The sequence below is a fragment of the Gadus chalcogrammus genome, chromosome 9 (assembly GCF_026213295.1).
Source record: "Gadus chalcogrammus isolate NIFS_2021 chromosome 9, NIFS_Gcha_1.0, whole genome shotgun sequence".
Lineage (NCBI taxonomy): Eukaryota > Metazoa > Chordata > Actinopteri > Gadiformes > Gadidae > Gadus > Gadus chalcogrammus.
In genome coordinates this window covers 12,459,688-12,525,323 of record NC_079420.1, presented here as the reverse complement: position 1 = coordinate 12,525,323, position 65,636 = coordinate 12,459,688, and the positions used below count along the sequence as shown (strand labels likewise).

Below are 65,636 nucleotides of genomic sequence, written 5' to 3'. Positions count from 1 at the left end.
ACTACATGCGTGGCTTGAGGGAATGCCTATTACAGCAACACCAGTCCAGGATCGGAGCAAATCATTTTAAGCTTGTCTATGATCTAAGAAAGCCTACTGTGTGTGTTATAGTGTGTGTGTTATAGTGTGTGTGTGTGTGTTATAGTGTGTGTGTGTGTGTGTGTGTGTGTGTGTGTGTGTGTGTGTGTGTGTGTGTGTGTGTGTGTGTGTGTGTGTGTGTGTAAGGCGTTATGAATAATGAAGGGGGAACAGCCGGGCGGCTGGTCCTGCCGTGTCGGGATGGATTAGGATGGGACCTGATGAGAGGCTCAGAAGGCGGGGGGGGCCATTATGAGGCACTTAGAGAAGTCACACCCGCACCCCCGCCACATGGCGCGGTGGGCTGGGGCTCACAGGGACACACGGCACGATAGAGGGAGCGATCACGGGATAGCGAGAAGATTAAGAGAGAGAGACAGAGACAGAGACAGAGACAGAGACAGAGGTAGAGAGAGAGAGAGAGAGAGAGAGAGAGAGAGAGAGAGAGAGAGAGAGAGACTCCAATTTAAGTATCAGGGCGGAAAAAGGGGCTCAGCGTCCCCCTGCAACCGTGGAAACATTTGCAAAAGTTGATTTTTTAATCAACTTTCTTTCCCTTTGGCTTTTTGATTTGATGCTAGAAAAACAAACAAATCCATGACCTCTTTCAGGCAAAGTGCCGATTATTCAAAATCTGTGGCCCCTGATGAGAGCGAGCTAACGGAATGGTAAAGCCTATACCTCGACACCACATATTTACTGGGAACTTAATAAATTGTTTATGTCCTCGGCCGGCTGGTCGTGCCAACCGGTTCCGTCTTGGCATCGGTAATGTTTGATGGTTGGACCAAAAGTGCTGCGTCTGCAGTCATTTAACGGCAGCCAGCGCCGGGGCTAGGTTCATTATTCGGACGACAACTTATCAAACTGCAATCTAACAAGCACTCATAATGATTAGCAACCAATCCCAAAGCTGAGCTGGCTGCTGTGCTGTTAGGGCTCCTAACTGATGCTCGGCTGTTGAGCAGCATGCAAGGACACTACCCCCGTTTTATTACCCCTCTTAAGAAAATTCATATCGCATATTACACAGATTCACATCCATGCGCCACCCTGCAAGCTGCAACTCAGTCTATACTTAATGTTGTCATAAAACCCCCGATGGAGAGCAGAGATAGAATTAATAGCACTGGCAAAGTAGACAAAGGGAGACGAATGAACAGCGTGGGCCAGCGAGGGAGACATAGTGATTTATAGAGCTGTTGGAAGGAGGACAAGGCCTTGAAGTTTATGGACTTGATAAGCCTGTTCTTGCTGTGGGCTTGTTTCTCCTCTCGTCTCGACAGCAGGCATGGAAGGGAGGTGGCAGGCGAATGACAGACTCTTCCAGTCCATTTATTTGCATCCGTGTCATCTTTTTTTTTTGCTTTGGACTATAAACCTGAGGGGCAGGTCGTCTGGAGTCCAAGAGTGAAGAAGTAAATCACCATCAACATCAGCATAGCTGGCCTCACAGGAAATGTGGTTGTCATCGTGTGTGGCGCCCCTGACCACGGATGTATAGTATATGTTGATAAAGCATTATATGGTTGGAATTGCCTAGTCATGTTTGTTCAAGGACAATACATGGCAAAATTGGCCAACGCAATTCAGCCTCCTATTGCAGCAGTGTTGTAATTATATTATTGTAGGCTTCCACAAAAAAGATGTGTCCCACAGTCTACGTTTCTTGGAACAAGGAAAGGTTGATAATCACAGACTCCTGACTTAATGCTCTGATAATGATACGTTGTACCCCTAACAAACACAATCCCAGCCATGCAGTACACCCCACCCCTTAGCGCATAGTCATTAAAAAATATTATATTAATATTAAATATATAAATATTCAAGGTAATTCATAAGCAAATAAAGCAAATAAGCAAATCGGTAGAGTAGCCTCATTGGGCAGAAGGAGACAAGAAGCATTACACACGTGATTATTACACAATATCCTATAAACATTGCCATGGGTCCAGGTCCTACTGCCTTTGTTTTTTCTAATATGAAGTATACGTTTTCATGTTCAAATCAAAACAAGGAAACCCTATTGAGAGCAGGTCACGCCCTGAGACATCTTAAATGTCAACTCTAACCACGAGTGGACGTAAATCAACTGCATGAATCCAACCTGCCAGGCCTATCGGCGGAACAGGTGGCAAGGCGTTGCCGAGAGATTAGAACAAACACACACTGACGAGGACCAACCGCACAAACACGCAAAGATTCACGACATAGATTTGTTATGCAATATGTACCAAACAATAAACCACTGGTTCATTAGAAGACTATTCAAACAACAAACCTCTGGTTCATTAGAAGACTATTCAAACAACAAACGTCTGGTTCATTAGAAGACTATTCAAACAATAAACCTCTGGTTCATTTAAAGACTATTCAAACAATAAACCTCTGGTTCATTTAAAGACTATTCAAACAATAAACATCTGGTTCATTTAAAGACTCTTCAAAGATGCAATCTGCGATTTCAATTCACCCTCCACAGTATTTAAAAAAACAAATAGAACAAACGTAATCCTGCCCACGGCCAAACACAACCACCAATCATTTACTGTTCTGTCTAACTGGATCCCTCCTGCAGCAGCACGGGGGGGAATCGCTGTACCATCTTACAAGCTTGGCAGCATAGCACCCTAATAATAATAATGGCAATAATAAGTAAGGCTCTACTTATTAACTGTTTACAAAAAACGACATGCAAACACTCGACTAGAACAGGCGGGCATGTAGTGGCAAACCCAGACACCAATCAGCCGTAGAGCCTTGCTTCCTGAGGGCCTGGGAACAGGAAGTGAGCGTCATACGGGTGCAGTAGGTTTAGCAGACAGCGTTTCACCCACGGTGATAAGATGGGATAAAGATTAGGGAAAAGGTAAACTATGATGTTCACACCCGGTTCACAGCTCTATTTGACACCTGCGCTATGGTGTGTGTGTGTGTGTGTGTGTGTGTGTGTGTGTGTGTGTGTGTGTGTGTGTGTGTGTGTGTGTGTGTGTGTGTGTGTGTGTGTGTGTGTGTGTGTGTGTGTCTGAGAACTCTATGGCATTGAGTGAGATACCAAAGATGCCCTTCAACTAACTCCAGATTTGTGTCAAGTTATGCTCAGCCGACCTTGCAGTCCCATATGGTAGGATTACACAGGGCAGTTGTCGGTGGAAAAGATGAATAACAATATGAAACATAGCACAGTGCACCTACCACTGCACTTCCTCAAGAAAAAAACTGGAAGACGCACCATTTGAATCTTGTCTTGTCAACATGTTCAGGAGGCTATTATGGGCTTTTATTTTTGCTGGCTGCTCTTGATGGGTGTAATGGAAACGAAGGCAGGGTATAGTGCGTTGTAACCGCTTTAATTGGCCTTTAAAAACCCCTCATCTAGGCAATTATCATCATATCAAAATTAGGTAGTGTAGAAGTTGTGACAACTTAGGCGGAGGACAGCGCCGCCTGGGCCTTGTTGATTATGTGCACAGAATCAGAAAAAATTATTAGTACCATCATCATTATCATCTCTTCTTAGGGAATAAAGAAAGAAAGTAGTTTGTATTTCTTCTATTCAAAATGATATATTTGTTAAATTCATAATTACTTTCCAATTACTTGTAAACATACAATTATGTCTTCAATATCATGCATTTCACCCTCTGGTGTAAACCGGTGATCAGTCACTCGACACACTTTCTTTGTCTCTCTCTCTCCCTAGTATAACGCCTGTGTATATGAATGTAATTATTAAAGAATACATTATTTAAAATGATCATAATTTGATATTCCTTGGAACCACACTGACAAGGCAGTAGATGCAGTGAGTGGAACAGTTAATTAATACAGTTTCCAGTAACCATATTGACAGAGGGTGAAGAAATGTAAATATGCCAAACCTGCTGTGACTCAAAGAGACATAGAGGTACACATATAGAGAACTGCTCTATCGAGCCCACGCCTCCCCATTACTCTGCTCTTGAACGCCCGGACCTCAAGGCTATAGGGTCAGAGAGGGACGCACCGCACATTCCACAGCTGTTAATAGGTCACCAAGGCTGACAGGAACGCTTTTCAACACACAGAGAGAGAGAGAGAGAGAGAGAGAGAGAGAGAGAGAGAGAGAGAGAGAGAGAGAGAGAGAGAGAGAGAGAGAGAGGGAGTGAGGGAGGAAGAGAGAGGAAGAGAACGAGAGAGAGAGATAAAGTGAGAGAGAGGGAGAGAGGAAGAGAGAGAGAGAGAGAGATAAAGAGAGAGAGAAAACGAGAGAGAGAGAGAGAGAGAGAACGAGAGAGAGAGAGATAAAGAGAGAGAGAAAACGAGAGAACGAGAGAGAGAGAACGAGAGAGCGAAAGAGAGAACGAGAGCGAGAGCGAGACGAGGTTGTCACGGCTGATCAATTTCAACTCTTTCTTTTGTGACGATTTGACTTCATCGTGAATTTGTTTCAAAACCAGTTATTCAAACAGTCAAGGTGAGAGAACATTGGGAGGGAGGAAATGAGTGACAGGGAAAGGCTAGAAATAAGTTAGATAATAACAGCATAAAAGGGACCAGTTTACCAATTTGGTAAAAATATCATAAGCAGCAAGGAATTGTGAGTAGATGCAAAGTAGAAAGGAGAGGTAAGAGTAGAGTCTATTTCAATAACAATGGTTTTAGTCCTAATGTTGGTTTAGTAATAACAGAAATGGTCGAGTGACTTTCTAAACACAAGCCCCTTTTTCCATCATCTATCCATTGATAGGATCTAACTTTTCTTGGATTGTGTCAGTTTACGGCAGCAATTCATGAACCCTGACATTAATTTGTAAAATATTTGTCTCACTGAAAGTCAAAATTTAGATAGGTAGATAATTGTGGTTTTGGAAGCCAGGTGAACGAACACGCACTCACGCACGCTGGACATATTAATAAATGAATAATGAATCACAATTAGGAAGTGTCTCAATATTTAATCAGTTCCAGCTACAGAAAAGACAAGGACAATAACAACACAAACAGACTTACTGGGCCAACCGGAAGCTGGGGGAAGCCTTTCCAGTGAATTCTAGCTGAAAACCCCTCATAGTGTGCAAATGACCGTGGGCAAACATGCGTGCACATACATGAATGAACAAGCTCTGGTAGGTATACATACAACATAATCACGATGCAGACATGCACACACAAACAAGGAATTCCATGTGTATTCCCGTTCAAACTGAGAAGTTTAAATTAAGCTTCTCAATGTACAAAAGGAAATATTATATCCAAAACAAAGAGGATATTTCAAAACCCTAACTAGAAAATGTAAACCTCAATTCCTTACAGGATTTCTAAGCCACACAAAGACCAGTGGTCCATCAAATTAGATTGGATTTCTATAAAACTTTCTATTAATAATTTCCCCCAACAAAAGTGTCTTATTAAGAAGTTATGTTCATAAAAAATACTATTCAGTGCAGTGGTGTGTTGCCTTCAGCACCTCTCCATCCATACGGTCTTTCTTTAGCCTCAGATCAGCTGGGATTCCTGGGCGTTCCTAAAGGGAACCATGGACTGATGCCTGGAAGACAGCTCCCTGGGAGGAGGACACACAGGGGGAGAAAGGAGACACAGGAACGGGAAAAGGTAGGGAAGAGGTAAGAAACGGGAGAGAGAGAGAGAGAGAATCATTAGGTTCATGTCTACACTGCAAAGCAAAGATTACTTCAAGTTCAGTGCGTGACACGGATTACGTCAGGTCTTTCGTCAATAGCCCAGGGCGACACTGAGCTCAGCAGAAGACGCTGCACAGCCTGCCAGGCAGCCCTGTTTTAATTGCAGACATAAACAAAAAAGGACAAGACGTTCCCCATGCACAGACTGGTGACCCAGGACAGGACGAATGCATCTAACGAGTAAAGGTTCATAATGTGCATGATGCAAATGATCATCAATGAATTTTATATTCTACCATATGACACAACTTTTGAGCTGCATTTTTGGAACTATGATCCAGCCTTAAAATTGTACACCTTGTAGACCTTCAACTAATAAATGGTAAAATCACCGGCTACGTGGACGTTGTATGTGCGGTGTGTGTTTAAAGACATGCATATGAGAGAGCGCTACTGTACTCAATGAAATGCAAGTTGTACTATTAACTCCCTACCGGTCGCAGCTTTTCCCAGCATGCTGTGCCGACCCCGGTAAGACCCGCTATCTTGGTCCCGGTCCGGCAGCAGCAGCCTTCCATTGGTCGCTGGGATTAACATGTCTCATTTGGTCTGTGTGTGTGCTTGAGAAGCTTTAAATGCTCTCCATGGAGAAAGTGGATTGTGTGTGCAGGACTTTACATCCATTTAGTCTCTCTCTCTCTCTCTCTCTCTCTCTCTCTCTCTCTCTCTCTCTCTCTCTCTCTCTCTCTCTCTCTCTCTCTCTCTCTCTCTCTCTCTCTCTCTCTCTCTCTCTCTCTCTCTCTCTCTCTCTCTCTCTCTCTCTCTCTCTCTCTCTCTCTCTCTCTCTCTCTCTCTCTCTCTCTCTCTCTCTCTCTGTGTGTGTGTGTGTGTGTGTGTGTGTGTGTGTGATGCTGGTTAGCCATGGTGGCTTTAGCTGCGTGCGGTTGGAGACAGATCCAACTGGATGGTAAACAGCCATTCATCTCCAGCTAGCCGTCCGTCTGCCCTTCACACAATGCACGACTGTGGGGGTAATTCCATGGAAGAATTGACAATATGGTAATGGCTCAGCTTAATTCTGACCCCACGCAAACACAAGCCTTTGCCGCCGTTAAGAGATTAGCAGACCTGAATGTAGCTATACAGTGCAGGCCTATGGATGAACCCCCCACTCCGCATGTTATTCACCCAGTGCTCATGGGCTCACTTCTACACTCAAAGCAAGTCCATTAAAAAAAAAAAAAAGAGTATTGACGGCTGTTGAGGCCGAACGTCATGGGTGTCTTGGGTGGAGAGAAGATGACGGCTACTAGAAGGGAGAACATGCAATAACCTAAAGTATAGTCTGACTTATCAATGTATTTGTCTGTATGTGTATGTATACAAACACACAACCACACAAAGACACACACACACCACTGACAGTGTCTAACTCCCACCATACACGGGTCCTTTTGTGACCTCAACATCATGGAAACTCTTGCATAATCTCTGGGGCATGACCTGCATGAGAAATAACCTGTCTGTGTGTGGGTGCATGTGCGTGTGCGCATGCATACAAGTGTTTTTGATGCGTTATGTGTACTCACACATAATGGCGTTTAATCAAAGAAATCATGAAGAAGCCCATAACTATTTCCAGGTGGAATCGTTTTCTTCTTAAAATAACTCATAAGCACCAAAGTGCTTAAAAGTGTTTAAAACAAAAACAAAACAAATATCAAAGTCTAATTTCATCAAGTAAGCAGTAACTGTTCACTGCTTTTAAACAAATTCATATCTCTTTGCTTAGGCCTAAAAAAAAATTTTGTTTGGTTACAGTTTCCGACCGACCCTGTCAATATATGTGTGACCCAAATTATTTTATGAGCTTTATAAAAAAAAAAAAAAAAAAAAAATTTGATGCAAACTATGATTACGTTTTTGTACAGCACCTCTTCATTCTGTACAAGGATGAGCGAATTTACTCGTTTTTAAATGAAAACAACCTACCTATCATTCGCTGCCGCTGGAAAAAATAAAATAAAAAAATAAAATAAATTCCCTACCTACCCATGACCTCAACTGACAACCAACAGGAACCAAACTTTTTTTTTTTTTAGGCCTTAGAACAATTTAAGAAAGACATTATATTAACTAAATACAGCTTGGATAGAGAAAACGGAGGAGAGAGTTGTGCGGGTGGGGGGGTTGTACATAGCATGCCACCATGAGACACATGATAACATTCATAAACTCGAGATATGCCTTGGCTGCACAATGGGGAGATCTGAGATGGGATCCACGGCCGTATCTCTGTATGCATCTGTGGAAACACCTACAGTGAACCCGAGACCCACCAGACGTGGAACACAATGTCATTTTCATACACATTTTCATCTTCCACTAGGGACATGTCCCGTCTGGGAAGGGAAAAATAAGGAATTTCTTCTTTCTTTTTTTTCTCCATTGTTTGAGTTAGGGGCTACATGGAATACTGCAGATGGTGTGACAGCTCCTTGTAATAAGGAAGACACGTTGCTTAAGCTCTTCTGATGGGGGAACTTAGCTGGGTTTCCATTCTGAAAGGAGCCACAAAAGAGACTGCTGAAACATTTACAGCAGGTGTCATGTCCAAAGCTGAGCAGCAGAAGATACGTTGTGACGGGACGATTAACACACATACTGACACACCCGCACCCACCCAAACACCATCTCACACACACACACACACACACACACACACACACACACACACACACACACACACACACACACACACACACACACACACACACACACACACACACACACACACACACACACACACACACACACACCAGTAGACAGCGGACACTATGTATTATTTAAATTCAATTACACGACGGGGGGAAGGGAGGACAATGGAGATCGACACAGAGAGGAAGTCCCAGTAAAGAGAGGAGGGTGGGAGAGACGTACGGGGCACAGATACACCTCAGCAGTAACACCATTTTCCTAGCCCTTGACTCAGCACAACTGCTCACTCATCTGCTACAACCATGACAGTAATCAAGCCCAGTATCTCATTAGACGTCATCTAAATTCATACTCTAACACAAACCCATTTAAAAGGATGATAATAACATCAGAGAATAAGTTAAATGCGTATTTGGGTAGTGGAAATGTTCCAGGAATCTATTCAGGTTTCCATCTCCCTTTCGCTTTCATCTCCGGGTCCTCCCTCCCTATTTGGTCCACATTCAGTGACTATATGAGCGGGACCAACTCTGGATAAACTCCATGTTCCCACCACTGGCCGTGCTCCCACTGGTCCCAGTGAGCCACTTCAGAGGGCCCAGCTACAATTACAAGCACAGGGGCGGAGTGGGGCTGGGGGCACTGAGGTAGAGTTTACAGGTGAGGAGAAGAAGAAAGGCTCGTGGAGTTAGGGCTCTGCTTTGATGCAGCAGTAGAGTAACAAGGGGTGACTTCCTGTCTGCTCTGTATTTAACCCATTTGTTTATTGTGTTGACGGTGTCTGCAGCGCACATCCCCCCTCCCACCACAACACTAACAGACTCTTGGGGTGGTGTGGGAACACGCACACACGCATGCTAGCAACTCTGTTGTGTTTATTTTAGAAGGGGACTACAGCTAGCGCTGAAGATGAATCTTTTTCTTAGGTCGACGTTGGCCATCGCCTATTGATAACATGTTGCTTTGAAAACGGACGTGTTGTACTTGTGAGCGTTGAAAGCCATCGGGTGCCATAGAAAAAAAACGCACAGTTGCGGCTGAGGCTTGGACTACAGCTTAGTTAGTCGGCTTAGTTATATTGGGTGGCTTGGTGTAAATAAAAAACGTGTCTTTGTCATGCAACACACAGGAAGTTATACACTGAAGAAAAACGATGTCATTTGGTTGGAAAAGCTTGCAGTTCAATAGTTGCAGGATAAGTTACCCAGCCTACCTCTACTGGTGCAGTTGATCAACAACACCACTAATACAACCACTCGATGTATTTGGCAAAATTGATATTTGGCTAAAACTAGAAATTCTGTAATGTCTGGAAATGACACTTATGAACACACCTATCCAGAAAAACAGCCCTTGGGTGAGTGACTGGACTTACATCACAGAGAAAATGAGTGAAGAAAATCTACCTCCATTGATATCTACATTCCTGTACCCTTACGGACCTTTTGATCTGAGCGGCCATCTGCTCCGTGGGGAATCAATAACACAGAGGGGCGGCCCCATGGGAACACTCAGGTGATGTCCTTGACAGAGCCGGCCTCTCATGTGACAACGTCATTAACTTTGACCTTTTCTATACGCCCAGGTGAAGAAGACCCCTCTCATTCAGCCTCCAGCTAGTGCATTCATGAAACCAAAACAACTCCCCTCTCTATTTTTACTTTTCTCTTCATCAGTCACTGCTGTTATTCTTGGACTGAGGCATGCCCGTTCGATGACTAAGCCCCTCAGACAATAAAAAGGGGCGCGGCCCATTCACGATGAGCTTACATCCATGTACCTACTTCCTTTGCTTAGCGTACACACAGAGGCGTTGGCCAGAGGCGCAAAGTTCACTTCTGAAAAGGCCTGACGTCTGACAAGTCATTATGAATGGCGGCCGTAAGCCATTCGATACTGTCCACCCCTGCAGGGTAATGAGAGAGACCACATGCTAATTGGCCTGGCTGGAGAAAACCACAAACAACAACAGCAATGGAACAGAGGCTCTTGTACATGTAGTGGATAGGATTGAACTGCTCAAAGTGCAACATGGAATTCAAGCAGATCAAACATGGACACGGCTTGGACATAGTGGTTGAAGTGTGGTGCGACTCTGTAAATCCCTGAGGGCAACATAAGTTCAGCCAGAGTTTGAACAGTTAATACCCAGATGCCATTACAGTATATTTCCCCCCTCAAATCTCTCAGGCTTATGGCTGCTACTCGCTTAAATGTTCCTGCACTTAGGCACCGCACACACACACCAAGGAGTTTTTTCACTTTCCTTTTTTCCTGAGAAGCTTGAGGCTGTGGCTTTGATCAAACAAACACCACAGAGTAACCCTTGTTTTCTCCGCTCACGTGTGACCTGAAGAATGTGGTCCTTTATTCGGACACACACACACAAGTGCATGCAACAACAGCCAGGCTTGCGCTGGGAATCTGGAATTATGTCATGAATGATTAACATTAGTGTGGTGTCGTGTGTCGAGCATCACACACACACACACACACACACACACACACACACACACACACACACACACACACACACACACACACACACACACACACACACACACACACACACACACACACACACACACACACACACACACACACCGTCCCTTATTGAACTGCTACAGTCCTCAATTAATTGTTTTTAACCCCCAGAACATGTGTTATATTTGCGCTACTGTATGTAATGCATATTAATTGTTTGTCTGTTTATCTTATGAGTACATTGTCTGTCAACGTGTTGTCCCTCCAAGTTTCAGTCAGTATTTGCATTCATTATGCATGCATTAATCCTCTGAACATATTGTGCAGAAGAGCCAGGTTTAGTGTGGATGTATGTTGATTAAGCATCTACGTATTCACATAGATTGTTGTAATACAAGCGACGATTCAGTACTGCTTGTACTAAAGCTGCATGTGATTACTCAACACTGACAAGTTCGTCACTCTGCGTTTAAATAACCTACACCTTATAATTTCCTTAACTACCTGTGTGTGCGTGTTTGCAATCATCTGCATTTGAATTAAGCGTGACTAATCGATCATCACGGTTTTTATGGGTCTTTTCATGTTTGTGAAATCTGGATTTCATGTTGTGATACAATAAACACAGGATGTGCCACACACACATACATCATCAGGCACCCAATGTTTTCAACCATTATCTAGTCAGTCACCAGTGGGGCGCACACACACACACACACACACACACACACACACACACACACACACACACACACACACACACACACACACACACACACACACACACACACACACACACACACACACACACACACACACATCCCCAGGGGGAGAGGTGTGTACAGGAGAGTTGAGTGGCTCCCACACTACTGAACATGTAACAAACAACGCTAGAGGATCAGGTGACAAGCCACAGCAAACACATGCACGCACAAACACAATGCAGACTTACCCATGCGTAGGTCTCTGAATTAGATAACATCTTACATTTGTTATGCAGTCATTTCTTTATATTTTATAGCCAATTGAAATGTTGGAAAATTTCCACTCAACAATAACTTTAGGTCTGGCCAATAGTTGCTACAGGTTGAACTGTTTGACCTTATTCACTAACTCAAATAAGCATGTATGTTGTACGTTGTTCATGCAAAAGTAATAATATAGCAGAGGGACGAAGAGAAGACCCCGAACCTAAACATAAACATTTTGATGAGTTATTGTGTTAATCTTTCTTAAATTTGAGGAAAACTCAAGGCAGGCTTTCAGACTGCACTCAAGGCCAATAGGGTTACCACATAAATGTATGACTGATAACAGAAGGTGTAACTGACAACCAGTTCCACCTTCTGGTTAAAACAATACTTTAGTAATGAACCATGTGGCAGTATCTCAATGCATACAAGCCCACAGACACGGTGAAGGGGTACAGCTGTTGTTCAGCGCAAACATCAGAATGGGGAAGTAATGTGATCTCGGTGACTTTGACCGTGGGATGATTGCTGGTGCCAGACAGGGTGGTTTGAGTGTCTCAGAAAGGGGCCGATCTCCTGGGAATTCTCATCCGTCTCTGGAGTCGACAGAGAATGGTGTGAAAAATGAAAAACATCCAGGGCAGTTCTGTGGGCGGGGAAACCTCGTCGGTGGCAGATTCATCTGAGACGGGCCAGACGGCTCGACGCTGACAGGACGACGTACCTCTCAACGCACAACTAAACAAGTTCAACTTAAAGTGGGTGGGCTGCCGCAGCAGAACACCACACCGGGATCCACTCCTGTCAGCTAAGGACAGTAATCTGAAGCCCCAGGTGGAGCAGGCTTGACAAAACTGCATGATAATGAATTGCAGAACAAATTGAGCATTAGTGTAAAAGCCTACCTGGGGCTGGCCGTTCTGAACATGCTAATCCTTTTAGGGCCAGTCTACACAAACCCACCGTCTAATGGCTTCTTCCGCCAAGATAAGGCACCATTTGTCAAAGCACACGTCATCTCGATCTCGTTCCATAAACAGGACAATGAATTAAGTGTATTCCAATGGCCCCCAGAGTCCCCAGTCTCAATCCAACAGAGCACTTTTGGGGTGTGATATAGTACATTAGCTGTATCTTTATAATTGTCTCTGTATTTCTGTATTTTCTTGTTTTCTTCTGTATGGATATATTTTATTTATCATTATTATATTTATTTATTTATAATTACTAAGTGTATATACACTTAGTAATTATCATATAATGCAGATCGCCCCGATCTGCATAATATGATAATAATTACTAAGTGGCCAGGGACTGTATTTAAGCTATATGAAGCTGACATACAGGAATTCAAAAGAAAACAGTTTGACACAGTAGTTATCTATTCTGAATCTTGTTGAGGTTAAATGGAGGAACCTCCCACGCCCTGATTACGACACTTGCACTCAATTATTTTTTACTACGAATTTGAAAGCCGCCTCTTATGTGAGTAATTATAAATGTCTTAATTGTGTGTGTGTGTGTGTGTGTGTGTGTGTGTGTGTGTGTGTGTGTGTGTGTGTGTGTGTGTGTGTGTGTGTGTGTGTGTGTGTGTGTGTGTGTGTGTGTGTGTGTGTGTGTGTGTGTGTGTGTGTGTGTGTGTGTGTCTCTGTGGGCGTGTTGATGTGTGTGCGTGTTGATGTGTGTGCGTGTGTACACACGTGTGTGGGCGTTGAGTGTCTGACGGACTCCATGCAGACGTTGCGCTGGGAGGATACTGGTTGAGCTCGTCTCGGCCTCCCCTGCCGACGCTGTGACCTGGTGCCATGCCAGGTCTAATTAGCTCTGTTTTACCCCATCCAGGGAAACATGTTTACCAAGTAATAGAGTCTTCCCGTCGGCTCACTTTCCCCTCTCTGTGCTGGGAAACCACAACGCTCAACAAAGGCCAACAAAGTGTGTAAAGATGGATGAAGGTTGGTCACAAAAGTAGGGTATCTGACTTTGCACACAGACTATAATTTAGTGTTTTCGGTGGATGATGGAAACCTGACCAAAGGCCAATAATAGTGTTCCACCCTGCGATCCCCTACCAGATATTATTCGTCAAGCTTTCCGTATGGCTTCGCCGCTTTAAATTTTGTTTCACGCCAACCGCATGATTGCTATGATATCCAATACCTGGATACAGACGAGAAGAGAAGCAGAGAGCTTTCACGGAGGTAATGTTTGATTACGAGAGGCGTGATCAGAATTCCCCTGTCCCATACAATGTGTATATACGCATGAACGCACAGTACACACACCCACCCACACAAAAACACACACACACACACACACACATTTTCATTCAACCTTATAAACAACTGATGTTCCGGGTGTGAACTCACCCTGTTTTTTCCAGTACTTATGATGCACAGGCAAAACGCGACAGGAAGTCACTGGACAGGAAACTACGGGCAGGTCTATTTTAAGGAGCGCTGTAGCGTCTCCACCCTAGGGAACAGTACAATGGTATGAAAATATAATTTCTCTATCATCCCCACGCACCGCCACAGATATTCCCACAAAGCCACCAGATAGGTGCGTTGTAAACCCATTAGGAAGGCCCTAAACACGTCAGTGTGATGCGCCACCCCTTCAGCCACAGTGGCCTTTACAACCAGGGAGCAGCCACAGCCTCTTATCCCGCTGATAGTGAGCCCCATGCAGAGCCTTGTTGTGCTTCTACATAAGTATTAATTATACTAATGGTAGGTTGTCAGAGCAGGGAGGACACCTGAACTGTTGATGTTGTGTTTATCTCAAATGCTGTGTTGTTTAAGAGGGATTTAAGATAAGATTCAGTTGGAGAGCACCGCCAATCAGGGAATCATTGACCAAACAATCTTCAAAGTGTGTTCTAAGTCACAACAAGATCTAACAAATGGTCAAGACTGGCTCAGGTATTAGCGTGTGTATTTTAACATGCAGCTTTCATTCAAACAATGTGCAACTGTAAATAATGGGAGAGGAAATTGTGTACAAAAGGACGTTTTCTGTGTATCATTCAGTCAAATAATCTCTGTTTAGTATGCCAAGACACCTGGACTGTTGATGTTGTGTTTATCTCAAATGCTGTGACGTTTAAGAGGGATTTAAGATAGGATTCAGTTGGAGATCACCGCCACTCAGGGAATCATTGACCAAACAATCTTCAAAGTGTGTTCCAAGTCACATCAAGATCTAACAAATGGTCAAGACTGGCTCAGGTATTAGTGTGTGTATTTTAACATGCAGCTTTCATTCAAACAATGTGCAACTGTAAATAACGGGAGAGGAAATTGTGTACAAAAGGAAGTTTTCTGTGTATCATTTAGTTAGTCAAATAAACAGTCAAAAAGTGTTTGCCTTCGCATTGACTTAAGTAGTTTACTTTGGGACTATCAAAACATGCTCTTGCCTCTCGCAGGAGTCATGTTTCATCCAAGAGGTTGTTTGTTTCTAATCCTTTCAATTAGATGTCAACTGCAACATAATCATGTTCACCGCTACCTGAGGCTACCGTTGGGATGCCAACTGCAAGACAGGCAGGTCAAAGCTTACCAACTGTGACAATGGTCACAGACAGTAAATTAATTTGATATTCTTGAGTGTTTTCCTTACTAAGGAAATGATTAGGAGTGGACTAGTTTTAGATTCACTTTGAATAGGCACACCATTTAAAGTAGCTCCTTGAGTGAGGTCTTGGGCCTCTATTGAAATCATCTCTAAAGTAAATACCTTCATTTTGCCTTTATTTGTAGTTTTAAATTCAGCTGTGTGCGAGCGTATGTCTAATCTAATCTTTGAGCCATGCCAGATTGATCCCTGGCAAGCTAATGACCTAACCCTATCTCTTCCACCTTGATTCATCTCCCATGTGGGATAAGCACAGAAGATCAAGGCCCAGAAATACGTCAATGCATACGCCTTTAAGAACGTTAAAATATACCTGTGTCTCAGCGCTCTGTGACAGTTCAGACCTGCCACCGGTGAGCTGACGTTAACCCTGTAACCTACGGTCCTCCTGAGGACAGTAACGTGCCTACCTGATGAGAGCCGTCCTGGGCGTGGCCGGCGTCGCTGGCCGTCCCACTCCCGGCTGGGCCGAGCTCGCCGGGCGCCGTGACGGAGGAGTGCATGCTGGGAAAGTGACGCTTCGGAGGGACGGCGGTAGCGCCGACGAGGAGGGAGCCGGGCGGCGCGCGTCCCGTGCATTCGGCTTCGCGTTGCCCGGCGACTGGAAGGACTTAGCTCTTATTGGCTGTACGACTCCGCTGTTGCTGCGGCGCCGGGCCACCTTGCCGACGGGCCCCGTGCTGGTTCTCTTGAACGCTCGCTCCGGCCTGGGGACCCAGGAACAGACAGGCGGCAAACGCTTCAGTCCACGAAGACAAGATTGATATGATAAAAAGTAATATCTTTACTTTACTACTTACTTTAAATACATATAATGTTGATTAAAAAAAATTAAATTCTGTATGATTACATTCAAATTGTCGTTCTTTTAATGGGTATTAAATGGTTTCCCTTTCATAGAGATTACACCCAGATGAGTGACATCAGCGTGACCCTGAGGTCAATAGGTCAACTATCACCATGACGCTACCTCAGCCTGTAGTGCAGGAATACCAGGGCTTCCACTGCTTAGGTTTTCCCTTTCAGGCATAAGACTTTCTAAGCAGGTGTTCCGACATCACTTAAGCTATGATGAAACACAGGAATGTACTGCAAAGTAAACTGTAAAACAATAACAGTTTCTCTAGGACCTTCCTCTTTTAGACTTTCTAACCCCCACTGCTTTCCGTTGGAACAAAATGTGTTCAAACGGAAAGTGATTCGCTTCATCCTAAAGTACAGGCCTCCACATGTGAAGGGCAGCACAGGAAACACCTGCATATTGAGCCAAAGGAAAAGCAGGTATATTGGTGCACATGGGAAGTGATGTAATGACGCAGGAGGACAGAAAAATAAGAAAGTTTTCAATAAACAAGCAGACCACAGCCAGAGGTGTCAGGTTTTTGCAGTGACAAAAGACAGACAGTTTTAGACCCATATTTAGGACAATATTAATATAATTTATTCAAGTTTATATATAGATATAAATGTATATATGTATATCTATATATATAGTATATATATATATATAGATACATTTATGTATAGGAACAATTGAGTAAAAAATATATCACAAAGTTATTTAACATAAGTTTATGACCCCAAATAAATGTAGACTTGTTGGTGTATTAACAGTGCTGTGGCAGCTCCTGGAGAAGAACATATCATAATGGTGTCTATTTTTGCAAGAAAGTGGGGTTCCTGCAAGACACAAATGCCACAATGGAGTGCAGAGCATTCCTGCTATTGTTTGAATGTAACTGTCCCGGAATCACCAGCATGTCTGCTCTTTCAGGAATCCTCTTAAATTCAACATGTCTAACCGTGTCCCTGAACAGAATTCCAGAGAGTAAAGAAAGATATAACCCAAGAGTTACATTGCCGGGTTAAATGGTCTTCCTAACGTGTCAAAGTTGAGAGTCAAAGCACTTGATGGGAGCTACCTTCTTCCACGATAAAAGGTATTTTAACCTTGTCCTACGTGACCTAAGGTTGTGTCGGCCTGAGCAACTTCCTTCCTCCTTCATACATTAGCAGCCAGCCTCCATTACTTCGTGTTCAATGGACTTCACAATCGATCTGAAGCTTGAGCATGTCAGGCAGCTAGCAGAGGGTAGCTGTAACAATGTGGAGTTGCAAGGTTAGGGTTGCCTAATTATCAATCATCAATGAAACACATTGGCATCTGAATAAAAAGTCTGCAAAGTCTGCGAGAAAAACAGGTTGCCTTCATAATATTATAAATGCAGTCGATAACCCTATCTTCTTTTCCCCTTCTCTGCTTCTATCATACCTTCCTTTTTCATTTATGACATTCTCTTGTTTCTTGCCACCCATTAAGGGGAGTTTCTTCCAAGTCTGGCAGTAGGTCTGCAGTTCCTTTTCACTACCTTTATTGAGTCCAAAACCCATCCTGTCATCACTAATTTACTGCCCAGTTACAATAATCCCTTGATTGACCCCCGGTGACCTGCTGTGTGACCCACTGCCTGTTCGGCGTGACCTCTAGCACTTGACACAAAGACTAGAGCTGGGAGGAATTCCTCCGTTTCTTGAGGCAGGGGACACACATGGGCAAATTCACGCATGTGCGCACTCAAACACCCCCCTCCCACACAGACACACACACACACACACACACAAATCAAACAATACATGTTGGAGACTCACGTCAACAAGCAGAGATCACAAGTGTAACAAAGCAGCAGTGTGTAAAGTCAAAATCAACATGACGATGGGAGTACTAGAACACTATTGTCACATTTTAAGCACGGCTGGAAAAAAGCCTGGCTGTGCTTGTTTGTGTTTTTAAAAGATTTCACTGCACAGTGTTCGTCATTCAGTGATACCTGTGTACCTTGTGACCAAGTGACTGTACAGGAGGTGAAATGAAAACATTTGAAACGTATTTATTGTTTAATAGGCAAGGCCTCTGGGAAGTATCTGGGAGTTGGTTGTCGATGTTACCTCCAGTCTTCAAGCCGTATGTGTCTGTGCCTGCCAATAAAACAGTTAAGTGTGCGTGAGTGTGGTTTTATGAGTTCTTGGAGTGTGTATGTTCATGGAACCACACGCACACACCATTCGGTGACAACAACCTCCCCCCTTGACACAGCCAAGAAACTAGCATGCAACACACACACACACACACACACACACACACACACACACACACACACACACACACACACACACACACACACACACACACACACACACACACACACACACACACACACACACACGTTAATAAACACTCTACACTGGTTGCAGGGAGAACTGTAGCGGGACGAGACGTGGGAATTGTAATTCCCATAAAATATTCCGGAACCGAGTCTGGAAATGGAAGAAGTGATGTGGAGAGAGACCGACAGACTGTGAGATGGAGAAAGACAGACGCTAGGTGCTACACGCTGGGACGAACAGAGGGCTGGGGGACAAAGTCATAATGGGGAAAAACAAAGCACTACCACCCAGGAAAAAGCAATAAACTCGCACAAACAGAAACACACACAAACTAAAATGCATTGTAAGAATTGATATTGATGAGCCTGCTATTTTTGTTCATGCATGCCATTGACTCTCTTAAATAGATTTCCAGTGGTTTGTCTGCATGAGTGCAGGTGAAGCATGTTGTTCCAGGTCAAGTGTGACTAATGAATCCTTTTACTTGGCAGGTGAACCAACCTGACTTCTTTGTTGGCAACGGCTGCATCCATTCCGGGTGTGGGCGCCACGGCAACGTCATCGCTGGCCCCTCCTACTGGAGTACAGTGGGAACCACCCCTATGCATGCACCGCCTCCTGGATTTGGCCTGGAGAGGAGAGGTTCAGACATGCAGACACAGACAGACAAAGAGGATTAGAACATAGTTAAAAATAATTAGATGACAGAAATATCAATAATAGTAATAGAGTGGAGGAGGGAAGGGAGAGGAGAAGAAGGACAACGTTAGGGGCAATTATAAAGGGCAAGTCAAATGATGTACACAAATGCCCATCTGGGGTGAATGGAGACATTTGTGAAACAGACAGTTCAAGGTAAAGCTTGGAATCCTGTTAAGCTTTATTCCTTTTTCCGCCAATGGGACAGTACATGCAAACAACTATGCATGTTTATTTATTTATTTATTTTTTACACACTTTAGTTAGCAGGGATGCAAGGGGAATTTGAAACCGTTCATTGAAAGAGGTTGTTCAAACTTCATTGCTTACTTTCCACGATTTTAAAGTAATTGATCTTAAGGATGGAACAGAATATAAAGGCTTAAAATAACCAACATATCAGAGGGATTTCTCCAGTGCACACCTACCCAATATCCAGGAGGAGTCAGGAGAATTATATGAACATACATTTAAAAGTCTTGGAAAAATGACAAAAGCGTGGTGTAGTTTGTCTTAAACGCAATAGCTTCATTCAGCTGCACTGACCCCTTAAGGTGAGGGTACAGTAATTGGTCATCCATTTGGCTACACAGCCAGAAGTGGAATAGAATGCACCCATTAAACAGAAGGAGTTAGGAATAGAAGATGGAATGGATTTCATGGGTCATCGTTTTCTCAAGAGTAATGAACACTTTGCTAACAATTAATAACATATTTAGAAGTAAATTATGGATTTCCCTATCCGTCACTTTAAGGGCAAGGTACAGTTAGGGGGTGTGATCAGGACAATATATCTTACTACTCTTACCTTTAATGCTGGTTTATATGTTTTTTGCTAAATATACATCAAGCACACTTTGAACTATTCTAACTGATCTAGACGTAACTGCTTTGCAGTGTTGGACACATTTCAAAGAGACAGTGGGAGAAAGAGAGAGACTAGGACCAATTGTTCATCAGGGGGTATTGGCAACTGAAGCGGGGTTTGAGAGGCTGTTGAAAGTGGACTGGTCAGACACTTAGTCTTTTGTAAGGGTCTTTCAGAGAATTGGCCCCCAGCAGATTCAGCCTGCTCTAATAGCTTAACAAAACACACTGCATTGGTGTGAGAGAGAATGAGAGACAGAGACAGAGGGAGCAAAAGAGAGACTGAAAGAAAGTTGGATTCCCCAGAGGATGGAGAAAAAAATATATGAAAATAACGGTTAAGTGGAGCGGAGGAGAAAGACTGCAAATTATTTTAAATAATAATAACCAACAGTCACAGGCATTTATTCCCCTGCATGCAGCATTATGACTTCTTGCCATGGGTTTGTGGCAAAAGCAATGCGGCAAGGCAAGCGCATTACATTTCCACAATAAATAAATGAGGGATCAGGACATGACTATTAATCTGTGCTTCAATATATTATTAATAGAATTGAAACCGAATGAGTGTACTGTCGCGTGCTAATCTTAGCACACATGATCCAATGAAGTGTGTCCCAAGCTGATCTCTGCTATTGTCCGTTTGATGTTCATGTTCATTTTGTGTTTGAAGGCAGCTGCATGTGTCTCAATGGAAAAAGTTTGCCAGTTGAGTGACCAAATACTGACGTTTACTCCATTCCAACAGACATATTTTATTGCTGGCCGGTTTGTGACAAACCGTCTAAGGTAAACCACGTTTAATAGCCACACTATTGGTCTCATATGTGCCAATGAACGGCAGAGTTCCTTAAACACACACAATGGTTGTCATGACGCTAAAGAGGAACACACCCGGGCTTTGGTGAGCGAGGCGGAGACGCGGCCCTTGTGGTGGAAGGGCCCCGGCACAGGGCTGGTCGGCCGGGCCGGGGTCTTCCGCTCCGCCCTCCAGCGAGTTGCTGGGTCCAGGAGGTTGCGCTGAGCTAGCCGCATCAGCCGGGTCAACACACCCTTAGCCCCGCCCACTGCCCCTAAAAAAAAAAAGAGGGAAAAAAAGCTGTTAGATGACCAACAATACATTTCAGAGCGTTGACATGGGGCATGTTGAAACGATCAGACTGAATAACAATAAATGGCTTTTGGAACCAGCAAAATGGGCACACATTAGGACACAAAGCCTTCAACTGCCTTTGCTTGAAGATAAGCAGTTTGGACTAACCAGCTAGAACTCTGCTTGAATTATGAGGAGTTCCCAATGTCTAAATGGTATAGTTTGTTAGAGGGGGGGATATATACGTCATGGACTAACTGATAAATATAGTGAACTTGTTTGTTTTGGGGGATTTCAGATATTGTTTCAACTTGCCCCATTTCAAGTTCCAATCCAGTACAGGTATACATCAGTGCCACACTTTGAAAAGGTAAGAAAGGTAGGCTTACTCTGCCTTCCGACCGAGCTCACCTTTAAGCCTACCCTTTGTCTGGAATTCATACTAGCAGCTGGGAAGAATGAGGGGCCGAGTGATTGAGGGCAAGCGTATTGAAAGCATAAGAAAAGACTAGGTACTCTTAACTCCTCATTAAACTTTATGTCTTTTGTTTAACTTTGCACAGCTACAGTTGTTTTTGTTATCTAAGGTAACGCAACAAACATGTGTTGTTTTCCACCTAGTAACCAGAAGAGGGTGGGGGTAATATACGTGTATGTGGACAGCGGTTCAAGCTGAGGCTTACACTAAAACAATGATCAGCTGCCCTGGGATGACTGAGGATTAAACACTTTACAGATAAAAAGTAGACGCAGAGGCACAAAACCTCGGCTCACTGGCAGCCTGCTACTTTATACTGTTGTTGTTTCAACAGCCAGCCGCTTCAAGTCTTGAATTATGGGTGCAGTTAATGGAGTCCGTTATTATATGTTGGATAGCAAATCTGAGGAAATGAATCCACAATTCACCTGCACGGAATGGTTACATTTAACGATGAGTAAACTAGGTATACTGAATTTAAACTGTCACACTGTATCTAAACTAGGTATACAGTATCAACAAAGTCTCCAATTTATTCAGATGCCAATGTGTTTCATTGATGATTGATAATTAAGTTCTTTAGCTATAAGCAATACAATCAATATGCCATTCTCACATTTGTACAAGCAAATTTAATTGAAGAGGATTTGGCATTATCTTGCAGAAAAGGTCTGCCTCATAGTTTGCCATTCTAGCATAATGTACTGTTCTTTCAAGTGCTGTTAGTTGAGCTAAATGACCAGCAAAGTGGTAATTTTGAATACCCTGTCCTTCAGTGTGTGCTCGTGCGTTTGTGCAGGTATGCGTGTGTGTGATTGTATGCATGTCTGTCGCCGTGAGAGAATGAATCCTTGTGTGACACAAATGAATGTTATCGGTGGCTCACCATATTTACACGGGGGGTAGACTAACAAGCTGTGAATACAGTGATGCACTCATCCAGCGCTCGTTGTCCTCATGGTTGTGCGCCAGCAAGCACATGATGCACATACCCACATGCACTATAACACAAACAATACGGCAGACAATATTGAGACAAGATTTAGAGAAAGATATCAAGAGAAAGAGTGGAGCGGCCTAAACTGACAGGCCATCGCATCAGGCCAATCTTTTTTTCTCCATTATTTTCAAAGCTTTAAAAGGTTTGCCTATAAGTCTACCTAGTTTGGATTCAATTACATTTGATTTAGTGAAGAGGTGGAAACAAGGATAGTCTTTCTTACTTTCTTTTTTCACCAGTCAAAGAATGCCTTTGCTTTGTCCTGAAGAGGGTTCGCTGCCGCGGGCCTGCTGAGGAGTGATTAAGTGGCAATACTAGGCAGCCCCCTCCCCTTCTTTGTACAGTAAAGTTTACCTTTTCTCTCTCGACACTCTATTGTAACTTTAAGTGCCACTATGTCTTTGCACTGGACTTTGACAGGTATCAGAGCTTAGAAACCCAAGGATGTGGAATCTTGTGTCACTGGATAGTTTAGTTTTGATTTAGAACCATCATGAGACAAGCCATTTCTTGTCGCTAGTGAAGTCATACCCGCAGTAAGTGAAGGCAAGTTTGACTTTCAATATTAAATTGTAAGAAGTCCCAAAAGTTCAAGACATCATGAATTTCCCCCGAATTTCCCGTCCGGGATGAAAAACGTGAATGTATTTTATTATTTTTTTAACACATACAATGGTATATAAAATAGGCATATCACGCTGAAAAAAGCTGAACAGCATGTTTCATCAATTGTATAATCAAATCCTAAATCTCAAATGGTATTCCTCCTGCACTTCGTTCAGCAGGATTATCTGGTTTACCTGGAAAAACGTCTTGTCACTATTAAGTAAGGCCGGTTGTTTTTAAAGAACCAACCACGAAACTCAGATGGCAGGCATGGCCCGTCTCTCGTGATTCACTCTGGTCATAACAATGCAGGGATTTAATACTAGTTAGCTAGTTACCAAAATATAAGTCTTTCAAAGACCTGTACTAACTCTAGACCTAACCCACAAGCGACTTACCACAAGCGACTAGGGATAAAGAGAACTACAGGGCCAGTGAATAAGATCCCCCTACATGATAGTAATGGCTAGAAGCGGTGTACTCACCCTTCCCTGCCTTCTGTTCCTGCTGGGAAGGGGTTGCGATGTTCTCCTTCTCCTTGTGCTCCTCATCGTGGATCGGATTTATTAAATGAGCCTCTGGTCTTGGCCTCTCTATGGAAAAAACCAAACAAACAAAAAAGATCAAGTTGTCATACTTTATTGGAACGTAACTGAAACCACATCAAGGGCAATTTTACACTCTCGCTTCACCTATATGGACCAAGATTATTAAGGATTATATCTGGGTCTTTGGTGGCGGTTAATTAGGCATTTAGTTCATTGGGGAAACAATTAACCGTTTAAATGCAACATTTTATTTCTTCATGCTGGAGAATAGGGGGAGGGGAGCTGGCGGGTTTTGCGGTGTGTGCGGGCGGCCAGAGGGTAGCGGTAATGTTGACATGGAATTTGCACCAGCGTATCGGTGTAGCACATGGTCCCAGAACAAGGCCCTTGTCAAACCGGAAGATTAAATGATACGGTGGGGCGGTTCCCCCGGTCTCATGCCAGACTAGGCAGATAGCAGTCTGGAGCTATCTCCAATGTTAGAACAACCTATTTTCCCAGGCACGCCTCACCCTCTACTATAGCCCCCGGCTGTTCCCCTCTCTCTCCCCTTCTCATTTATCCCATCTCCCAACCTCTCTTGCTCCCTTCAACTTCCTTCCAATTCATCTCAATCACTGTCAAACGTGTGGGTTAGGAGAGGATCCGTCCAAAGCCAAAAACCAAACATTTAACTGCAGAGACAAGTCAAAGCATGTCTCTGGGGGGCCACCAGAAGCCACACAACGGGTGATTTTGACATTACCCTTTTGTGGGTTTTGCAGAATAAATTAGGCATGAGTAATTAATAAACAGCTTTTCCTAGATGTGGCAGGTTGATCCTAGGTTTGATCTCTACAAGTTAAACAGTGTCAAAGTTCACTCATCAGTTTGACGCTTTCCGTATAAGCCTTGTGAATACTACCCTAGAACTCCATATTGTATCCATTGTTAGACCTCAACCTCTTTTTTAACTCTCCAGGCTTTACCAATCACTGGATGGACTAGAAAACATACCTTTCGTAAACATAAAGTTGCTCACTATTACCAACCAAGCTTTCCCGTATAGAGAACCAACAGAGCGCAGGACATCAACAAAAGGCACAGTACAAAATACTAATGTTTTCAAGATGTTCAGACACAGCAGGAAGACACCAGTGGATGTGTCATCGCAGGTGAGCTCAGAGGCCTGGTATCTGCGTGAGTAAAGCATGTAATAAGAGGGCCTGTGTATGTGCGTGTATGAGTCAGTGTTTTTATGACCTGAAAAGCATGGCAGAAAGCCATGGAGCTACATGTAAAGATTCAACGCTGCATGCATTTCGGTGTAGTAGAACACATATTTTGGGGATATGTTTTTTACAGATAAGAAGACTCTGAACATTAAACAGTGAATACACTCTGTAAACAGACCGCCTATTCAGGGTAAACTACATGATGTGTGCAATTTCTTATAATGATAGCTTGACTTTCTATTAAATCCAGCTCAACTGTGCCAGCTTTTTGAGCTTTTGCAGTCAAAACCTGACAGAATTAAAATAGCTACAGCTATAAAAACTGGATCATCACACTACTTCAATAATAATTTAAAAAAAGTAGAGTCTTACAGAGATAGCTCACAATGCCTGGCAACTGACAGCTGTTAGCCAAAACAAATGTGTGATCCTAAGAGCATCAACACAGGACTCCAAAATAGATGTTTACCCTACACGACTAATGCCATAATGACAAACACTTAGCACCCCAAACAAACAAACACACATGCAGTGCAAGTGTGACACTTTAATTTGGGGGCTGAGGTTTAAAGCTAAATTTAGCCAAGCCTCAGAACAATAGACACCACATGTGTACAAGCAGGTGTGAAGTAAACCCTTTCTGAGCCCGTGTCTCATACCAAGAGACAGAGATGGAAAGTACAAGTTAACTTTAAGACAGACATTCTATTCCACCATCTTTAAAAAGAAAAGCACGAGACAGGTTTGTTACTTGGATTGCACTAAGATGGAGAAGGGAACGATTCTTTAGCAGGTGTTGCTCAGACCAGACAGACGTATGGACAGAAACAAGCTTGTGGCCTTTTTCGCCTTAAGAGACAGGTAGTGAAGGTCAGTGTCTGGTTTGTGTCAGAGATTTAAACTTCACCCTGTCATTATGCAGAGACCTCCTGTTGGCTGTCAGAACACACACACACCCACCCACCCACCCACCCACCCACCCACGGACCCGGCAGCACTGAGCTCATGCAGGGGTGCCTCTATGACTCAGGGACATAATGAGATGGTCTGAATGACAGCGCTTGTGTTGTACAGAAGGTGAACTGCGTGTGGCACGCACGCCCGCCCGCACACACTGGCGTTTCAGATGACACTGTGCTCTGCTGATTCCTCATTGTCCAGGTATTAATGCCGATGACAGAGTTTTCAAGGTTGTGTTTTTGTGCGTTTGAAGCACCCAGCGCTGTGCTTTTGGGGTAGAGGGTGGGTCGGGGCAGGGGAACACCTGTAAGAGAGAAGCCGCATCAGCTGCTGTACAAGGCTGCTCTCAGCAGAACCAGCGGCCCCGCGGCCAGATCGCAGACACTGAGCTCGACAGCAGCTCTAAAGTGCTGAGAGATTATGTTCTAAAAGAATGAAAAGACTGAATGTGCTATGCTCTCAATGCTAAAACGCTGAGCCTGGTTAACACAGGTCTTAAAAGGTGTGTGTGTGTGTGTGTGTGTGTGTGTGTGTGTGTGTGTGTGTGTGTGTGTGTGTGTGTGTGTGTGTGTGTGTGTGTGTGTGTGTGTGTGTGTGTGTGTGGAGAAGAATACAATTCTTCTGGACAGCCTCTGAATTAAAAAATGTTTGCCTGGGATCATTGATTTAGAAATGTTTATATAAGACGAGCGTATTGATATCAAACGCTGTAACCTTTTGATTGAGTCTCCGTCTCCCTGCCCGGCAGCAGGCGATCGTGTACAAGGAGACTCTGGCTCCCTCCTTGTTTTGCTTTCTGCCCACTGTATGAACCTGGCAGCCCTACGTTGCGGTCCCTACATCCTTCCTGGTGATTAGCGTACGGTCTAACAACACAAAGGGACCGCTCGGCTGTTTCCATGACACAGCCCGGGCAGAGGGCAGAGAGATAGGCCACAGTGAGAGGGAGAGAGTGAGGCAAAGAGGAAGGAGAGGAAAGAGTGCCAGAAGAGAGAAAGGCAGGAAAAGAGAGGGGCGGGGTGAGTGAATAATCATCGTTGGAGTGTGTAGAGAGAGGCAAGACGTGCGTTTGTATGGGGAGATAACGTGGGCACCTAATCAGCGGTACTACAGATTTGCTGGGCTGCTTGGTGACTTTCTGTGTAGAACCGCTCACACATGCTCACACATGCAACGCATATCCCTTTGGAGACTATTAGTACAGAAACCCTTTAATATGTATTATTAATTTGATTATGATAACCATTCAAACTAGGCATTTATGCTCGGAGTTTGAGTTTTTTGCCTACAGAGTAAGAATATATGGGCTTGACCTCATTACCTTTCTGGCAAAATGACACTTTGGTAATGTACTGACTTTTTAACAGTATGCTAGCATAATATGTTGCAGCAAATTGCTTAATCTGAATCTTAACGCCTTTTGAGTTCACCTGTGTTTTGTTTTGAGTCGAATCCTGTTCAATTTTCACGATTCTTACAAGCTATACCCTTAATCTGAGAAACCAAGGTTAAACAAACCCTGCCATACATACACAAACATAGCACACACACACACACACACACACACACACACACACACACACACACACACACACACACACACACACACACACACACACACACACACACACACACACACACAGAGACAAATACACACTCAGACAAGCTGAGGCTGTGGACGTGCAGCGATCTTATCAGTCTCTCCGACATCAAAGATGCTCCTGCTTCAAAGACTTATCTAACTTTGAAGGTGGACAGCTTGACTAGGGGTTACTACAATGCTGAATAACCTTGCATGCAAGTCAAAAACACAAAAGTTCCCCAGCACTGAACGAACTGAGAAAGAGCTCACTTAGTCTTATTCTTCCCATTGAAGGCTGTATTGCGGCCTTACTACAGGAGGATATTTCTGCTCTTCTTATCACCTGCCGACACACATGTTCACGTGTGCTAGAAAAACACCCAGAGATACAGGCTACAGCAGGGCTGACACTGAGGTTGGGACTCGTTCCGAAACACCATGAATGCTGACGACGATACACAGAGTGGGTGCCAGCGTGGACCCCCACTGCTTTGTGCAGTCAGGAAACTCAAAAACAAAGTGGGAGATGGGCCGGAAAAGGAGCAAGTATAACCTCTTTAAGTGTGACTCTGTCTGTCTCTGTGTTTGTGTGTGTGACTCTCTCTGTCTGTCTGGCTGTCTGTCTGCGTGCTAGGGAGTTCACCCAGGCCTCTGAGATGCTATGGGAGGTGAGGAGTCAACAGTAGGAGGAAAGAAGATAAGAGGTTAAAGAAGAAACTAAGCAAACGGGAGCACTGCACTGCCATTTGATAGGGTCAAAGGGCATGTACACACACAGAGGCGCAAGGCCCCTTTTCGCCCCTCACATTTACACAATGACGCACAAGGACACCAACACTAACAAACAAGTGAACACAGTGAAAGGATTTCACAATGGAACTTGTTGAGTCAACTGTAGATGGGAAGCAACACTGTTCAGTAGTGAGCTTCACCTAGCAACCGTTCCTAGCGTAGCCAGAAGCATGTTTTCCTTGAGCTACAGGAAACTCCATACCAGGCCTATGTGTGGGAACAAATGGAAAAAGGAATAACAGCCACTAAAAAACCAAAACAGAAGTGTTTCTTTTTTGGCTGTATAGTAAACCATGAACAGTGGGCATGGTAGATTCCACTGGGATCCAGAGTAAGGCCAGGGGTGAAGGAAAGGTTTCATGAATCCTGGGTAACCTTGAGCGATATTGTGAGCAGAGAACGTTGTGGGCCACACAAGTTATGGGGCAGACTGACAAGTGAGATGAGTGCAATCAGCATAATTATCTGATCTTCACCATGCTGATTACATCAAAGATTGTAACGATTCATTATCCTGTCATCACACACACACACACACACACACACACACACACACACACACACACACACACACACACACACACACACACACACACACACACACACACACACACACACACACACACACACACACACACCCACCCACCCACCCACCCCTCCGGTGTTCAGGAAGGCCCAAACTTAGCAGCACAATCATAATAGCTTAGGATCCAAACCTAATCCCCTGCATTGGGTCTCATTAATCAGGTCCTTGGCAGCAGCCTCCTTACCGTCGTATGGCTGCATTACATGGGTATGTTTGTGTTGTCTAGGACTTTAAGACACAGATTTTGCAAAGAACATAGGCCACATTCTGATATTAATGAATGAATGAAAACTTAACCAGACAAACAATATAACTTTTACAGTTAGAACCCACATATACACGATGACCTTCTAGGGACAATGGAAGGGCAAGGGAAGAAGGAGGATGGAGGGAGAACAAGGGGGATTGGAAGGAAGGAAGGAAGGAAGGAAGGAAGGAAGGAAGGAAGGAAGGAAGGAAGGAAGGAAGGAAGGAAGGAAGGAAGGCAACAAGGAGTATTGGTATAAGTATGGATGGTCGTGAGGAAGCAGGTGGGAATACATGTAGAGGGAAGTAGTGGCAGGAGGAAAGGAGAAAACAGAGAAGAAGAAAGACAGAGTAGGAGAGGAGTAGGAGAATAGTGTGACGGAACCCGGTCGAGTTGGCCGATCGATTCCTGGTGATGGCCTATGATGTTTGAACCCTACCATAGCCCGTTTATTCAACACCTGCAACTTAATGGGCCTGAAGGCATACTGCAAGGTCAAAGTTCAGCCCCAGAGGGGGCAAAGGTCCAACAGGGATTCTGGTCTATGAGCAGTAAGCCTTAAGGAGGGGGTTGATCAGGAAAAAAGAAAAAAGGAGCCAAGTTCCAAAAGGAAATGTTCAGCAAAGAAGAAAGGACCTCAACATAAACACTTCTTGACTAAGCACTGTGATTAGCCCTGTCAAAACTAGTGACGTACAATCTAAAAATGGATCCTGGGCCCTCTAATTTCAGCTCTTTAAATATTTTATAATAATTTCCCTGTCATTGATACTGATGACAAAACACAGCATAACAAGGTTCTTTCTCTGCCATCACCCTGTCAAACAATGAGCAAGTGTATATAATTACTTTATGGAGATAAACTGTATAGTTGCATTCCTTCCTTGTTTGGTCAAAGCTTGCTACAGAGGTTGTAGAGCTACATATAATAATATATGTATATTAACGACAACAAACTGGAACCTTGTGGAACTGTTCCGTTTGCTGGCAATATTTTGAGAAAACTGGGCAGTAGGGCTTTAATCAACGAAAGAAAATCTTGGTAGATCGGAGGAACTCTTTTCTTTCTATTGCAAACTAACTAATCCTTAGGACAAACTATTTTTTATTACCGGTATTTCTTATTTTCATGAACCAAAATCGGACGTCCTAACTCTAAATGGAGGATTTACATCGATTTTAAATCTCGCAGCTCTTGAAATGAGTATCACCAATGAAACATCTCTATTTGTATCTGCAAACTATTATCTCAGCGACTACACATTGAATATAAAATAATAACTCATTAATTCAGTTCACTAGTAAATTTGACTAATTAGGCACTGGCTGCGAACAGAAATTCATGTTTACCGGCTGCCTAATGGCAAGCCACACTGTTGATCTCCCCAGATGGCTCTCCGAGATCCACTGTTACAGTGGTGGCTCGTGGTGCTCGGAGTAAAGCAGCAGTGAATTGAATCCTGGATTGCAACCTCATTTTGTATTCCTCCACTTTCGTTATTTTCGTATGTTAAACGAGACAAGGTAGAATTAACCATCAAGCCCATTTTGTAGTTTGCTCAAATGTGGGCCATCCATTTTTTGTTCTACTATAAATGGATACTGCACATACAAGTTCCAGAACCCCTTTTACTCAAGGGAGATGAACCGAAAGTTTAGCTTGTACCATGGGTGGAAAGCAGACCATAAGACCCACACTGTGACCAGGCTTAGTCCCTCAGGAAGTCAAGCATTCCCTAGAAGAATATCTTTGTTTCACTCAGAGAAAATATAAAATCGGAGGATATCTGCACAGAGACTCTTGCGGCCTATTTTTAAAAAGGTGTTAAAAATAGTCAGTTCACTTTCTCCGGCTTTCTTAAAGGAAAGGACAACTTGTTCGAGTTACACGGACCACATGACCCTCTCAGGAGGATTTGTATTCCTAGTTTCAGACGAGGGCAGAAGGACACCCTGGTACTCAGAGAATACACTTAGCCAGGTGGAAGACCACTCAGGCCAGGAGACTTAATGGGTGGAAGCACGGGTGGGAGGCAGGGCCCTCCGGAGACAAAATCTTACTAGAAAGCAAGGGGTCATAAGCGGGCTAAGTGCTGAAGGCTAGCACGGCTTATCCAGGTTAGAAAGGTGACATTCCTCTCGGAATAAGAGACTCTCTTTGGCCTCTGCTGTGGCCCTCGGAGCACAACGACTAGAAGAAACATGACATACGTCCACCAGCTCTGCATCCTGTATGATGCAGGGTATAACTAATCTCTGAACTAAAAAGCAAAGGAAATAAATCCCTTTGCTACCCTGATTGGTGTTATCGTCTGCCCCATACCAGCATACCGTCCTGCTTGTTGATAAGATAAGGAAATACAGCTTTGTATCGCATGAGATAAGCAGCATTGGAAATGTGCAGCAAACATAACGTCATAAAGGTGACTCACTAGTAAACATGCATACTGATTATCTACATCAGAACAAGAAGCTTAACATCATTCATATATGCTCTTCGACAGAGTGTCATCTCCAACTGATTCTTTCCAGAGTATACATGGTTGAATATTATCAGCATTTTCCTTTTTTACTCCGTCTATATCCTCCGATTTAATATCTGTAACTATGTACTCCCATCAAACGGATCCCGAAGCCCTTGCTGAAGCGGATAGGATCAGGCTGAATGTTGTGAAACTGGAAACTGCCGAGGACATCAGTGACTTCATCAGTGACCTATACACTCGCCAAACTGAACACTGGAGTCAAGTACTGGGGTAATGGTGGAGGGATTGAGAGGAACGCCAATATCTTGTCTGGACAGAAAAGTAAAATAAATGTCTCTTTGTCTCTAGGGGACACAGACTTGTTCTGAGCCTACAATCACAGACACCGTGTCAATCTTTGTAGGTGGGTGTTTGTACGTGTGTGTTGCCCATAGGTCCTGGCCTATCCTGACTCTATCCTGAAACAATCATCTTACATTTTAACCTGACCTTGCAAAAAGACCTTCTCATCCACTTCACCTTTAAACCCGAACCCTCCCTCAGGGAAATCTCTAAATGGATTAACAACCAACACTGATTGCTGGAAGTGCAAACAAACAGCGTTTCCTAAAAAGGGAATAGGGCAAAAATGTCACCAAGCTTGCTCTGCACCTGGCTTGCTAATGTTAAGGATGACCTTATTTAAACAAAAGGTTTGAATATGAGGATGCCTTCTTCACATATATTTCTTCAATCAAACACACACACACAAACACACACCCTGTGCAGCCAAGCAAAACAACCAGACGACAGATGGGCTGAGGTCAATAATGCTGTATATAAGGCAGTGATAAAAGGAGAGAAAGGCATGGAGAGAGGGAGACAGAGAGAGAGAAACTCTTGGAATGATAAAAAAGAGAAACAATTGTGGAGAGGAAATACATTCTGCAGTGCTGAAATTACAGGTACAAAAAGACCACTGCTATGCAAGCACAGCAGACAGTAATGCATCACACAAGAGGTTGCACAGGGACATGGAGCCGGCTGTATGCTGAGTCACTTCACTGGGTCCTGGCAGCCAGCAAGACAACACAACCCGGTACCAAAGAGGCCCGCTGAGGAGGAACAGGACACCGGCATCTGCTACCAGTGGCCAGGGAACAGAAGAAGGGAGAAGAAAGGCTGGGGGAGGGGGGTGAGACATAGGGAGCAAGGACATGGAGAAGAACAAAGACACAGAAGGCCAAAGGTAGGGTGGGTGGGTGGGTGGGTGGGTGGGTGGGTGGGTGGGTGGCCGGGGGGAGCAGGAGGGGGTTGGTGAAAACACACGAAAATTGAGGCCAGGGCATATTTCAAAGAAAAGAAGTGGCCGTTAAACAGGGGCAGAGCTACAGCTCAGAGGAAGAGACAGGTAGCTTAATTAAAGTAGGGGTCAAATTGATAAAATGTAACGGAGAGGAAGGTGAGAAAGGTAAGGTGAAAGAAGACTGAAAAGATGAAAGGAAGAGAGACAAGAGGAATAAGGGAGGATAGCTATAGAGAGACTAGATGAATAAGGGAAGATAGCTATAGAGAGAGACTAGAGGAATACAGGTAGAGGGCTGTAGAGCAAGACTAGAAAAATAAAGATAGAAGAGGCTTTAGAGAGACCACAAGGTCTCTCTAACAGTTGGAGGAAGCAGCAGTCTGAACCAGTAGATGCGAGAACCCATACCTAAACCGGATTAAGTATACACCTGCTCCCCTGCCCCAAAACACCCACTTACTCAACTGGAACACAGCCAGGATTTCCTTGGTGCCATTCCTTCTTGCTCTTAGAAAATATTATTCTGGCTGATTTGAGTTGGTTAAGTTCAGGAAGACCACATTTTGCCGTGAGCAAGGTGTACATGGAGCAAAACATTTAAATTTTTTTTTTATCTATTTAAAGCAGCCAGCATAAAATGGAAGAAGACAATGTAATATTAAAGAGCCAGTGAGCCCACTGTTTCAGATGGAATTCAATCACTAAGTTCTAGGAAATAGGGGGGCGTGTTGTCCCAATGGTTACGACCAACGCCAACTTTATGATACCTCCGCCCACCATACCGTTATACTATAGGGGTCTGGGAAGCATAACCCTCACTCGGACGTGGACATAAAATAAACGGCTGCCTAGACAGAGCTCCACAGGTCCACACAAACCACGACAGCCATGCCCCTTGGTTGTGACGTCAGACTACCTCGGAAAAGGCGGTCTGACAATCAAGGGGAAGAATAGAGACAGGAAGAGACGTCATGTGTCCAACGTCATGAAAATAATGCCACCTGTGTGTTCAGCAGAGCTAAACATTCACATAGCGTTTTGGGAAGAAAAAAACATGGGATTTAACCCCTTTTTTCTCGAAATTGGGGACTTGTTTTACAGTGATAAAATGGCATAAATTGCTATGTTGACGATCATATAAGAAAAATGACCACATTTAAAACAAAAATAAAGTGCTTTGAGTTCACTGGCTCTTTAATATTGTAATCAAAGTGAATATTGTAATAAATGCAATTAATAACACTTTTTATAATGAAAAAATATTGAGGGTTTGTTATTTTACTTTGATTAAAGTAGTCCTTCAGGAATTATCTCGACCATCTGCTCAAGTTAAATTATTCACCTGTTTTTTTTATTATTCCAAAACAGGCTTTTAATTGCAAAGCAGAGGTGACATTAAGACTTTGTTCTGGCAACAAATGGACCGAAGGAAATCCTGACGGAGCTTAAATTATGATTGATTGTGTTTGCTCTCCAAACGTTGGGGACTGCCGTGTTAATCACAAGCTACTCAAGCAACATTGCATCTTAGACGACAGCTCTAATGTACTAGCAGCAGGTGCCGACCAAGAATTATTGAGAAAGCCACTCATGGCTATTTTAACATTGAAGCTTTTTTGGGATGTGTTGAATGACGTTCAAGAAAGATAGAGCAGGGGAAGGTCTGGGGAGCAGAGAAGGCCTGAGAGACAGAGAAGGCCTGAGAGACAGAGAAAGCCTGAGAGACAGAGAAAGCCTGAGAGACAGAGAAAGCCTGAGACACAGAGAAAGCCTGAGAGACAGAGAAAGCCTGAGAGACAGAGAAAGCCTGAGAGACAGAGAAAGCCTGAGAGACAGAGAAAGCCTGAGAGACGGAGAGGCCTTTGAGACAGGGAACGCCAGAGAGACAGAGAAGTTATGGGGGACAGAGAAGACACAGCGAGAACACAAAAAAAAGCCTCAGAGAGAGCAGAAAGAGAGTGAGAAATATAAAGCCAGAAAGAGAGAGCAGAAAGAGAGTGAGAAATGTAAAGCCAAAGAGAGAGCAGAAATAGAGAGTGAGAAATATAAAGCCAGACAGAGAGAGCAGAAAGAGAGAGTGAGAAATATAAAGCCAGACAGAGAGAGCAGAAAGAGAGAGTGAAAAATATAAAGCCAGACAGAGAGAGCAGACAGACACAGAGAGAGTGAGGGGGGGGGGGGGGGGGGGGGTAGAAGACGAGAGAGAGAAGAGGGGGGTTTGGAGAGCAAGCAAGAAAGAGACAGTGTGATGGGGGTCATTGGAGTGAATCAGCTCTTTTCTCTCTACCTGCCGAGCCGGGGGCTAGACTGTCTGACAGACCTGGAAATATGGATGAGTCATCCTGACTGGCACACATGCGCACACATGCATACACCCACACACACAATGCCAGTGCAATTGATTTAACACCACACACTGGTCGGTGTTTAAGTCTCCAGGACTAAATCTACAAAATGTCCTTCTCGTCGAAAGAGCAACTGACTCTTGGCTGTCATCTCTATCCCTTCACTGGGGCCCCATATGCACAGATGCATGCACACATTTACATAAATGAATACAAATATCAACAGCCCTGTGACTCATCTTTGTGGCCTGGGAATCTGTATAACACACACACACACACACACACACACACACACACACACACACACACACACACACACACACACACACACACACACACACACACACACACACACACACACACACACACACACACACACACACCTGATCTTTTAAAGATGAACCACGACCGACTCTTTAAAAATAAGCATATTTGATCTATTTATGGATGTTGTACAGGGAGTTGAACACAAACCTCAAAAGTATGGCAGTGTTCCATTTCAAATCGCGGGACAATACGGCACTGATTTGTCTACTGCGATGACCTTTGACAACTTAAGACAAGAAATATGCAGACAAGAAATTTAAAAATGCGAAGAGATACTCATCTAATAAATAAGGTGCAAAAAAAAAAAAGGGGCCCCTTTTGTGAAAGCTGAACCGATGGGCCTGTAATCGAAGAAGTGGGCAGCACTGTTGGCCAAGCATGTGTGCCAGCAAGCAGGGCCCGAATGAGGGAACAAGGAGCGAGACAGGGGCTGACTGTGCTCCTCCTTTGTCTAGGAAGCCTGGAGACGAAGACGCCATGTCGTCCTCCCGGAGGTCCAGGCCCAGTGGCAGGAGGGGGGGGGGGGTGGGCTCAACAACAAATTAACAACAACCAGGCCCAGTGTGATGGAAACTACCGGGTTAAGTGCTTGAGGTAGGACTTGAGTTACCGGTGTCTGATGCCGAGCCGGCTCCATTGTCGCCCTCAGCCCGTACCCCCTCTGTACAACGAGTACCCACTGTGTTCACTGAGTACGAACGCGTGTGCGTGTGTGTGTGTGTGTGTGTGTGTGTGTGTGTGTGTGTGTGTGTGTGTGTGTGTGTGTGTGTGTGTGTGTGTGTGTGTGTGTGTGTGTGTGTGTGTGTGTGTGTGTGTGTGTGTGTGTGAGTGATTGGGAGGCTGTGTGTGAGCGTGCGTGCATACACGTACCAGCAGTAGGTCCGTGCAGTGTGTCGTCCAGCACCAGGCTGCTCATGCACTTTATTTCCCAGTCTTGGACCTCCGTGCTCCATAGGGCTGGCACCAAAACGGAGTACTGGGCACTGCCGGGCGGGAGCAAGACAGAGAGACACCGAAGATGAGCAAGGAAACGCAGAGAGAGAGAGACAGAAGGAAACATCACCAATCACAAGTGAGGGTTGGAGAAGGGAGTGCTGCGCTTGAGTTTACACTTTGGGTTCGTTGGGAAAGTTGGAATATGGGGAGGCATGGGTGTGCCGACTGCAGACGAGCAGGGGAGGAACAGATGATGATTAAAATCCATGATGTGTAACGAGGATAGCTTACACGCTTGAGCCGTTCCGTCTAGTGGATTGTGACAAACTGCATCCCACGGAAATTGAGATGGATGTTCCCGGCGGGTGATCGAGCACATGGAGAGCCAGAGAAAAGAGAGGGAGCCATCACACAGCAGGGACTTGGGGAAAGAGGAAGGGATGTCCGGAACCCTTCAGGATGGATCCGCTTCCGTTTAGGACATGAAATGACATTTCTGAGTCCATTGTATAAGCAGTCTGAGGCAGGAAAGTAGGGAGCCACAGAAGCAACTGCATCATTTTTTGTTGTAAACAACAGGAGTGTGTGAGATTGAATTGTTCAGATCAATAAAACCACGACGCTCGGCATCCATACAATTCTGCCCTGGTAGTTTTGTTTATAACAAAACAAAAGGACAGCAAGAAGAGAAGCTGACTGTGTCAGTTCAGAGTAAACAAATGCTGTGTCAAACCCAGCAGAATAACAGTGTCAGTGGGGATGAATAGATGAAGAAGGCCAGGCGATGGTGGAGGGGGGGGGGGGGCTAAGATGTAAAAGACTATGACAAGGGGAGATCAGTGCATGGGAGTTGTGCTGCTATGCATGTATTGCCTGAGGACCATTTTGTTTGGTCCTTTACAAGAGATTCTGTCATTCCACTGCAGAAATGTTCCAGACGCATTTTACGCAAACTGTTTGCGCTGCTAATTCTGTGTCGTCTATTCACAAACAAAAAACAGGCCAACGGCGATCTAGCATTGAGCTATACGAGCATACGTGTAGTAGTTTTGTGTACTATGTGTGGAATGTATGTGATTGATCGGAGATGAGGGGGAATGTATATAGATAGAGATAGTCACGTTCGTTACATATCTTTTAAATAGGTTTCCCATAGAGGAGGGGGGAGAATCTTTCTTTCTTTGGTTGTAGTTCGTAGTCAGAGGGTTGGGGTTATTGTTGTAGGCATGTAGATGACAGCTGATTGACAGCTTGATAAAAAATAAAGGGCTGGATGAATAAGCCATCTTAACCAATTATTAATCAGAACAGGAAAGACTTCACCAACTCACACCACGAGCAAAGACGTTCAAAGAGACGGGGGAAAGTATTTACTCCTTCACCTCAAGACCTCTGGCAATGCACCCGCTGACCCAACAACGTACAACCCAACCTTGTTGCCTTGTTGCCTTCCCTTTGGGTTTGGGCCTCCCTCAGCAGAATCTTCCCACTGTAAAGTGATCAGGCCCAAAAGGCTGGGAAACCACTTAGCCACGTTGACTCATGACCAGGTCGTGGTAGCAGTGCCAAGGCCAGGCGGCCAGGATGTGAAGGAGCTCAGATAGCAGCTCCTTGGCAACCGCCCACATGGGTGATGGCTTTGCCGCACCAACAAGCAAAGCAAGACAACAGTCCGTCTCATCACAGGGTTCACAACTGCATTAACTTAGATTAAGCGTGGAAAGTGCCTTTACAAGGTGCATGATTCAGTTGTTCCAAGAAGTGCCCTACTCTTTAAGGTCAGGCGATTTGTTAATGTTCTAATCTTCCTGAAACCACGCTGACGGAAGCTGTCTGCATCTCGTCTCCTCATAAAAGGCTGAAGCTCCTTCCCACAATTCTTTGAGATTTTAGCTCTTCTATTACCAAGTCTTAACTGGAACAATGAACTCAAACCCATCCACCCACACCTGAATCAACTCAGGAATCTTCTTTTAAAACCATTTAATCTGTGGACATAAAGTCAAGAACATTGTTTGGACAAACTGACGCGTGACAAAGTGCAGGTATAAAGGATAAGGGAGCATAATCTCAAGATCTGGTCTAGTAGAGAGGTAGAATTTGATTTGTTTCTCATTTGATTACCATTTATGACTACGCCAAACAAGGTTTGTCCTTCTCAACCCAAAGCTCTAACTGGGGCCTTACGTGTCTATTGAACATGACGTTTTTTATCACAATGTCGCAAAGGAGTCAAGCGGCCAAGCACCTGACCAAGGCACACAAACTTGAGGGGCCACCTACTCCATCTGCAGTCGATGATGTATCTACTACACCTACTCTACCTACTCCATCTACTCCACACCGTATGTGTGTAAAGCACTTGGAAGGAGATTAGAAGTTAAAACAAATATGATAAAGGGGACTTTAATAAGCAACGATGACCGGGCCGTCACGGACGCACTTGCCGTACGCACAAACCCGGTGACCCCTTGGGGTTGCCATAACAACAGCTCCATGACAACCAAACATGTCCGGGGGCATGTGACGTTTATATTCAACACATTGAGGGGTGGTAGGACAGTGGGGGGTCCGACTGCCTGCTCAATGGGAGCCGCCACGGAGGAAACACCAGCTTAGCATAAAAGGATGCTTAATCCAAACATGGACGAGAAGCAAATCACAACCACAGCAATACAATGAGACTTCTGGGAAAAGGCTTGATGTCCCAAACATGTCTCGTCTGGGAAGGCTGATGAGACGATTGATATTCATGAGCTGCCTGGAGTTCTATTGAAGGAACGACAAAAACGTTTGACTTGTTGTCCAAGGAAGTGGGATGCACATTCCCAAAAAGGATTAGTTTTTGTGTACACACACAAAAACAACGTAAACAAAAACAAGTGTCTAACGCTACACTATTAGTTATTCAAAGTGTTGCATGATTTAAATAATGGCCAAATTCCTTTCAATAGAGTCAATATGCGTTACCCACATGTTGACAGGGACTCTGAGGAGCAGTGGCAGCACCGTGGTCTCGTCATTCAGAACCAGCAGAAGAGGCTCCAGGAGCTCCATGATGGCCAGAGAGGTCTGAAACACCACACACACACCTGGACACACGGACACACGGACACAAAAAGGGATTTACATGCTGCTTTCCCACAAGATGGATGCTATGGCCCAAAGCCCACAGACCATGAACATCACTCCTTATATGTCAACCGACCCGAAGAAGAAATAGAACCATATTGTTTGAACAGAGCTCAAATGTAGCGGGTTGTATTTTTTCTCCTTGCTTCGCAATACATTTTGGACGTGTACATTCTGAACAATTATAGCCGTCTAGACACAGCCATGTGCTTTGGGCATCACATTACATTAAACACAAGGCTATAGGCTCTGTATTGAGACGTGTTGGTCTACCGTTGAGCATGATGAGGTCCCATACAGCAAGCACAGAGTCCCAGCAGGGCAGAGAGGTAAAGAGGGTCAGCAGCCAGGGCATGATGAAGTGCACAGAGGACACACCCATGGACTCCTGGATCACAGAGTAGAGGAGGCATTCAGAGAGACATTGTTCGGTTGCATGGGCTTTGGTTTATTTGCCCATCCCAATTATTATACATCCAACTAGGAATCATTTAGCAGGAGCGACCTGTGAACAATCACTATATTCAAACAATGTGTTTGTCATCGTTATTAGTAGAAGTCAATGCATCGTAACAACAACATGGAGATTAAGCCAATCCATTGCTTTGAAAGATATGTCCCTTTTGCATCAATCATAAGTCCTCCGAAATATTTAATATAATAGCTTCATTAAAATTAAAATGCAATACCATAATATAGCCAGCAACCATAGGTTCTACAAATGTCTCTACATAGGTTTTGCCTATTTGAGTGTGGGTGTATATGAGTTGGAAAAGGCCGATTGCTGTCTTGTTGTGAGGCCCTACCCCGTTCAACACATTCAAGCAGCACAAATGATGGGAGATGAGTGAGTAGAGATGAGTGTGTGAATAGAGTGAGTGTGTGGTGTACAAGTCCACGTGCATTTGCGTGTATGACTATGTGTGTGTGTGTGTGTGTTTTCCAGTGGAACCACACTGAAGACTCAATTGTTGGGTGGCTGGGTAGAAAGGTAGGGGTTGTTTCTATGCGAGTAATAGAGTAGATGACATCAGAAACGGGGCCCATCTGATGATGGATGCCACAGAGGCCCCTAGGGTGGATGAACTTCTCGTCACTTGGTTATAACTGGGTCAGAAGAGCACTCAAAGGCCTGTGAAGTCCCCCTTACATAGAGCTACCTGAAATTCCTCATTATTAATTACTTTCACACCAGGATACACAGATTAAAAGTTGGAGTGACTGCTTTGTTGACTGGTCTATTAAAAGGATGCCATCCCTAAATTGTTTGACTTAATGCCCATCCCAGATAAACCCTTTAACAAACGCACAGTGGATATCTTTAGCTTATGAATACATACATTTGACCAATTAACAAAGCTGGTCCTACATGTAGCCACCTGGAATACTACTTACCAAGTGCTGCGAAAGCTGTGGCTTCCTATGCTTCAGGAAATAATGAATCACCTTCACTTGATGCTGGACCCTTATTGGACAAAATACAAGATGGTCGGTATTAGTCTTGGGCAGCAGCCAATCACATTTTATAGTACCATATCCAATACACAAATTACCTTAATTGCATGCAAAACAACAAATAACCAGTGGCTATTTATAATGTTGACTTTTGAGCTCATCGTGCGTTCTACCATCAGGCATGTCTAATTCTGTCTGCTGTTGTTTCGGCAATGGCGCTTAAGGCCAGCCTTACTCGGTGAGGTTGAGGTCAAACAGCTGGGCCAGGTATTTGGGCTTATCCAGCAGAACCACCAGGGCCCAGAAGGCTTCTTCCTCTCCCAACTGCATCAGCAGCACTGCAGCTAGGTAGGACATCCCTGGAGGGGAAATACAACACACACGCAGATGCTCAGTGACACATTTTGTATAACGTCAACAATGGAAGGTGTGGAAGTATGGTTACAGCAAACCCCCCCTACCCAGATTTATATTGGAAGAAAATAGTGAATTTGGTTCGCTGAACTCCGTGCAATGGCTCATGATAATCCCCATTGTTTCTGATTCGATTATAGCCCTCTGCTGGCCTCAAGTGGTCAAAGTTTATACTGCAGTTTAACAAGAGCTGTGATTTACTGAGATTTAATGAGATTTACGCAAATTACGCATACAAACTTCTGTGTATAAATACCCACTCATAGATTAAATAAAATATGGATAAACCAATCTGCCTTTCCACCTTGGCTGTATCCAATCTTTGGGTTGTACTTGGCATAGGCGATGAGGACCCTGAAGAGTTTGGCCTGACCCTCGATGGCCTCAGGACTGTCCCCCATCAGGGAGCGGTGGGACGGGAACGAACGCTCTGGGGAATCATCACAATTTCAGATACTATTGAATGTGCTGTGACTCATAGTGTAGGATTGAAATTGGACATATTGCTACTTCATTGTTTGCGCATCTGCCTCGAGTCGTACCCCTCCTTTCATCCTTGAAACCATGCAAACACAAACATATTGACAACAAGCGCAGACAGACAGACAGACAGACAGACAGACAGACAGACAGACAGACAGACAGACAGACAGACAGACAGACAGACAGACAGACAGACAGACAGCATCCCATGTAACAGCATCCCTCTACTCACGCAGGTCAAGAGCGATCTGTCGAAATAGCGTGACGTCATCCCTGGAGTAACCTGGGTCCAGGCCACTGGAAAGCGGCTGATCGGTTGATCCGAGGTCATTCTGGGTGTCGCTCAGCGTAGCTATAGCAGAGAGGATACCATACTCACTGACCCCCAGATCCACCAGGGGACCCCGCACCTCTGACAAGCAGCTCTGTCGGAAGGATGTTTTATTGTTGTGATGCGTAAAAGATTTGGTTGGTGTCTCACAAAATAAATTTATATAATTTACACATTTTTCGAATTGAAATCACACTGAATATATTAAAGGCACCCAGTGCAACTTTATGTAAACATTCAATGAAAAATAAACATTCAATTTCTAGTCTTTTTTACACGTAGTAAGTTTCAATAACTCCATACCATTACATATCGACATTCAAGGAGCAAAGATGAGACGTCGCTGTGTGGTGAGAACTGATAGAAAATCGTAAACAACAACAATCGCCGGTGGGGAGAAGCCATTTTTCCATTGACTGGAAGCCTGCTTTATTTATTGTAGGTTACAAAAAATAAAGAAAATGGCGGCATTGTTGTTGTTATCGATTTTCTATCAGTTCTCACCACACAACGACGTCTCATCTTTGCTGCTTGAATGTCGGTATGTAATGGTATGGAGTTATTGAAACTTACTACGTGTAAAAAAGACTAGAAATTGAATGTTTATTTTTAAGCCTCGAAAGTTGCACTGGGTGCCTTTAAGATACATTACTGACACTGTTGAAGATACATTTGAAGTAGAATGCAGTTGATATTCATAACACACACACTCTTGATATAAGTAAGCAACAAACAATATACAACAAAATGTATATTTGTCCATTGTGCTAAACGCAAAAATGTTTTTTTGACGAAAAAGTACCTGGTAGTTAAAGTCACTGGTTTCTCTCTGGCTGTCAATGCCGAGCAGACACTTCCACACCCGACCTCGTAAACTAGGAGGAATACCCATCCTGATATAGCGTTCTATCTGGAACACATGCACAGGAACAGCTTATTTAAAACACAACAGACAGATATTTAAAATAAACTCTAAAATAAATTACATCACACAATGATGTAATTTAAATGATGTAATTTAAAGGATGCGAGTTCACTTGACATTTACTTACCTTTTGGGTCAAGTAAAAAGGTTAAATGACTAAGTGAGTCTTTAAATAGTCAGCCCCTCACCTGACTTCTGCAGATGAAGCTGCCGCACTTCCAGTAGCTAAGGAGCTCACACAGTTCCTTGACCCTCGCTGGGCTCATCTGGGGGTATCTGAGAAAAGACCACGCCAAATTGAAATCCCAAACAAAACCAACCATATTGTAACAGAACGTCCTAGTTTCCTGAAAAGCAGCACCCCAAGAATGAAGACAATCAAACATTATACAATATATGCAGACACAACACACTGATTGTATGCAAATAATTGACCCCTGAAGTATTTTTTTCCCACAACTAGTAACGTTAGTCGATTAATATATTAGAGAGCAGAGCAGATGACGAAACGAAATATTTAATCATCAGAAATTATACATAGACTATAAATAAAGTGGATGCAATGTTTTTGTTTGGTCAATTTTAAGAGACGGTTTATTTTCCATTTCCCAGTGACTTCGGCCAGCGAATGAAGACTGATGTGATGGCCTTTTATGTATTTGTTTGAAACTGTTAGTCTATTAACGATAGCTGCAATTGAAAGGAAATCACTAAACCACTGCTGTTAGCCACTAAACCAATTATGAAGTATGAAGAGAAAGTTATAAAAACAGAGCAGAATGGACCCTAATCCCGCACCTGTAATCGTGACATCGATGATAGAGCTTTTGGTCCTTTCTTTTAGTTAGGGCAAAACCGAATTCGTCAAAACTTCGATTATCACTTCGTTGTTTCGTAATAGAGCTTCTCCTGCTGCCGTTAGTGCTGCTTCTCCTCCTCATTGTAGAGTTAAATCGGCCACTTTCAAGTATGAATGTATGGACAATTGCTAAACGGATAAACGCTTGGTCGCTACTTTTGTGTCCACGCGAGCTACTGCTGTCAACATTCAAACATGCCGCGCCTCCTTCCTGACGTCATAGTCAACCGAAAATGGGCGGGATTGACCGACACATCTGTCACCGCTAGGGATGTGACCGCAGGGATTGGTCACCACCAGCATGAATGAGAGAATCAGCTATGGCTAGGTCAGCGTTTATAATGATTATTACGAATGTTTCGCGGATGGTCAAATGTTATTCTCATGAATTCAAAACAAAAAACACATAACCTATCAAAATTAAATAGACATGAAAGATATAAAATGACATCCGAAAGCGATAAAGAACTTTATTGAGGTGTAGGTAACAAAATATGCCAGCAGAGTGGAGAATAAGTACGCCTATTGGTGTCTTCTACATAGACATAGTTCAAGGCAATTCTTGAATTGCCTTGAACTATTCTTGAGTGCAATAACATGTTGTTCTTAATCAATGTTAGAAGTAGTAATACACAGAATTGATATGCGTAGCACACATATCAATGAGATTATTCGGTGCCAAACGAGACTTGGTCCTCCTTCCTCTGTGTTTCGACCTTGTATATGGTCTGGTAGCCGTCATCCCAGGCATACAGCTGCTTATCTTGAGGGTGGTAGTAGAGACTGGTGTGGCTGGTGTAGCGCTTGGGGAAGAACAGCACAGGACTCTCCTCACTGCAACACAAATGATTGACTCAACATCTCAATGTGTGGCTTCTTGAAGGATATTTATTCATTTATTATCACATTCATATTTAAACAATGATGTTTATTTAGAAACATTATGTACCGCATAGAGTGTGTATAGCTATGACAGATGTGCTGCAATATATGGATAAAAATGTATGTGTTTGTTTACATGGTATCCCTAATCCTACACCCCCTAAACCTAGAAGGATCTGTGTGTGTGTGTGTGTGTGTGTGTGTGTGTGTGTGTGTGTGTGTGTGTGTGTGTGTGTGTGTGTGTGTGTGTGTGTGTGTGTCTGTACGTGTGCAAGCCAAATTCAGGACTTTGAAACCACATAGAAATACTACCCTGATGGAAGTTAAATATCAACAGTTTTCATCCTATTGTTAACATTTTCAACTTTTGGGAGGCCAGACTGGCCTTTTATTCAATAGCCCAAGCATCTCTAGCATTTTTTCAATCTGTGTACAGCACATCTGCATGGACTCGGAAACAGGATGGACAAATCTGTGGAAAATAACTCCAGATATAGTGTTCCTCAAACAATTCTCATCTCAAAGCGTGATCCTCTATGATAGTCAATCTTTTGTTGGTGTTTTATTCATAGCTGAAAAAGTTTGATGAAGAAAAGATGGAGGTAGAGTTGTTTTGCTGTTATCCATTTTTAGCTTCTGTCAAAACGCTTTGTGAATAAATACAATAAAAATAGAAATGGATTCAGACGAAACAGAGCTGGATCACCACTGGAACCCACCTGTGGATGGTGTCGTGGATGTCGTACAGGCACTGGACGCTGGAGCGCCCGCCATACCGCGTGTTGTACACCACATAGAGGGTCCCGCAGATCAGGAAGGCCCCCTCAGCCCCCTGGCTCCGGCACAACGTGTCCCAGGTGTGCTCCAGCGCCAGGCTGTCTGAGCACAGACACACAGGAGCAGAAGGAAAGGAAAGGGTCATGAGGTCACCCATTCATCCTCTCTCTCTCTCTCTCTCTCTCTCTCTCTCTCTCTCTCTCTCTCTCTCTCTCTCTCTCTCTCTCTCTCTCTCTCTCTCTCTCTCTCTCTCTCTCTCTCTCTCTCTCTCTCTCTCTCTCTCTCTCTCTCTCTCTCTCTCTCTCTCTCTCTCGTTATTATAAATCTCTAGCTTGCTCTAACTATTGCTCTAACTCCCTCCCCCTCTTTCTCTCTCGCTCTCACTTTCTCATCCCTCTCGTTTATACATTCGCTCTCTATCTGTCTGTTTCTCAGTCATTTTCTCTCAAATAGTTACACACTCACAGACACACATACACATGTACAGGCAGACACAAAAACACACACAGACACACAAACAGTCCTCTACACTTCTGGCTGTAACAGAGTGTGTACCTGGGTCCAGCTTAGTGACGACCAGGTTCCCAGCGTACTCTGGGTCTGCGTGGATGATCCAGAGGCCCAGCTCATCCACGGCCATGTCCAGGTAGGTGTTGGGGTTCAGACTGTAGGCCGGTAGACGGCCGGCCCCTGGTAGCAGCATAGTGTCTGCATGCGTGCCATTGGGCAAGCGCACCTGGTCAGACGTGGAAACACCAACACACGTTACAAAATGAAGGGGGGTTACCGTGGGGGGCATTCATGGGGTTCAGGCTTATATGTCACTCACCTTCACTATCTGATTTGGGGTGTCTGCCTTGTGGTAGTACAGGAATCCTTTGTAGACCACATGACCGGTCCCCTGCCAATGGGAGGGCAGCTTCACCACCTTAGGGCTGGTGCTGCCCTCGGTGAAGCTCTTCACCGACACGTACTCCAGGACGGTGTCGTTTCTCAGACCGCTGAGGAAGTACACCTGGGAGAACCCGTTTGGGTTCAGACCCGCCATGTCAAACAGGGGTTGAACCAAACAAATCTCTATTAAGTATTGTATTGTATTTTGTACGTCCTGGCACTTAAAAATAGTAATTAGCATTGTGTAGCATCTTATCCTAGATATCTTTGTTGTATAATTGGTTAACCGAGCGATTGTGCTATGCACTTGTTTCTATGAACATCTTTATTGTACCAACAGCGATATATTGTTGTTGACTCTTTCTTCTGACAAATGTACTTATTTTAAGTTGTTGAATAAAAGTGTCACAATCTTTTATTAAATTAAGCTATGATTGCAATGACCCCACATCCTTGATATGTAATAAAGCAAATAGAGTAATTTCCTTAGTGAGCTTAACTTGAAATTGAAACAGTACATAATAAATATAAAGTGTAAAAAAACCATTCTCGCAATCTACAATATAGTTTTAAAGGAGTGACCTTGGAGGAACCTGGGGTAGGGTCCTTGAACCAGGATCCATGGGTGTCTCCCACCTTCTTCACAATCTTCAGGGACTTGACTGCACTCAAGGCAGTGTTGCAATCTGGGGCCGCAGACAAAAGCAATAGAGGATATCCGTTCCTATTTGAAGTGTAATGAACCATGACTGCAGAAAAACAAGTGAACCAGCGCATTTTTTTACTGATGTGATCACCAGTTAACAGAAAAGATTAAATTAAAGGATCAATTCAGGATTTTTCCATCCACTCCACTTTTCCATCATTTTTGCGAGAGCGGTATTGAGCAGGAGCACTTCAGCCAATGGCACTTTTAATAACAATCTGAATCAGTGCCAAAGAATAAGCACTTTAAGAGTCAGAAATGAATGGCTGCTTTTAGCCCTCAGGGTTACATTGCAGCCAGGCATTGCAGACTGTTTCACCACTGTAATGGCTGAATTGCCTTCGCTCAACACTGGACCAAATTCCAAAATTGTCTGCATTAGCCACTTAGACCCAAAATGAAAGGAAAATAGAGTAAAAAAATCCTGAAGTTATTCCTTCGCACTTGAAGCAGTCAACCACACCATTGTTAATTTGATTGTTTGCCTTGTTGTTATTCCCCTTTCATCTGTCTTTGTACACTGTCTATCTGAACCGACTCCACTGGCTCCACTTAAACACAATGCAAATATAAACACTCCACAAAAACACACACTCATACACACAAAAACACACACGCACACAACCACACACACACACACACACACACACACACACACACACACACACACACACACACACACACACACACACACACACACACACACACACACACACACACACACACACACACACACACACACACACACACGTGCTTGCAGGCATGCACGGACCCATGCACACACATCCTATACCATTGTTCAGTTTGAGTTTGGCCTTCTTCTTGAGCTGCTCCAGCTCTGCGTCCATCACCTGCTGCTCGAGCAGGGTCTCCTCTATCTCGATGTTCTGCGGAGCGGGGATCTTGTTCTCCAGGTACTCCAGCTCCCCTTCCACACGGTCCACCCGCGATGACATGCTCTCCAACTGGGTCCGCACCTCTGACCTGAAGAAGACGTTCATGTGCGGGATTTCTCTTTCAGTTGATGTGGGTTGAACTGATTGAAATGTTTCATTTTGTCTTATTTATGTTTTTTTGTTTTATGTGATTAGCTTCTCTGGACAATGGGACTCATATGTCAGAAATGTTGCTTTCTTGTTTTGCATAGTCATTGCCGCATTTCAAAAACACTTGAAGAAGTTCATAAGTCATTTATTTCTGTCTCTGGTATATTAGCCAGTCTCTTGCCATGTCCTTCATATACATCGAGCTCTTAAGTGGTGCGTACTTCACAGCAGTGAGAGCGGAAAGTTGACCCCTGAATTCTGAGGTGAGGTCGTAGAACCTCTGGGTCATGGATGCTGCGTTCGCCTCACATTGATTCAGACGTTCCTGAAATGGATGACGAAAAACACAAGAAGAGCTTCCCAAACTGTACCACAGAGATGTAAGTAAAAAAATAAAAGTGGTTACAATGGCAAGACTAAAGCCACCTAAAACAGATGGCGTGTGTTTAACAAAAATGTAAACAAACTGAGGCAACGCTCAAGTGGGAAGCTTTACACTCAGAGAATAGGCTTTGACCAGTTTGCTCTCTTGACTTTGCCTCTAGAAGTTAAAAATAAATTTAGTCACTTCACAGGAATTCTGCGAAAACTGAATGTTACCTGAAGGAGTTGTGTGTAGTAGCCACTAGTGTTACCTACCTCCAAGTGTGTCATCCTCCTCTCAAAGTACTGGACCATGAAGGATTCCTGGGGAGAACTCTGTCCCCTCACCGACTCCGACCAGGTCAGAGCCAGCAGGATGATGGGAACAACCAGGCCGAAGGACATCCTTGATGGCTCTGAAACTACAGCTGTGTGACTGGCTGATATCCCTGGCACTGCAGTGTGTTTCCAAGTGATCCTTCCAGAGTGGAAAAGGTTGTACTCCCTGTGTCCGCAGCTTGTCAAACTCTACGCAGCTCAGAGCAGTCTCTGGTGCAATGCCTACCATTAAAGTTTTGTAATGGTAGGCGTTGCAGAATGTTCTGTGTTTTTCTGTTTTGGATCCAGATCTTAATGAACCTTATCGGCGGTCCCTCCCAATATCTCTCTCTCTCTCTCTCTCTCTCTCTCTCTCTCTCTCTCTCTCTCTCTCTCTCTCTCTCTCTCTCTCCTCTCCCTCTCTCTCTCTCTCTCTCTCTCTCTCTCCTCCCCCTCTCTCTCTCTCCCTCTCTCCCTCCCTCCCTCCCTCCCTCTCTCTCCCTCTCTCTCTCCCTCCCTCTCTCTGCCATACACACGTGTCATGCAAACTTTACAATGTTGGACGATGTTGTGTCTATTTCGTTTGGAGCACCGAGAATAGGAAATGAAGAGAGTTCACTTGCGACAGAGACAGAGAGTCACTGTTTGAAAAGGAAACGCTTTCCAGTACAGTATTGGCGCGGGTCTTTGATTGTACTGTAATTCTCTCCAGATGTCTCACTGACACGTCCTCAGTTCTCAGGCAACACAGCCGCTATTCAAAGTGTTTCAACATCAGGTTTGTTATGGAGAGTTCTGGAGAATCCTCCATGATCTATTGCATATATCATTTTAATCGGAATTAAGTTCATGTTGTTTATCATTCCTTTATCAAACCCCCCACAATGAACCAACAATAGAGAAAACACAGAAACGTATAACTTATAACCAAATAGAATTTACATTTAAATTTGTTTTGTCGACAAAAGAGGTCTAGAATATTATTATAATCATTGAAAGCCCTGGTTTGTGTTCTCATCCAAATACAATGTTCTCAATATTCTGGTTTAATCTGAGCTATTACAAAGTAATGGTAATCGTCTGCCTGGTTTTTGGCAGACACTGAGGAGCTCCTCAGTGGTGTTTGGCACATCTTTTGGCCAGCTGTTTTAATTTTCCCATGGGAATTTATCGAATGACAGATACACTATCCGTTCACAAGCTTCAAAACGTTTGAAGTTCTCTGGCAGAGCCAAGCTTTGAAACAGGGCCTTTGTTTATCGGTTACAAAGCAGCAGCTATAACGGGGTCTAGTTTGTTCCTCTTTAAATATTTGAAAGCAATATTTCACCAATTTTGGTCACATTAGAATATCTGCTATCACGCCATTAAATACGTTTGGTTATGAACTCTAAAACTGATTTCTACCACCAGAGGGAAGTATAACATAAGAACAATTAGCCTACTATCTCTCCCACTGTCAAGCACAGTGACGCCCAAATTAGTAATAGCAGTGTTATGCGGATTGTAATGGTGAAGTGATTAGCACCTGGTGTAGGCATCAGCAAATAATACTATATACATGTATTATATTAATTTATATATTTCATTAAAATTCTACTTGAGTGTGGCTGCTGTGCTGTGTCTATGATGTATCTGTATTTAATGAATCAACAACTATTTGTTTTAATCTCCTTGTTGCTATTGTTATCAATTGTATGCAGTTAGGAGCCAATATAAAAAAGCATATACACAAGCATGCCGCACGCGCGTACCACACACACGTGTACTGGTCAGAAACCATACTGACACTTCCTGTGGTTAACAGTTCTCCTAGTATTTAATATTTCATAAAGGTTACACTGTGCTTTTTCCACATATGTGTGTATGCATGTGTGTTTCTGCATGTGTGTGTGTGTGTGTTTCTGCATTTGTGTGTGTGTGTGTGTGTGTGTGTGTGTGTGTGTGTGTGTTTCTGCTTTCGTTTGTGTGTGCAAGTGCGTTAATGCTTTTGTGTGATCTGTGTTTGTGTGCACGTGTGTTTCTGCTTTTGTGTGTGTGTGTGTGTGTGTGTGTGTGTGTGTGTGTGTGTGTGTGTGTGTGTGTGTGTGTGAGTGAGTGAGTGTTTGTGGAGTTTGCTTGTGTGGATATATAACATACAATGGCCATGCTTTTGTATAACCTGTATAAAATATGCTTATGTACCTTGCAGGTGGATGTTTATCAGAGATGAACCGCAGGTAGCCTAACATGCCATTAGCAGCCTGTGTACCCACGGCCTGAGGGAAGAGCCCTGAATTCCCAACAGAGAGGGAGATGGTCTGGGTTGTTCATCACTGAGAAAAAGCCTTCCTAAATATTGGAGAATAATAAATTAGGTCTGACAGGCCGGGCCACTGTTCTCCAGCAGTTCTCCTCCGGTGACATATTTTGTTTTGTGCAGGTTTCTTTTCAATCAATATCCACCAAGATATAGCCTTTGAAGGAATTATGTACAAGTTGCTTGTGTTGTTTCAGGTCAACATTCAGTTTCCTTTCCATCACAGCCAAGAATTTAACCTTCCAAGAGTTCCCACTTCCTTTCACCTTCAATATTTGCCGGTAGTTAATTAAAAGCAAAATAGTTCTAAAATCAGGTATTTTGTATAGAGTTGTATTTATTTATTTTTGTATTCTATGTCAAGAAGTGTCCAACCACTCTACAACCATGTCACGTATCCATTAGAAATCACTTTGGCTAACGCTAGTTTAAAAATGATCAAAACAGCATTCAGTAAGGTCAGAATTTTGTTCAAAGCAATAAATATAATTGTAAATGTGTTAAGAGCCTTTGTAAGGACAGTTCCTCCTCCACCCCTTCCAAAGTACACATGATGTGTACATCTAATATAATTAACAAGTATGTTTACTCTTATGTACAGTTCTGTACCAGAACGTTTGAGATCAGAACCATAATTAGCCTAATGAGTGACACCTTTGTTTGTCCTACGACGATGTCTCCATGAAAAGTGTTGATTGTTATTTACTACAACCTATTGTTTTGATAATCTGTTTATTGACATCACTAATGTCCTTGTTTGCTCTACAACGGAGAAGGAAAGATCTCTGGAAGCCAGATCATCCCCTGTCTATGTGGCAGCTGGTACGTCTGGGCATCTGGTAGCCTACTTATCTGCATCCAGAAGGGACATGGGCCATCATAGGCTCTCCGTACCCTCATGAAGTAAAGATTTAATTCACCACATGGGCGCATCTCAGAAACATAGCTTGCGGCCCTCGTCTACGAAGAATGTCAAGCAACACACATTCAAACTTCTTTCACATCTGTTTGTCTACCACTTATTTATTTTTTATTTTACTTAATAATTCAGAAGATATCTTCGTTTAAAGGTGCAGTGTGTAGTATTAAGTGGGATTCAGCAGCAGGATAGTCCTGTGAAAAACAACCATATAGACATCTTGTAAATTAAAGAATAAATACGATTATAAAAGAGCAATCAAGTTAAATAACCCTGCTGGGAGGGATGCATTTAGGCAAACATTCTCACACATAATATATCTTGATGAACAAATATGTAATGGTAGTAAATAATGGTAAATAAGAATAAAAGGCATAATAGGAATGATTTAATGAGTAAAATGAAAGGTTAATTTGATAAAAACCCAGAAAAAATAAAAAGGCTAAAGTATCAAAAGACACAAATAATAAATAGGCAAAGTGGTTGAGGACAAGTGCTGGAATAAATAAGAATCTAAAAAGCATAAATAAAACAAATACAATGAAGCCTTTTATCTCTTAAATACACATACCAATTCAAACTTGAATCGCGAAATAAAGCTGCAACGAGAATAAATTAAGCAATAAGAGGTTGAAATCCTCCAAGGCATGTGACACGTGTGCCTAAGTGCTTTGTACAAATATGTTGTTTGAGTCCAGTGAGCATGGAGTGTTTTTGGCAGTCGGGAGCATGTGATGGTGTAAGTTATGTTGTTGCTGTGTACGGGGAGGTTCTGCAGACAGGGGCTAGAGGGGGAGGCGTGCTGCTTCAGGAGGACCGCCAGCTGCCTCTGGTGGCTCCGGTGTGGAAGGAGCAGGACCTGAATCGCATATCCTGCAGCTTCCCAAATGTTGAATGTGAATGTGCTGATGAGCGGTATAACGTGTGGTCGTGGTTGTTTCCCCTGATCGTCTCCTGATGCCAGGGTCCCCCTCAGGGAACGTGTGGGGAAATATGACCCGGCTCAGGGATCCAGACACACCTAGTGGAAGACCCCCCCCTCAACCAGCGTCGGGGGGGGGGTTAAGGTGAAGCGTAGGAGGGACGCCGGTTATGGTTAGGGGGGATGTGGGGGTCCGAAGCAGAAGCCAAAGGTCAGTGGAAATGAGGCGCAGTGGGTGAAGACCTGTTAAGGAGAGGTGTGGTGAGTGAGAGGTGAATAGGATGAGAGGCTGTGGATGGAGAATGGTTGAGGTGAGACACAGCGGGTGTTGAATGGTAAGCGGGAGGGGTGTAGGGCTGGAGGGGCGGTGGAGGGGCATTTGGCTACGGTGAGGGCCTGGGAATCCCACACAGGCAGGGATCTGAGATGAGGAGGGGGGTGGTGGGGGGTCTCCCGTAGAGGCTCTGGGCAGCGTACCGGACTTGACGGTATGGAGGAACCGCTTTGTATTCCCCCTGTCCCTCAGGATCCTGAATAGGGTCCTGATTGCCCTCTACATGTTTGCCTCCTCTTTCCGAGTCTGTGAAAATGGATGATTTCTGTTTTAATGTTGCCCGCGAATGTGTGCTTGGGGTGAACAATGGTGTGTGTGTGTGTGTGTGTGTGTGTGTGTGTGTGTGTGTGTGTGTGTGTGTGTGTGTGTGTGTGTGTGTGTGTGTGTCGTGTGTGTGTGTGTGTGTGTGTGTGTGTGGTTTTGAGGGAGACCTTGGTGTATAGGAATATGTCTGGTGCGTTTGTGTGTGGACAGAACACTGTGGTTTATTTAAAGTCGATGCGTTGAGCATGTGGTTTGTATTTAACCTTAATGGTGGGATGGTGTGTATTGAGTAGTGTAACAGAACTAAACTTAGTAATCAGACCCAGAAGATGCCGTCCTTCATTGATAACAAAGTAATTTAGTGCGCAGGCTGATGGGCAATAGCTCCAACAAGTGACTGTCAGGCCTGTCTGATCGGATTTAAGATTGTGAAGATCAGTACATTTGTTGCCAATTTGATATTGTTGGCCAATTGCAGGGGTTCCTGTATGGGTATGTAATGTAATGGGTTGGTTAATTATCTGTGTGTTTCTAAGAGATTTTGTTTGGCGACTGTTTTAGAGCCATTGTCTGCAAGTTCAAGGTGTGGCTAGGGCGAGAGGGCTATTACAATACTGAGTCCCCTGAAATAGGTTTGTGTCATTCTATTTTGGGTGTAGGATAGGGTGTGACTGAACATAATTGTCTATAATTCATTCAATCCTACATCACAGCAACTGTTAAATAGCTATGTGTGTGTGTGTGTGTGTGTGTGTGTGTGTGTGTGTGTGTGTGTGTGTGTGTGTGTGTGTGTGTGTGTGTGTGTGTTTGTGTGTGTGTGTGTGTGTGTGTGATTGTGTTTCTCTCTCTCTGTGTCTCTTTTAAGCCTCCAATACCTTTTATAGCTTAATAAAAAGGTTTGAATGTTTGAGTTTTGGTTCCAGAGATTGTGTTTAGGTTTAGAGTTTCCTACTTTGGTTAGGTTTTCGGGTTGGACTGTGGGTCCTAGAGTTTGGTTTTAGGGTTAGGGTTCCTAATTGGGTAGGTTTCCTAATTGGGTTTTGGTTTTAAGGTTTAGGGCTAGGGCTACCTTTTAGGGTCAGGCTTCAGGGTTTTTTTTTGGTTCTAGGGTTTGGTTTTAGGATGTGGAAAAACCTCACATGCAATGTGCGATGTCAACATCACATTCCCTATAATTGAATCCTCTCAATACATGAGTTCTGGTGGATGTTCTGGTGAGCGGACAGATCATAAGCTCTTCTTCACTAGGCTATATGAGGTTGTGGGTTGAATCCATCTGTCATTTTCACTGGCGTGATTTATATAGGAAAATGTATCCAAAATAAAAGTATATTTTCAGATGATTGACAACGTGATCTGTTGACTTTCGAATATCACTACAGGAATAAGCCGGAAAAGGGTCATCTGAGGCACCCAGAAATACCACCTGGGTGGCGCGTTGGAGGGATTAACTGCCCCAAATATTTTCAATACTTTCTATATTCATTCTAGACAATCTGTTGACAGGCCCTTCAGTCTGAAACAGCTTTACTAATTTTGATTATCCGAATGCTCAGAATGTGCTTTGCAATCACCATGGAAACTGATATGAAAGAGATGGTGAACTCCAAAATGATATCATTACCTCCTAAGAATGTAAACATGCAGATTTAGTCATCGGGTCATGTGAGATACAGAACAAAAACAACTCACTCAGCTGAATTTATATGTAGGACACATTCAGAAGATGCCGTTTTATGTGTGTGTGTGTGTGTGTGTGTGGTGTGGTGTGTGTGTGGTGTGGGGTGTGTGTGTGTGTGTGGTGGGTGTGTGTGTGTGTGTGTGTGTGTTGTGTGTGTGTGTGTGTGTGTGTGTGTGTGTGTGTGTGTACACACCTAGGTACATGGATTTGCATGTGTGTCGGGAAAGGCTTTCGATTTCACACTTTGCAGGAACTCTATCCAACAAGTCAGAAGTCATTCACAGGTTTTTTTGTTAAAAAAAAATGCCGTGCAAAGTAGAGATGTCACTGGGTTCAATGTAGAATAGAATGGAGGAGGAGGCCACAGAGTGCTCTGAGAGACGCACCGCACATGCTCCACTTTTATTGAGCGGCCGCATTGTCGGTGGAAGCGGTGTCTACAGTTCAGGTATATAGAGGGAAAATTGATCATGGATTGGATTTGGCTGAAGGTCAGAGCAAACAGGCGGTCGGTCTCCTGGGAGAATTTTATTGGAAATGATTAAAAGGCGACATCTTAAGTTATGATTTTGACTGAATGGCGAGGACAAAAGTCGGTAAAAACAAGGTCAATGTCGGAATTGAAGTCCTGCAGAAGAACATCCAGAAGCAACAGCGTTATGTTTTTATTTCATGTTAAGGCAGAGTTATTTCATTGTGTAAATGCGTTATTTCTAATGAAATGTACTGTCATACCTTACAACCTGAACCATAGTTTTATGCATTGTATGTGCTGTTGTACAAAGCGCAAAAACAATGGAGGAAAATAAATATTGTGCTGCAAAGAAATGAAAGATGCACCACATTTTTTATTACCACAAATGATATTTGTGGATTCAGAGACCAATTTGGTTTGTCGCAGAACAACTTCAATTTAACCATAGAGAGACTCTCACGAGAACTCCACAAGCAAACACAAAATGGTTCTCTCGCACTGAACAGCCTATATATTACCTCTGTTAATCATGCTCATCTCCTGCAACTGTGTCTGTTTCACCAACGGGCACATAGCACCTGGCTCCTCACCTACAGCCCGTGTGCCCTGGCCACGTCCCTGCACACCTCCCCGGCCCCTTGCCACAATATATGGAACCTGCTGGAAATCAGCTAATTACTGAGACAGGCCCGTTTTGTATTGTAACTTTGTTACTTCTAATACTTTCCTGTATAATAAATAAAAAGAAGAAGAAGATATTCAATTGGAGCACTATATTTCACATGAAAGACTTTAGCAAGAAGCAGAATGGCGACGCCACCTGCAACTAATAGTAACAGCAATGGAGGTTGGTCAAGCCACGGTGAGAGGCCGGTTGGAACCTCAGTTGGGCCTCATTAGAGATTCCGGCTCCACTCACAGTAAGGCCGACCAGGTGCAAGGGAGAGGGCATGAGGAGGGAAGAGAAGAGGAGTGAAGAGGAGGGGAGAGGAGGGTGGAGGAGGGAAGAGGAGGGAAGAGGAGAGTAGAGGAGAGGAGAGGAGACGAGACGAGACGAGACGAGACGAGACGAGACGAGACGAGACGAGACGAGACGAGACGAGACTGGACAAGAGGGGGGAGGAGGGAAGAGGAGAGTAGAGGAGAGGAGAGGAGAGGAGAGGAGACGAGAGGAGAGGAGAGAAGACAAGACAAGACTGGACAAGAGGGGGGAGGAGGGGAAAGGAGAGGAGTGGAGAGGAGAGGAGAGAAGAGGAGATGAGGGAATAGGAGGGGAGAGGAGAGAGGAGATGAGGGGTAGAGGAGTAAGTGAGCGAGAGAAAGAGCGAGAAATTAAACCCAAATTATGAAAGAAAAAATACCCATAACATCAGAGAGAGAGGGGTAGAGATATGATTCAACTTTGTGACAGAAACAGTTATCAATTCCCGACTCATTGCTTCAAACTTCAAAATAACAAATCATTATATTGGAAGACATAACACTTACCTATAAAAGGTTTACACAATTGTACAGGTTGAGACGACCAATAACCCAAATACCAATGACTCTTTCAAAGAAGACCTGAGCTCCAGACAGCTGTATTGCTCATGAATGCTAAATTAATTCAGACTTTCTCCCCTGCTGTCAAATGCCAGGGCCTTCAAAGACTCTCTTGTTTGCTCACTGTCTGTATTCCTTTCCTCTCTCAAACCTCCCTTTTGTCCTGCCCTTTATGCATGGCCTTCGGTATCATTGTGTCCTGTTTCTCTCACATTCTCATGTTTATTACCTCAAGTAAGTGGTTATTACCTTTATTTTCATCATTTTTATTTATATAGAGAGAAATACAGACCGAGAGAGAGAGAGAGAGAGAGAGAGAGAAGACGAGAGAGAGAGAGAGAGAGAGAGAGGAGGAGAGGAGAGAGAGAGCGGAGAGAGAGAGAGAGAGAGAGAGAGAGAGAGAGAGAGAGACGGGCAGGCAGACAGACAGACAGACCGACAAACAGACGGATAGAGATCCGAGTGAGTCTGGCCTGTGTGCAGAGGAGACAGAGCTTCTGTGTTCCCCCTGAGCAGCTGTGCTGGCTTGGACTCTGGGTGAGTCTCTGTGGCAGTGGGTTTGCTTTCGTTTACCTCACAAAAAAATAAATGTAAAAATACATTAAGGAAACATCCCATCAGCAAACATGGTCAAAGTGAGGCACAGCACAGGCCCATCTGGTGAGGCCACTTTTGTTAAAAGTAACTCACACTGTTATAAACACATACGCACACAATTAAAAGTACTGGGAAAATTAAATTATTATTCAAGTGTTATCAGTGTAACGGGATTCATTGGGGGTGTTTCTACAAATAAAGCTTTCCGAGGGGCTGTCGGTTCGATTCCCCCATCTCCCAATACAGATACGGCTTTATTAGCTCATCCACCCAGGCTCTCTGTCCCACAGCGCCATGACATTTGCTTTGCCTCAAGTCCTTCATTACTTCCATCATTAAAGGTCAGCCCGTGCATGTGGGACCGGCGCGGAGGCTGTTTCCATCCCTCTCTCGCGGGTTCCAAACATCTGCTCAGCAGCGTTAAACCCCTGGCTGTGACACACCTCGCAGAGAGGAAATGGAGTAATGCACGGAGGAGGCATGTGTCAGAGTGCTAATAGAGATTAACCCAGAGGCTAAAGACCAAGGGTTGCAACTTTACTGCCAATGTACGTAAGGCCATAAACAAATCGAAGTAGAGTAAGTAATGTAGAGAAAGAGGGCGGGTTGATTTGGGAAAGGAGGCGATAAGTATTAGGATCATTGGCTTTCGGGCATTTACGAGTAAAAAGATACAATGTCTATCTTATTTGTTAATAGGTCCATACATCTGTGCTGTTGCAATGCCAGTTAACCTATTAGCAGCATCTAGTGGCTTGAGTTGCAGCTACAGGTATAGCTCAATATAGCTAACTCATCTGGAATAAGACAAAATGTAGAACTTATATCACAAGTAAATATGACCTCCATACTGAACCTTACGTTACCTGTAATTGAGAACGAAGCCAACGTTATCTGTGTGCTCAGGTCAGAACCTTTCCCTTGCATTTGGCAATTGGGGTGGGAAGATTTATTGTCCAGGTATAATGACCTAAGAGTTTTCTTGTTTTTTTGAAAAAGTGCAAGCTAGAAATCCTGATTTGTTTTAGTCTAGGGAAGGGGGTTATATAACAGCTATGGCTACAAGTTTGACTGGGGTGAGAAGACAAAGAGTATTTTTCCCCTGATTATAATTATGTATTTAGTCTGTTTATGATTATGTAATTGTAATCATAATCATTGGTTGTTCTGAATACTTGTAGGCCTTATTCTGTACTGTAGGCCTATCGTTTGTTTGTTTGCAACAATGTCTTATAAACCCATATTGGCTGGGTGCCAGGACATATCAACATAATAAAATCAATCAATCAATCAAAAACAGTGCTGAGGAATCTTCCCGAATCATCCGATGGCCAATCATTCTCTACAGTAGTAATACTGTGGGCTAATACTCATGGATAGTAGGTAGTAATAGCGATAACTAATAGATAGTTTTTCAAATTCGAAGCTTCTTTCGTAGAGCAGTAGCCTACTGTAGGCTGTGCGAACGGCTTCCAAAGGCAGGGTTTATTCGCAGGCAAATAAGCGTTATTTCAGTGAGAAATAGAAGGCGTGCCTGAAAACCTGAGATGAGCGTAATCTGTGTCAGTCTCACTTTTAATGCGTGGTTTTCCCACGCTGGGTGGGAGACAACACTGGACTAGAATATGTTGGTTTTATGGGTTATTTTCAGGGTTGAGGTCACTATTCGAAAAATCGTTCCTCGATAAAGAAAAAAAATATTCCCGAATCAAAATCGATCCTTGATTCAGTACAGAGGGGTGCTCAATTCACCCGTGCTATATTCAGATTGCAAACATGGTAGAAACAAAGAAGCAAAACCTCTGAGAATGACCACTCCCTAGTTTAAATGGGACACTTTGGGTTAGGGTAGAGGGAGCGTTCGGGGGAGGGGGGAATTAGGAAGGACAACAGAGCATCCCGTGTGTTCATCTCAGTAAATGGAGTAATGGAGCGCAGTGAAAACCATTGAGATGCTCCTTTACGCCGCGGTTGTTGCATCCGGGATCACTTGTGCGCTCAGCAGCACCCGAGAGGGACGGACAGCGCCCACAGAGCAGGAGAGGATGGCGTGGAAAGGAGTTCAGTTCAATTGAACGAGAGAGTGAGCGAGAGTTGTGAGCCGAGTTGGCACTGTGGATTGTGTAGTTTTGTTTTGTTCGTATACACAACTAGTTTTTCCGAAGCGATGCTCTACGAAATGTTAGACATCTTTCACGCCATTCAAATCCGTAGATGCTGTTTTTTTTTCGAGCATATTTGGGAGAATATCGGCGTCTAGAAATCTGACGAGAGAAGGATATTTCTGGTGGAAATAATATTTTCTTTCCAAGGGGTGTTCCCTCAGCCAGTAGACTAGGGTGACTTGGGTTAAGTGTTTGTGAGGGGTTGGGGGGAAGGGATCAGTCGGAGTGCTCGACCCAAGTCAGAAGGATGCTGGTGGGCAATGCCTGCAGAAAGAGAGGATGAGATCTGTCGAGAAGCTCTGGAGCTGCTCTCCGACCTGTGCTCCAGAGGCGAGGTGCAGAACGACAACTGCCTGGACTTCATCTACTACTTCAGAGACCTCGCTAGACCGCGGTACACCGACTCAGGCAAGACACGGTCATCTCATTATATTCCCATGTTTTTTGCAAAACAAACATTTGTAATAGAGTCCTAAACAGAAAACTTCCATGAAATAAGGCCAGGTTGGGTTTGACGTTTCTTTGAAGGCTACCTCTTGATTTTCTCGTGTTTGACGTTAGTATAAACCTTCAATGGGAATGGAGCCGGTCTGTTCTCTCACAGAGGACTGGCGGGGTCTCTCACTCTCTCCTGGTTGGTTGCCTAAATTCACCATAGCAGTAACTTGTTGCATGCCGTATGGGGGTAGCGTCCCGCAAGCTGTTGGTTTGGACTCCCGCCTCAAAAATCCCTGCGATTACTCTTCCTGTCATCGATATGTCAGTGATCGATGTAGGTTACGAATGTAAGCAATTTATAGGTATGAGTACATTTTTTTGAAAAGGCGTCTGTTAATTGACCTGATTTAAAATAATGTAATAAATACTCTGACCCGTTTATGCCCTAGAGCAAAACTTTCTATCAGACATATCAAAGATGGCACGTGAACGCTAGAAAGAAGGAGAGAGAGGGAGAGGGAAAGGGAGAGGGAGAGGGAGAGGGAGAGGGAGAGGGAGAGGGTTAGGGAGAGGGAGAGAGAGATGCCCCACCTCTCACCTCTCCTCTTTTAACCATTCTCCATGGTTAAAAGCAATACATTGATGATCATCCCAAACAGAACTATTGAGCATGTTGCTTAAAAAAAAGGGTATATTATACTTCAGTAGCATAAACAGTGTGCGCGTGTGTGTTTGTGTGTGTTTGTGTGTATGCAGGAGTATGCATGTAAGCATCTCTGTGTGTGTGCATGCATGCATTTGTGCATATATGTGTGTGTGTGTGAGCATGGGGTTGAAAGCAGCTGGTGCCTGGGTGCTTGATTATGCTTAAATATCTTACAATCCATCATTAAACATGTATGAAAAAAGAACTTACAGCAACCAGTGAGTCCACTGAGAAACTCTGACCCATTTCCTCGTGGCGGCACCCGTTAGAAATCCCCGCTTCATGTAGCCCAAACATCCACCACTCCGGGCCGATCCAAGCCGCTGCTCTACTACTTCCTGGGTGCTCGGGGTTCCTCCCAGATCTTATAGCAGAGACTCTGCTCCGACCACTAAAGGTTACATTCTATGCAGCAGAACATCGTTACGATGTTACTTAGGATTTTCCTCACATTCAAAACGGTTAATTCAGTTTAAAATGATCCACAATTCACCCTCATATTTTCCATCCATGTTTCAAAAGCATGCGTTATTTCATGATCGAGGCATTGTGTTTAATTATCCTAGTTATGGATGATACTCATTGACAATGGCATTGACAATTAGAGGTAGTAATAACATAGATAGTTGAGAATGCTATCATGCTTTCATTCCACACAGAGCATTTTAAAGGTTTGAAAAATAGGCAGAGTGAGAGCAAGAGTGAGTGTGAGAGTGAGAGTGAGAGAGAGATTTTTTTCATGGCTTCCGGGATTCGGGTTAATGAGAGACGACGAGGTATCATTACATCCTTGATTGCATTACAGTGGTATTGTTGTTGCCTGGCAACATAACCTCATTGACTTTTAGGTTTTGGAAATATCTCAACCTCATATGATTTTAATGAATGAGCCCAGTAAATCTATTAGTTGGCTTCTCCTCTCCCATCTCCTCCTCTGTTCTTTCTCCTGTGCTACATCCTCTTCTCATCTCCGCTACTCTCTTGTTTGTTCAGCCCCTCTCTTCTCCTTTCCTCTCCTCCCCTCTCATCTCCTCTGTTTGGCTCTTCAAATTTTCTATCAACTCATCTGCACGCTGCATCTTATCTCCTCCTCTCCTCTCTTCACCTCTCCCAGACCCACCCTTACTCCAACTGAAGCATCATCACTTCCCTTCTGTCCCACTGCTCCCCTTTACAGCAATTCCCAATTCCTGACTTCAATTCTCCCTCTCTTCTCTTTCGAACTCGCCCAGTTGCCTCCTGGGTGTCGTAGTTGAACTGCACCCACTCAACCTTTTTTCTCTGTCATAATTGATGTTTTTTATTTACCCCTGCGCATCCCTATGCCCGTTCCTGGAGCCCCACCTGGGCCCTGCCCGTCTCTGCCCATCTCTTGCAGTGGCTGGCTGGCTCTGTTACTGACTTCGCTGCTGGCAGAGCTGTTTATTGCAGCATATTGAGCTGGTCTCCAGGAGTCCTGAGGGAAAACTGTACTACTCTCACAGGGTTTAACGAGAAGATAGCTACTGGTGAAAAACATGATCATTATTTTCTGGATGGTGATTAGATCGCATAAACATTGATTAGATGGATCAATGTGCAGCCTAATCACCCCGCCCTAGTGACGTAACCTTTGAGAGTCACCACTGTCAATATATTTCGATATATCTTTTCATTTGCAGTAATTATTTTTGGAACGTCAACAGCGTTGATTGGACTGACTGATAAAACAGGCAGGGTTTGTTGTTTTGTATGTTTAGCCAGAAGGGAAGTCTACCCCACCCATGGTCAAATTTTTCACTTCTCGGTGCATAGACTTGCAAACACGAGATAAAGTAAACGTGGGGAATACTAAAAGGGAAAATGGTTAATTTTCTTTTGATAATGGTGCCATCATGTTTTGAACTCAACTACGGATGCGATGTCTGTATCTTTTTTTAAACATAAAAGTGGCCCAAATGCAGGCAGGGAAACATTAAGTTCCCTCCAAACATAAAACAAATATATATTTCTGGCTGCCATCGCAAGGCAGCCTCGGAGAACAGCAGAGATTGGACAATGGTGAAAAGGCAACAGCCGAAGGCCCATGTTGACTCAAAAGGTTCTGTATAGGCAGGTTGTGTATAGGCTCCGGTGCACTATTGCTACTCACTGGCAGTCACACAGTTTATCTTGGTGGCTCTCTCTCTGGGTTGCCTTCATTGTGAGTAGCCACCCAAAAACACTATCTCTCATGGTCATCTGGTTTATACTTGGCTAGAGGATATTATTTCCAACAGACTGTTTTTGAAAAGGTTAAGATCGCCTATGATGTAATCGCATGTACAGTGCCTCAATTCTCAAATTCTTAGAATTGAATGGACGGTGTTCAATCTGAATCATTGGTCTCACTTTCCTTTAATAAAATGCAGTACCTGGAAGATTTTGATAGAAATTAAGTCCATATAACTATCTTAAAAGATCAATGTATTGAATAGATGGAGAGATAGATGGAAGACTGGATGAATAGAACCGTTATCGATCTGTAGATATAGATAGTTAAATAGGGGGAGGGACAAAGAGAGATAGAACAGGGATAGATACACATATATACCAAGAACAGATGTGGGTAAGACGAGGGGAGCAAACACTTTATCAGCCAGTGAGCTAACATTCATTCCCTTGGTTTTCTGTCCATACAAACACATCGCTACATATTATTGCTTGTAGAAGTGTATGTGTTTGTTTGTGTGTGTGTATGTGTGCGTTTGTGTGTCTATGTGTGTCTGTGGCTTCAAAATAAATCTGTATTCTCTCGACTTAGTGAACCCTGCAGAGTTTGCACATGCTTACATATACCCTTAACATTAATAAGTCACGTGCTCGAAAACGAGGCGACTGTGAAGTGACAAGCTAAAAATGGAAATCGGTATGGAAACGTGTGTGTGTGTGTGTGTGTGTGTGTGTGTGTGTGTGTATGTGTGTGTGTGTGTGTGTGTGTGTGTGTGTGTGTGGGTGTGTGTGTGTGTGGTGTGTGTGTGTGTGTGTGTGTGTTTGCGTAGCTGGCTGTATCATAGGACGATACATCTGCCCCAGCAATTCGCCTCCTGTGAGTGACGTAAAACTGCTCAGAAGATGAAACCCCATTTTCTTTCAACCTCCTCTCCTCTTCTCTTCTGGCAGGCTGTCCCGGGGGTCCAATGAGTATTGGCAGTATCCCCCTTTGACAGGCTCGATAATCAGGCCGTGCACAGTACCCACACGGCCTCATCAATAGAGGATTTAGGTCAAATGAAGGAAAGAGGGCCATCGTGTTTGTGTCCGTCGGGGGAATTCAAAAGCTTGATTGACTCCAAAGACAGGAAAAGACATTCGTCCAGTTCCCCGAGTAGAGACATCCGTTAGTTTTATGGCTGCATTTTGTTCAGTCTGTGTGTGTGTGTGTGTGTGTATCTCCCTCTCTCTCTCTCTCTCTTTCTCTCGATCATTGACCGAGTGAGACTAAGTGATGTGAAGTAATGTGTCGTTGGAGAGCAACTATTTTACTTAACACAGCCATCAGAAAGTAATCTCTACAGGAGAGTGAATATCCAATATCCAAAATGACTGTATAGAATGAAATTATAGAATGTAATTTGCTTGAAATATAACAGCATCATGAATTAACTTGAGGATAAGGATACAGCTAGGTGTGTATGGGGCAGGTGTTAGACCCTTTTCGGGAAAATCAAAGGACAGACAACCATATATGGATGCATTGCATACATCAAGACATACATACCGATATACATTCAGAGACTCCTTTCATATAAGTGAGATAGTGTTCAACCTAATAGCGAACAAGAAATAATCAACTGGCTGCTGTCATTGCCAACAGCTAGCTATTGTGGACTGGGTTATTTCCAGGTTGCTATTTCCGTGAACAAAAGCATTTATTGTGAAAAAGTTGGTAGTAATGCACTCCGAATAAAATATCCTGGAGCTCTCAAGAGCTCGCACTCAACACTGCTCTTCCTTT

At 43.8% G+C, this 65,636-nt stretch overlaps 3 protein-coding genes across 4 annotated transcripts in view; 1 reads left to right on the top strand and 2 right to left on the bottom strand.

Annotated features, from left to right (window-relative positions):
• Positions 1 to 5,001: 5,001 nt before the first annotated feature.
• si:ch211-266k8.4 (TBC1 domain family member 10A) lies at positions 5,002 to 44,728 on the bottom strand. The gene is made up of 15 exons (XM_056599576.1): positions 44,272 to 44,728; positions 43,662 to 43,749; positions 43,351 to 43,458; positions 42,450 to 42,642; positions 42,039 to 42,164; positions 41,556 to 41,679; positions 41,261 to 41,330; positions 40,139 to 40,253; positions 39,708 to 39,825; positions 36,668 to 36,780; positions 23,911 to 24,018; positions 21,143 to 21,321; positions 19,184 to 19,311; positions 15,928 to 16,224; positions 5,002 to 5,626 (listed from the first exon to the last, which is right to left on the bottom strand). The coding sequence occupies exons 1-15, from the start codon at positions 44,412 to 44,414 to the stop codon at positions 5,560 to 5,562; spliced, it is 1,977 nt and encodes a 658-aa protein (XP_056455551.1). The 5' UTR covers positions 44,415 to 44,728; the 3' UTR covers positions 5,002 to 5,559.
• A 58-nt stretch (positions 44,729 to 44,786) lies between these two features.
• Positions 44,787 to 49,654, bottom strand: olfml1 (olfactomedin-like 1). The gene is made up of 8 exons (XM_056599633.1): positions 49,277 to 49,654; positions 48,859 to 48,962; positions 48,385 to 48,575; positions 47,468 to 47,571; positions 46,821 to 47,006; positions 46,547 to 46,727; positions 45,934 to 46,093; positions 44,787 to 45,166 (listed from the first exon to the last, which is right to left on the bottom strand). Exons 1-8 carry the CDS (start codon positions 49,403 to 49,405, stop codon positions 45,001 to 45,003), a joined length of 1,221 nt encoding a protein of 406 aa, XP_056455608.1. The 5' UTR covers positions 49,406 to 49,654; the 3' UTR covers positions 44,787 to 45,000.
• Positions 49,655 to 60,237: 10,583 nt separating this feature from the next.
• The window catches only part of LOC130389686 (synaptotagmin-9-like), a 27,283-nt gene continuing 21,884 nt past the window's right edge, over positions 60,238 to 65,636 (top strand). For both annotated transcript variants that reach the window (XM_056599587.1, XM_056599586.1), the window contains exon 1: positions 60,238 to 60,924. In XM_056599587.1, coding sequence (XP_056455562.1) covers positions 60,777 to 60,924 — 148 coding nt within the window. In that variant the 5' untranslated portion in view covers positions 60,238 to 60,776. The remainder of the gene's footprint in view (positions 60,925 to 65,636) is intronic.

Excerpts from the sequence above, each read along its gene's own strand:
- olfml1 (XM_056599633.1), bottom strand. The coding sequence starts at position 49,405 with ATGTCCTTCGGCCTGGTTGTTCCCATCATCCTGCTGGCTCTGACCTGG. Across the intron at positions 48,576-48,858 it reads TCCGCTCTCACTGCTGTGAA|GTCAGAGGTGCGGACCCAGT; the intron begins GTACGCACCACT and ends CGTCTTCTTCAG. Across the intron at positions 46,094-46,546 it reads CGTCACTAAGCTGGACCCAG|ACAGCCTGGCGCTGGAGCAC; the intron begins GTACACACTCTG and ends GTCTGTGCTCAG.
- si:ch211-266k8.4 (XM_056599576.1), bottom strand. The coding sequence starts at position 44,414 with ATGAGGAGGAGAAGCAGCACTAACGGCAGCAGGAGAAGCTCTATTACG. Across the intron at positions 41,680-42,038 it reads AAAGATTGGATACAGCCAAG|GGATGTCCTACCTAGCTGCA; the intron begins GTGGAAAGGCAG and ends TTTCCCCTCCAG. Across the intron at positions 5,627-15,927 it reads CCCAGGACGGCTCTCATCAG|GGAGCTGTCTTCCAGGCATC; the intron begins GTAGGCACGTTA and ends TCCTCCTCCCAG.